Source organism: Bos mutus, chromosome 11 (assembly GCF_027580195.1).
Source record: "Bos mutus isolate GX-2022 chromosome 11, NWIPB_WYAK_1.1, whole genome shotgun sequence".
Taxonomy (NCBI): domain Eukaryota; kingdom Metazoa; phylum Chordata; class Mammalia; order Artiodactyla; family Bovidae; genus Bos; species Bos mutus.
The window spans coordinates 55205893-55277981 of record NC_091627.1 but is presented as its reverse complement, the minus strand read 5'-3'; positions in this window follow the sequence as shown (position 1 = coordinate 55277981).

Here is a 72089-nt window from a genome sequence, read left to right as displayed (position 1 = left end):
CATGCAAGGAAGGATTCTCCCCAACAGGTCTCAGAGGGAGCATAGATTTGCTACTGCCTTGATTTTGAACATTTGGCCTCAAGAACTCTTTAGGCAATACATTTCTGTTGTTTTAAGCCACCCAGTTTGTGATCCTTTGTTATGAAAACCTTATTTTTAGTTAGGAAATTAATTAGTTAGGAAACTAATACTATCAGGTAAGACAACGCTGTAATTATTCTTGTTTTTGTTGATTTAGTTGTTATTGGGTTACTCACAGTGAATATATAGATCAAGTTAGAAAGAACTGACATCTTGACAATATTGAGTCTTTCAATTTGTGAACATCAATACCTTTCCATTTTAGTTATTTCTTTCATTTCATTCATCAATTTTTTTTTAGTTTTCCTTGAAAAGATCTTGCACATACTTAGCAGATTTATACTCAAAGATTTTTTTGTGATAATGTAAGTGGTATTATGTTTTTCATTTCAACATCCACTTGTTCATTGCTGTAACCTTTCTATAATCATTTATAGATTTCATAAGCCTTTTTTTAAAAAAATTCAAATTTTCTACATTGATAATTATACCAACTGCAAACAGGTAGTCTTATTTTTTTTTTTTATTTATTCTTTCCTTCTCAGTCTATATCTGCAATTTCCTTTTCTTTTCTTATTGTATTAGCTAGGACTTTTGGAATGATGTTGTAAAAGAAAGGTAAAAGGAGACGTCTTTGCCTTTTTCCAGTAGTCCCTTAGACTGCAAGGAGATCAAATCAGTCAGATTCAAAGGAAATCAACCCTGATTATTCATTGGAAAATCTGATGCTGAAGCTGAAGCTCCAATATTTTGGCTACCTGATGCGAAGAGCTGGCCGACTCATTTGAAAAGACCCTGATTCTGGGAGAGATTGAAGGCAAAAGGAGAAGGGGATAACAGAGGATGAGATGGTTAGATAGCACCATCAACTCAACTGATCTGAATTTGAGCAAACTCTGGGAGATAGTGGTGGACAAAGGGGTTTGGTGTGCTTCAGTCCATGGGTTCACGAAGTGTTTGACGTGACTTTGCAACTGAACAACAGCAACAACAACAAATTATGCAAGCTCATTAAGGTAATTATTCCAGTCTTAAATGGAAACAAAACAAAACAAAACAAAACAAAACAAAACATACTTTTATCAGGGTCCAAAATTAGAAAACAAGTAGCTATCTGTCATTCTTATTTATCTGAGCCAAGTCAGCTAAGTCTTGGGAAAGCAGATCTTGTCCTTGGATCTTGACTCTGGATGAATCAGAGCTGAGATGTAGATTGACCTCATGAAAATTGTGGGATGCAGTAAAAGCAGTGTTCAGAGGAAAATGTAGAGCATTGAATGTGTCTCTTAGAAAAGGAGAATGATCTAAAATCAATAACTTAAGCTTCTACATAAGAAACAGAAAAACAAGAGCAAATTAAATCCAAAGGAAGATAACAGAAGGAAATAATTAGAATTGATTTAAATGTATTCTTTTTAATGGCTGAGTAATACTCCATTGTGTATATGTACCACAGCTTTCCTATCCATTCATCTGCTGATGGACATCTAGGTTGCTTCCACATCCTGACTATTATAAACAGTGCTGCGATGATTTGAATCAGTTCTAATGAGGTGGATGAAACTGGAGCCTATTATACAGAGTGAAGTAAGCTAGAAAGAAAAACACCAATACAGTATACTAACGCATATATATGGAATTTAGAAACATGGTAACAATAACCCTGTATACGAGACAGCAAAAGAGACACTGATGTATAGAACAGTCTTTTGGACTCTGTGGGAGAGGGAGAGGGTGGGAAGATTTGGGAGAATGGCATTGAAACATGTCTAATATCATATATGAAACGAGTTGCCAGTCCAAGTTCGATGCATGATACTGGATGCTTGGGGCTGGTGCACTGGGACGACCCAGAGGGATGGTATGGGGAGGGAGGAGGGAGAAGGGTTCAGGATGGGGAACATGTGTACACCTGTGGCAGATTCATGTTGATATGTGGCAAAACCAATACAATATTGTAAAGTTAAAAAATAAAATTAAAAAAACAACAACAAAGAAAAGAAATGAAGTAGAAATCAGGGAAATTGAAAGCAGGGAATCAGTAGAGATAATTAATGAAATTAAAAACTGATTCTTTGCAAAGATTGTGATAAGTCTCTAACCATGATAAGTTAAAAAAGGACAGAGTACACAAATGAGTAATATCAGAAATGAAAGAGGTGCATCATTATAGATCCTCTGAACATTAAAGGGATAATAAGAGAATGATAATAATAACGCCCACAAAGCTGATAATCTAGATGAAATGAACCAATTATCTCCAAATTCACAATTTACAACACACATACAAAAGACAGTAAATTATCTTAATAGGTCTATATCTATTAAAGAAATTGAATCAATGATTAATAACGTTCAAAACAGAAAGCATCATGCCCAGATAATCTCACTGGTTAATTTTACTAAAAATTTAAGAAAGATATTGTACCAATGCTTTATAATATCTTTCAGAAGATAGAAGCTGAGAGAATACTGTCTAAGTCATTCTATGAGGCCAGTATAATCTTAATACCAAAACCAGATAAGACATCTCTAGACGAAAACAAACGGACAAAAAACTAGAGATCAATATATTTCATGTATATAACTGTAAAAATCCACAACAAAATATTAGTAAAACAAATCTAAACAATGCATAAAAAGAATATCACACCATGGCTTAGTGCAGCTTATACTAGTTATGCAGGATTGGTTCAATATTCAATAATTCGTTAATGTAGTTTATCATTTCAAAAGACAGAGAAAAATCACATGATTATATCAATAAACACAGAAAAAGAATCTTACAAAATCCAATATTTATTTGTGATTAAAAATTCTCAGTAAATTTGGAATAGAAGGAAACTTCTTCAACTTCTATAAATAATGTCTACAAATAACTTACAGCAAATGTCATACTTAATAGTGAGAAATGAAGTTTTCACACTAAGATCAAGAAAAAGGCAAGGGTGCATAATTTACCTGGACAGAAATCACAAAGTTAGAGCTTGGCAAAACATGATATGCTTCTATCTCCTTCCCCCTTTTACATGACCTTTTATGAAACTATTTTCCAGGCAAAGAAAGGATTGTTACTTGGAAAATGACTAATATGTTCTCTAGTCTGAATGGAAGCTTTCCTCAGCCTCTACTGGCACAGGAGAAACTAAAAATGTTTAGCCCAGAAAACAAATGGCTTAACCATTGCTTAATGTTTTCTAGGTTATATATAAGAAAAGTTGATTTCTTTTCTAAATAGTGCTACAAAAAGGATCAGGAAAAGAGTGTGGTAATGAAATAATGCATTTTCTGCCTAGCAAAATACCCTACTTCCTATTAGATGGCATGTTTAGATCAAGGATGAAAGAACATTTTTCAGATAAATTTAAGGCACTATTTTTACATGGGGTGGGGTTTTTGTCTAGAAATTTCTAAGCTGTCACTGAACTTCAAAATTATGTCATTCTCTAAAATAATCTTAGTCAAATTTTTAAAGTTGTTAATCACTCAGAGTGAAAGAAACTCTGCAGGTGAAAGAGGCTTGAAGAGAGCAAAGATGGTCTCATGGAAAGAACATGATCTGTTAAATAAGATCCATCTAGCTTTCACCAAATTTCTGTAGGTTTTAAAGCTAAGATTTCATAATCAATAAAATTAATAACACCCACTTTTCAAAGTTTAATAAGAGACAAAATTGCAGTCGTTAAATATACATTTGTTAAATTGTAATAGAATTAAATAATTTTTCTTGTCAAATAGCCAAATATCAAGGCATTAAAAAGAAAAAGAATTGAACAGTCACTTTGTAATCCTGTTGATTAGGTGAAGAAATAATGACATCCATAACCTTCCTGTTTCTTTTGGGTGTAGAAACTCTACTGATGCGAAAGGAAGATTTGCTTTTCATGCTTGTTTATTGCACACTTTTGCGGTTGTTCTTTCTTTTATCCCAAGACAACAAATTATGTAGGAGCAATAGTAGGATCAAAATCAATAGAAATGCAAGACCGAAAAAATTCATAAACAACAGACTTACAACTCTTCTTTCCAAATGGCCCATAGTTACATACAAATAAACTACTCTCAAATTTTCTGAAGTCAGCATCCTCATCTCAGTCACACTGTAAGGCAGTGGTGAATAGATCTAACTGCCTATCAGGGAACGCAGACTCTGTACCTTTAACTGCACTTTTTTCAATTTTCTTGTTTGAAAACTTCATTGGTATCTGTGTAACTCTTTATGATACATTTTCTCTCTGACATCCCTTAAAAGTTTTGGTCTGACTTTGTATTAAACTGCTTCAACCCAGGTTTTGCAATATTCTTATCCTTAAATTTCACATCTTAAATGTCATCTCTGACCTTGATCAATGTATTTCAGGAATCTGGCTTCACAGGGAACACAGCTTCTTTCTGATTTATGCTGACATTTCTGTATAAGTAGCAGAGCTGAGATAGAATTGAAGATTCCACAACATGGAGGGTTAAGAATATCAAGTGATTAAGGGAACTAAAAATAGCAGCATAGTGTCTGGGTAAAGTTATGCGTATATTTGATGTTGAAAAAAGTAAAGATATGGTTGAATCTTGAATCTCTGAATTCTTGACCTGATATCTACACTGATGAAGCTGAATTTTGAGGAAGAAGTAAGGAAGGAACATTTTAGGAAAAATGATTCTCTATTGTTCTATTAGAAAAAAAATTCTAATGAAACTATCATCCTGACTGTGATTGGAGATTTTCTGACGACAGGTATCTTTTCAGATTCCTTGAAATATATATATCTGGATAAATACTTTGAAGCTGAAATGACTCTGAACTTTGGCTTCCTGCACTGCAGGCAGATTCTTTACCATATGAGCTATCAAGGAAGTTCACTATTTCCAACTACATGAGACTCAATAATAAATATGATATATGATAAATATGTGGCCTCCCTGGTGGCTCAGAGGTCAAAGAATCTGCCCGCAATGCGGGAGACCTGGGTTCGATTCCTGGGTTGGGAAGATCCCCTGGAGAAGGAAATGGCAACTCACTCCAGTATTCTTGCCTGGAGAATCCCATGGATGGAGGAGCCTGATGGGCTACAGTCCATGGGGTTGCAAAGAGTCGGACACGACTGAGCAACTTCACTCATTCACTCACTCATGATAAATATAAATATGATAATATCAAATTTAAGCATCTACATTTTAGAAAGCGAGTCACTTCCTCTCTAATTCCATCACCAAATATAAACATTAAAATAGTTTGACATATATTGATATAACCCTATATTCCATATAAATTCTGGGCTTCCAAGGTGGCTCCAGTGGTAAAGAACCCATCTGTCAATGCAGGAGACACAAAAGATGCAGATTCGATCTCTGGCTCAGATATCCTGAAGAAGGAAATGGCAAATCTGCTCCAGTATTCTTGCCTAGGAAATCTCATGAACAGAGGAGTCTGGTGGGCTACATACCATGGGAGTGGTGTGAATCAGACATGACTGAGCACCATATAAATTCTATTCATTGGCACAGCAAATGCATCTCTAGAAAAGGATCCCCCATTTCTAGCAAAAACTAGTTACTTTCGATGCAAAATTCAATACCCTTTCTCAATGCATGAACTTGCTCATGAAAAATGTGACTGTCTTTGAAATATGTTTCATACAAACCAGAGTTAACTTTAAACTCATACATTTATTCTATTATTAATTAATAATTCTATTATTTTTTTCTTTTTTTTAAAAATATTTAAATCTATGTCTTTTTACTTGGAGGCTAATTGCTTTACAACTTTGGGACATAACTGAGTGACTAACACTTTCACTTTGACTTTTCTGCCATATATCATCAGGAATTAGCCAAAGAGGGATGGCACATATAAAAACTTAGATGTTTTATACATTATCATATTTTAAATTAATTTTGTGTCAGATTTTGTTCATAGTAAATTCAACTATGACAACATTTGGGAGAGTAAGTATATATCTGTATATACCCAGATATATACATTCCAAGGAATCTGAAAAGATACTTGTCAGAAAATTTTCAATCACAGTCAGAATAATAGTTTCATTAGATTTTTTTTTCCAATAGGACAACAGAGAATAGTTTTTCCTAAAAGGTTCCTTATAAAACACAGGCCTTTGTACCTGTCTGACTGTAGTTTTCTAATCCATACATTTTTTTTTCTAATTCATACCTTTTTGTGATTAATATCAAAAAAATTGGCAAATATAACTCTGCTGCTGCTGCTGCTAAGTCATTTCGGTCATGTCTAACTCTGTGTGACCCCATAGATGGCAGCCCACCAGGCTCCCCCGTCCCTGGGATTCTCCAGGCAAGAACACTGGAGTGGGTTGCCATTTCCTTCTCCAATGCATGAAAGTGAAAAGTGAAAGTGAAGTCGCTCAGTCGTGTCTGACTCTTCGCTACCCCATGGACTGCAGCCTACCAGGCTCTTCCATCCATGGGATTTCCCAGGCAAGAGTACTGGAGTGGGTTGCCATTGCCTTCTCTGCAAATATAACTCTGGAATGATACAAATTGGAGGGTATATGCACAGAGAAAGAGTACAGTGAAGTTACTCTATGCATTACTATATTTTATTCCAGTCTGCAATCTGCAAATTCTAACACCTGTTTGATGTCCAAATGTATGCAGATCCTCTCAATCAGATATAGAATATAATTTTTTTAAAATTCTTATCTAGGTCCACACTGTATTTATATGGCCCTTTAGAATTCTCTACTATTATATTGAAAAAAGACAAAGAGAATGCTGAAAAAAGAATAGAAAACAGTAAAATATATTTTCTTCTGTCAAGAATTTAGCTAAGATACTGCATGGTATTACTACTTCAGCATCTATTTTATTTGTCCAGGAAGCTGAGGGGGAGCCTTAAACTGACACTAGACCGGTCATGCAAGTGCATGTTCTAGATAACAGCTTGCAGAATCACAAGAAAGCATGTGTGCTTAGTCACTCAGTCTTGCTGGACTCGTTGCAACCCTTTGGACTGTAGCCAGCCCAACTCCTCTGTCCATGGGATTTTCCAGGCAAGAATATTGGAATGGGCTGCCTTTTCTTCCTCCAGGAAATCTTCCTGACCCAGGGATTGAACCTGTGCCTCCTGAGACTCTTGCTGTGGCAGGAGGATTCTTTACCACAGAGCCACTTGGGAAGCCCTACAATAAAGTATAAGGTCCTGATATGTCTTCCCCAATAGGTCAACAATTTCCCCACCTCCCAGAACCTTTTCTTTGTGCACCCTTCGATAAGACCCCCAAGGAGTTTATCCAAATTACACTCTTTTGGGTTTGAATTGACCAGTCTGGGCTTAGCTCCAAAATTCCAAAACATCCCACCCATGGACCCATATAAAGGGGCATGCCCCAGGACCTGCCTCATTCACTGCCTGCCCCTGCCTTTAGCTCCACTTGTGTGGACTCATCAAGTGTGCTTCACAATTCTTTCAGGACTTATGAGTGATATACGTCTCTATTCCAGTTTGTCTGGTGATCTTTTTTGAGCCACAGCTCACCATATTGCCCACTGTGCTCCATTTAACAATCCTAATAACAAATCCTTATCATACAAAGTAGAGGCTAAGCCATTTTCTCCATGCTTACTTTCCTCTTCAGCTCACCTAAGTTTCTGCCTATCTCTCTTAGGATTCAGGCCCATCCCCAAAAGCAGGAAGCCCAGAGCAAATCTTTAAACAGTCACTGGGAAAAATAAGTCCTCAGTGTTAGAGATTCTATAAGTAGTTATACATCAGTGTACTGTGGAAATGAAATAACTTTTAGCCCTTTGCAAAGTTACTCCTTTATCAGGGAGTACAATGTTATGATTTCTTCCTGCAAGAGTCTGAAAGAAAAAAACAAAGCAAAAGTTCATGATTTCCCCAAAGCCCACAGAAATCACCTCGAGCCAACTGACCTAGAGAATTATTCAATTTTACTCACAACTTGAAATCCATGAATAAAGACTGGGGAAATTTGGAAACCCAATATTTCCTTCAGATCATTAATTTGAAAAGTATGTTAAAGAAAAATCAGCTCATGATCAATTCAGGGACAAAACTAATTTTGAATTTGCTTTGGGCAAGCTTTTAATGTAGCCTAAAAACTCTGTTTAAAAGTAAAGTATCATATTAGCATTTTGTCCTGAAGAAGTCATATAATTACACTCACACATGCTACACAATAAAGAAATTGCCTTTGGTCCTCATTATTTTGACATGTCAGGATAGCACACAGTTGTAAGCACAGTGTGTATTTTTTAAAATTTAATATTGTTTTGAACTGTAAACTAGGGGCAATTGTCAGGCCACAACATGGTTCCCTTTCCAAGAGGTCCCCCCTTGAGTACAGTGGCGGACTCATTATGATATTTGGCAAAACTAATACAATTATGTAAAGTTTAAAAAAACAAAAAAAACAAAAAAACAAAAAACGAAGTGTTAGGAGATGACAATCCTCAGGATTCCTTCATCCGTAGGTGATAGTAGAGTCACTAAAATCAAGAGTAGTATAATTCTATGTTTCAAAGTCACTGTGTGAGTTCATTGTTTAACTTATACCCTGGGACAGGCTTATGAAGATGAATGCACAGACTCTGTGTTTCAAAACAACCAGCCTTATGCAGTGGGTGAAATCTGAAACTTGAAGTCAGATCATCAGTATTTTGGTCTGGTGTTTTTACTTGAAATCTGTATCTACCAAGTCTTTGACTGAATTTTTAAAATTTGTTAAATGAACATAATAGGAGTGGCCTTACATAGATTATTCTGTGCATCAAATTCATTAGCATTGTCACATGGAATTTAAACTATAAATCATTATGCAGGTGGCTAATTTTTACTTAGAGAAGCTGAAAATCTTCATCTCTCATATACTGAGGATTTACTACCTACCATCTTCTTACAGCACTTAGTTCTTCATCATTTACTCCCTTGGGCTAAAGGTACCAAAAGGTTTGTTTTAAAATATAACCATACTGCTTTGAAGCCATAATGCAAAAGTTATTCCAGTTAATCAAACATTGAGACCTTTGGCCTACTAATATTCATGGAGTATGGCTAGTTTGTCAATCAATTTGCAAAAATATACCATAAAATTTTCATGAATGGAATAAAGCAACACTCACTAAGTAGAACTAAGGTTGCAAACTAGAAGCTAGTGTCCAGAGAAGCAAGTACCGATGTTATTTTTTTCCCTTGATTTATAGTATATTACAAAAGTATTTGAGCCAATAATTATATTAAGAGAATTTCATTAAAAAGACGACATGTAGCTTATTTTAATAATTAGACTAGAAATTGTGGAAAGATTTGGTATGTTTTCAGAGAGCAGCCATTCATAGAAGTTGAACTACCATTGTCACTTGATGTGTGTATCCTCTCTAACTTATTACTATTCCCAATGTCACTTCTTGCTTTTCCATGAAAGTAAGTTATCTAATTTTGGACTGTTGTTGTTGTTCAGTCACTAAATCATGTTTGGCTCTTTGAGACCCCATGGATTGCAGTGTGCCAGGTTTTCCCATTCTTCTCTATCTCTTGGAGTTTGCTCAAACTCATGTCCATTGTGTCAATGATGCCATCCAACCATCTCATTCTCTGTTGCCCCCTTATTCTCCTGCCTTCAACTTTTCTCAGCATCAGGGTCTTTTCTAATGAGTCAGCTCTTAACATCAAGTGGCCAAAGTATTAGAACTTCAGCATCAGCGTTTGTCCTTCCAGTGAATATTCAAGGTTGATTTCCTTTAGGATTGACTGATTTGATCTCCTTGCAGTCCAAGGGACTCTCAAGAATCTTCTCCAGTACCACAGTTTGAAAGCACAAATTCTTTGGTGCTCAGCCTTGTTTATGGTCTGACTCTCACATTTGTACATGACTACTGGAATCTATTAGCTATAATTTGAAATTCCCTAAAAAGGGATTCTAACTGATCCTTGTAGGCCAGGTATTAACTGCTATTTTAATGTTTTACATTGAAAGCCATCAGACCAAATGACTTAGCAATGACTGCAAAATCTATTTGAGAATTTCTTGTTAAAGCAGTGTAGTATGATTTTTCTCTAAGTTGAAAACTTATTGGCAGATCCTATGATGAGGCTGGGATAAGACATGGCATGGTAAAGTCTCAATATTTGGGTTAAGAACACCTCTACACGAATTTAATATAAGTCAAAGTAACAATAGTTCAGGAGAGCAAAGAAGTTGCTCATGGTACTAAACAGGTGATCAAAGGTCTTATGTCAGAGATGTGCTCAGTCATAGATCTAGAAGTGCTATTTGGGGATGAGTTAAAGCATTCCAAGGGTTTCCACTGAGAGAGGAGAAGGAAGTAAGTATAGGATCCAGATCTGTAAAAGAAATGGAGCAAATTGAAAGCATCAGTGTAAAATCTGGGCTGTAGGGAAAAGTCCATGTAACACTGCGGATAAGAAAAATATCTAAATAATAAAACATAAGCAGAGCAGGCCCAGTGATATTCAGCAGGAGAAAATTAGATAACAAAATAACCATTGAGCCTAAGTTTTCTTCCCTTATGTGCAGAACTGTCATCCTCAAAACTCGGAATGGCAGGCATGAAGTGAGGAAAGCTGGGCTTCTAGTTTAAAGAAAGAGATGTAGCTTCACACATTTGGAAGTTCATTCAGAAAAGCAGGAACAGAGGCTAGCCAAAAGGTTTATTTTATATATATGATCAAACCTGCCTCCATGTAATCATCTTTAGTGATTCGAATTGTTTAACATAAGTCCAATAAGCGTTTATCAGGAAGATGACATGGTCAGTGAAAGCAAAAGTTGATGAGTCGGTGTCGGACTCTTTTGAGACCCCATATAGTATGTGGAATTCTCCTGGTCAGAACACTGGAGTGGGGTAGCCTTTCCCTTTGCCAGGGTATCTTCCCAACTTAGGGATCAAACTCAGGTCTCCTGTATTGCAGTCAAATTCTTTACCAGTTGAGCCAGGAGGGAAGCTCTGATTCTTTACTGACAGCTATGAGGGAAGCTGGACATGGTCAATGAGCTGTCTGAAATAGTAGCCTCCCTCTTTGCAGTTCTTGTAGAGTTGGTTTTCCCAGTTTCAGCATTATTCACATTCAGGGCCAGAAAATATTTTGCTGAGGGTGTGGGGGAAGGGAGTGCTGTACTGTGTACTGCGGGATGTTTAGCCACATCCCTGGCTTCTATACACTAGGTACCAGTAGCCCTCTCCTCCACTTTCCCTGAACATGATGACTAAAACTGTCTGCAGACATCACCAGAGGTCCTATGGGGGGAAATCCTCTTCAGCTGAAAAGTTTCACGTAAAACATAATATTAAAGAAAAACTGGGATACTCAAGAAATAAAGCCAAGCCCTTATACTGTCTTAAATTTATACGAATTCAAAGTAGTTTTTCCTGCCATCCCATACTGTTTATGAAGATGGCACTTGTATTTCCCATGAAATGCTAGTTCGAATTTCTCAGTAACGTTAAATAAATTATGGTAACAAACATACAGTAGAAAAGGATTTCATCATTAAAATTATTACATAGAAGAATATTTGATGTCATGAGGAAACAGTCACAGAATATTAATAAGTGGGAAAAGGTTATAATACATAATTGTAATGATGCTCAGTCTGAAACTCCCTCTTTTATGAAAGTGAAAGTTGCTCAGTCGTGTCCGACTCTTTGCAACACCATGGGCTATATAGTCCATGGAATTCTTTAGGCCAGAATACTGGAGTGGGTAGCCTTTCCCTTCTCCAGGGGATCTTCCCAACCCAGGGATTGAACCCAGGTCTCCATATTGCAGGCAGATTCTTTACCCGCTGAGCCACAGGGGAAGCCCCTTTCATGAAAGGGAAACATCTAATGTCCATTTGCCATGGAAGGACCATTTTGACAGGAGGTTGATTGACTATTCCTCACCCAGACACAGCACTAGAAGAATTTTTTGCTGACATGATTTCCTGTGGGCAACCCTGTTGAACAGAGAAATAGGAGAATCGGAATAGACATGCAACCTCATAATACACAACTTCTGAATTAATACTTTGACCAGAGAAGGTAGAAGATGCAAAAGTATGGAATGATCCAGAAATTTAAACATGTTGTTTTGGATCGTCATATTTATAAAAACAAACAAATAAGAACAAAACAAAGCAAATAACTTTCCTTTATTCTCTCTTTTGACTACAACTTTGTTCACACCCAGGACTCCTTCAGAGTTCTGTATATTTTCCTGTGAAAATTTCTGCTGTACACATTCATGCTTGTGTCATCATATTGTTAAATATGGGAAGTGCTTGTCCTTAGGTAGAGTCCAAGCAGAGCATTTTTTCAAGGTAACACATTAATATTAGTTCATTTATGAAATATTTGGAAATTCATATTGAGCATGTATATAAAACTGTAATATTTGAATGATGTTATATTTTATTGACACCAATAAGAGCACACAGGTGTTTTCCCTGTTTCTTGGAAATAGTATATATTTCTATAGATTATAAATAATCCTGTCTCTAAAATATTATTTGTATTTCAACATATAAAACTGCTATGTTGTCAGTTTTGCTTCTGGCTATATTACTCTGCAAAAAAGATAATCCATGAAATTAAACGAGTGTGTGTGTGTGTTTGCATACATGTCTGCTCCAAAACTTTAATCCTAGAATTGTATATATTACTAATGCTGATTTTATATTAATTTTCATCTTGACTCATCTTTTTACTTTTTAAAAATGCATTATTTCTTGAACAGGAAACCAGTTATTTAAAAATAATAAATAGGATGAAAATGTTTTGGAACTAACTTCAGCTGGCATTTGTCCAAAATTGTGAATGTACTATATATTGCCAAATTGTTCACTTAAAAATATTTATTTTATGTGAATTTTACCTCAACAAAAAATAAATACTGCATTGAATTGTAAAAAAAACCTCTAAAGAAAGGGGTGTATGAGTGTTTGTGCATCATAAAAATAAATATATTAAAGATGATCACAAATCAGTTCTTGTTAAGATTGCTGTTTAAAAATATAGGGTTTGAAATGCCAATGAATACAGTGTTTTTACCCTGGTACTTCACATGTGAAGGGAAGAGAATCAGAGAGTGCCAAGAACAGTTTCACTTTATAAAAATATATGTAGAAAAGGATTTCTACTGCTAACCAATCAGGGGCTTCCCAGGTGGATCAGTGGTAAAGAATCTATCTGCCCACCATTGCAGGAGATGCAAGAGACATGGATTCGATCTCTGGGTCAGGAAGGTACCCTGAAGAAGGAAGTGGGATCCACTCCAGTATTCTGGCATGGAGAATCCCATGGAAAGAGTAGCCTCGCAGGCTACAGTCCATGGGGTTGCAAAGAATTGGACATGACTGAGCAACTAACACTAACCTAAATCAAATTCTCATTTAGCAAAAATGACTCAACGGTGAAGACAATTTTTTTTTTTTCAAAGTCAAAATCTCTTGTAGAATTCTTATCTCCCAAGTCTGAAATAAATATCCTGGTGCCATGTGTGTGTTGAAAAAAAAAAAAAAAAAAAAAAAAACCTAATCAAAGATGGTATTTGTCTATGGGAGCTATTTGTCTATGGGAGGATGTAAAGAAAGTGACCCTCAGTGAAAGGGTCACTTTTCAAATCTCACAGAAGTTCCCTTCTAACCAAGGAACAACCTGCTCTAGCTATTTCTATTGCCAAGGAAAAATTTAAAATCTGGCCTTGGATTTACAGACACAATCAATTCAGCATTTTGGTTACACAGAACTAGTGCACCAGCAATGATTAGGGTAGAGGGTGAGTACATGGAATGCGTTATTAATATCTACTTCAAAAGTACGTGGCATATATGCCTCTCAAAACATGACCAAAGGAAATGCAGTGCAAGGATTTTCAAAAGACAAAGGAAAGCAGGTGGGAAGTTGTGATTCTAAGATAAATGAGCTTAGACTTGAGAAACGGGACTTATTTTTACTGTTAATAGGAAAATCTCTTAGTATTTTTTTTTTCAGCTTATGTGTCTGCATATTCAAATCCCCTAAATTCACATCTCAAAATATGCTCCAGAGAACCTATAGAAAAAAATAAGGGAAAATGAAAGTGAAGTTGCTCAATTGTTTCTGACTCTTTGCTACCCCTTGGACTGTAGCTCACCAGTCTCCTCTGTCCATGGGATTTTCCAGGCAAGAGTACTTGGGGTGGGTTGCCATTTAGTCTTGTATAAGCCCATTCTAATTTTTACTGAAAGATGCTAACTGTGGTGAGGGCTTCCCTGTAAGTCAGACAGTAAAGAATATGCATGCAATGCAGGAGACCTTGGTTTGATCCCAGGGTTGGGAAGATCTCCTGTAAAAGGGAATGGTAACCCACTTTAGTATTCTTGCCTCGAGAATCCCATGGGCAGAGGAGCCTGGAGGGCTATGGTCCATGGGGGCGTGAAAAGTCAAACATGACTGAGTGACCCACACACCTAATTGCTCAGATGGTAAAGAATCCTCCTGCAATGCAGCAGACATGGATTTGACCCCTGGGTTAGGAAGATACCCTGGGGAAAGGAATGGCTACCCACTCTAGTATTCTTGCCTAGAGAATTCCATAGACAGAGGAGTCTGGCGGGTTACAGTCCATGTGGTTGCATAGAGTCATACATGACTGAGCAGCTAACACTTATATGCACTTATATGGTGAAAAAGGATCAAGGTTGTTCACCATCCTCTACAAAATTTTGCACAGTATCAAGATATTCTGGTTACTGTTACTGAATAATCACCTCCAAACTCAATAGAGAAATAATTTTATTATGACCATAGATTTTATGTCAAGAATTTTTATCTCCCCCAGGTTTATTGAGTTATAATTTACATATAAGATTATATAAGTTTAAGGTGTATAACAAGACGATTTGATATATGCTATATTGTGAAGTGATTACCGCAATAAGGAAAATCAACACATCCATCTTCTCATGTGGTTACTTTGGGTTTTTGTTTCTTTTTATTTGTGTGTGTGTGAGAACATTTTTAAGATTATCTCTCTTAGCAACTATCGAGTATACAGTACAGTATTACTAACTATAATCACCAAGTTCTAATGAAAGATGACCAGTGAATCTAATCTAATCTAATGAATGATTCCCAGAACTCATTCATGTGATAACTGGAAGTTTGTACACTTTAATCTCTTTCATCTATTTCCCCTACTCTTTTGTTCCCTCACTCTTGACAACCTCCAATCTATTCTCTGTCTTTATAAGTATTGTGTTCTGTTTGATTTTATTTATATTCTATATATATAAGTGCTGTCATAGAGCATTTGTCTTACTCTATCTGATTTACTTCACTTAGCATAATGTCCTCTAAGTTCAACCCTGTTTCATAAATGGCAAGATTTTCTTATTTTATTTAATGGTTGAATAATATTTTATTATAGGTATTATCACATTTTACATAGTCATCCCTTGACAGACACTTAGATTGTTTCCTAAGTGTCTTGGTTTATAGGAGAAAATGCTGTAATGCAGAAATCTCTTCCAGAAAGTGATTTTATTTTATTTGGATAAATATACAGAAGTGGGATTGTTGGATCATATGAGAGTTCTACTTTTAATTTTTTCAGAAATCTTCCATATTTTTTTCCATAGTGGCTGCATCAATTTACATTCCATCCAAGGTTCACGAGGCTTCCCTATTCTCCACATCCTCATTAACATTTGTTTCTCTTGTTATTTGAATAATAGTCATTCTAGCAGATGTGACATGGTACCTGATTGTGGTTTTCACTTGAATTTCCCTAATGATGAGTAATGTTGCACATTTTCATTTACCCACTGGCCATTTGTATATCTATTTTGGAAAAATATCTATTTAAATTCTTTTTAAAACTGGGTTGACTTTCCTTGAATTGAGTTGTATGTTTGCTTGTTTTTATTTACATATTTTGACTGGTTTTTTTAACATATTTATTTATGTTAAAATAAATTTTATTTAACATAACATGACTGCTACCTCTATCAGATATATAAACTGCATTTTTTTTTCTCCCATTCCGCATGTGGTTTAGTTATCAGAATTTTTTTCTATAACATAAGATCTTTAGTCTGATGTAGTCCCACTTGTTTGGTTTTGCTTTTGTTGATTTTATTTTTGGTATTAAATGCAACAATATGTTGCAAAACCAATGTCAAGGAACTTTTCCCCCATGGGTCTTCTAGAATTTTATTATTTCAGGTGTTGCATTTGAGTGTTTAATCCAATCTGAGTTTATTTTTATGAGTGATATAAGATAGAAATGCAGTTTCATTCTTTTGCATGTGGATATCCATTTTTCTCAACACAGTTTATAAAAAGACTATCCTTTCTCCATAGGGTATTCTTGGCTTAGTTATCAAATATGAGTTGACTGTATATGCTGGGCTCTCAGTTTTCTTACATCTGTCTCTGCATCGCTTTTTGGCCAGATTTAGATATCTAAGTGAAAGACTCTTCATCATCATCAATATCGATAGCAATATCTTCATTATCCCAGCTACAATTTGATAGGTGTCTCCATGATTCCAGGACTTCTTCAAGGCCATTTTCATATTAAGTTTTAATAATTATAATAATAAAAACATTATTATTATATGATATTTCAATTTAAAATATCCACATACAAATGCATCCTTTTTTACAAAATAGGCTCAGTTTAGTTCAGCAGTCACCAGTTATGTCCAACTCTTTGCAACCACATAGACTGCAGCAGGCCAGGACTCCCTGTCTATCAAAACTCCCAAAGTTTACTCAAACCCATGTCCACTGGGTCAGTGATGCCATTCAATCATCTCATCCTTTGCTGTCCCCTTCTCCTCCTGCTTTCAGTCATTCCCAGCATCAGGGTCTTTTCAAATGAGTCAGCTCTTTGCATCAGGTGGCCAAAGTATTGGAGTTTTGGCTTCAGCATCAGTCCTTCCGATGAATATTCAGGGCTGATTTCCTTTAGGATTGACTGGTTGAAATCTCCTTGTTGTCCAAGGGACTCTCAAGAGTCTTCTCTGACACAGTTCAAAAGCATCAATTCTGAGTGCTCAGCTTTCTGTCTAGTTCAACTCTCACATTCATACATGATTACTTGAAAAACCATAGCTTTGACTAGATGGTCGTTTGTTGGCTGTCATGTCTCTGCTTTTTAATATGCTGTCTATGTTGGTCATCACTTTTCTTCCAAGGAAAAAGCGTCTTTTAATTTCATAACTTCAGTCACCATCCACAGTGATTTTGGAGCCCCCAAAGATAGTCTGTTACTGTCTCCCCATCTATTTGTCATGAAGTGATGGGTCCAGATGCCATGATCTTATTTTTCTGAATGTTGAGTTTTAAGCCAACGTTTTCACTCTCCTCTTCCACTATCATCAAGAGGCTCTTTATTTCTTCTTCACTTTCTGCCATAAGGGTGGTTTCATGTGCATATCTGAGGCTATTGATATTTCTCCCTGCAATACTGATTCCAGCTTGCGCTTTCTCAAGCCCAGTGTTTCTCACAATGTACTCTACATATAAGTTATATAAGCACGGTTACAATATACAGCCTTGACATACTCCTCTCCCAATTTGGAATCAGTCTGTTGTTCCATGTCCACTTTTAACTGTTCCTTCCTGACCAGCATACAGATTTCTCAAGAGTCAGGTCAGGTGGTCTGGTATTCCCATCTCTTCAAATATTTTCCACAGTTTGTTGTAAACTACACATTCAAAGGATTTGGCATAGTCAGTAAAGCAAAAGTAGATGTTTTTCTGGAACTCTTTTGCTATTTTGATGGTCCAGTGGGTGCTGGCAATTTGATCTCTGGTTCTTCTGCCTTTTCTAAATCTAGTTTGAACATCTGAAAGTTTGTGGTTCACATACAAACCTGGCTTGGAGAATTTAGGCACTACTTTACTAGTGTGTGAGACGAGTGTAATTGTGTGGTAGTTTGAGGATTCTTTGGTATTGCCTTTCTTTGGGATTGGAATGAAAACCGACCTTTTCTAGTCCTGTGTCCACTGCTGAGTTTTCCAAATTTGCTGGCATATTGAGTACAGCAGTTTCACAGCATCATCTTTTAGGATTTGGAATAGCTTAACTGGAATTCCATCACCTCCACTAGCTTTGTTGTTTGTGATGCTTCCTAAGGCCCACTTGATTTCTCATTCCAGAATAGACATTGGTGAGTGATAGACATAGCTCTAGGTGAGTGATCACACCATTGTGGTTATCTGGGCTGTGAAGATATTTTTTGTATATTTCTTCTGTATATTCTTGCCACCTCTTCTTAATATCTTCTGCTTCTGTCAGGTCCATACCATTTCTGTCCTTTATTGTGCCCATCTTTGCATGAAATGTTCACTTGGTATCTCTAATTTTCTTGAAGTGATCTCTAGTCTTTCCCATTCTATTATTGTCCTCTATTTCTTTGCATTGATCACTGATGAAGGTTTTCTTATCTCTCCTTGCTATTCTTTGGAACTTTGCTTTCAAATGGGTATATCTTTCCTTTTCTCCTTTTCCTTTTGCTTCTCTTCTTTTCTTAGCTATTTGTATGGCCTCCTCAGAGAACTATTTTGCAATTTTGCATTTCTTTTTCTTGGGGATAGTCTTGCTCCTTGCTTTCTGTACAATGTCATGAACCTGCATCCATAGTTCTTCAGACACTCTATCAGATCTAATCCCTTGAATCTATTCCTCACTTCCACTGTATAATCATAAAAGATTTGATTTCAGTCATACTAGAATGGTCTGCTGGTTTTCCCCACTTTATTCAATTTAAGTCTGAATTTGCCAATAAGGAGTTCATGATATGTGCCACAATCAGCTCCTGGTCTTGTTTTTGCCTACTTTATAGAGCTTCTCCATTTTTGGCTGCAAAGAATGTAATCAATCTATTTTAGGTATTGACCATCTGGTGATGTCCATGTGTAGAGTTGTCTCTTATGTTGTTGGAAGAGGGTTTTTGCTATGACCAGTGCGTTCTCTTGGCAAATTTCTATTAGCCTTTACCCTGCTTCATTCTGTACTCCAAGACCTAATTTTCCTGTTACTCCAGGTATTTCTTGACTTCGTACTTTTGCATTCCAGTCCCCTATAATGAAAAGGACAGCTTTTTTGAGTGTTAGTTCTAAAAGGTCTTGTAGGTCTTCATAGAACTGTTCAACTTCAGCTTCTTCAGTATTACTGGTCAAGGAATAGACTTGGATTACTGTATCCAACGTATTGAATGGTATTGAGTAGCCTATACTGTGGCACCAAAATATACCCTAATACCCAATAGCTTAACAACTTAGAATTAAATATCTCTCAAAGATTTTCATCAGTAGAGGGATATTTTATCTGGCATCTATGATATTCAAGATTACAATGGAAAGGGAAAATACATATAGAGGAATCACAACAGATCTAAATTCTTTTGCTTCGAGGCAACAGAAACACAGCTTTCACACAAATTCATGAGCCAGAATAGTAGTTTGGCACCATTATCACTGCCCATGTTATATTTAGAGAAAGCTAATGGCTTCTGGAACATTCTTGTTCCCAGTCACCTGGCTTTTACTCATTCACAGCCTCTCTCAAGTTTTATTGATTTAATATTTCTTTCTTTCTTTTTCTGAATGATAGGTTTATTTTGCCAAGGCCCAAGAGGAATAAGCTCTTACCAAAGAATCTTTGATCTGCCACTTCCAAATGAAAGACTCCTCCAGAAATAAGCCTGTAATTTACTAGCTAGCTAAAAGTTCATAATAAGATAGAAATAAACGTGAATAAATAAAGCAGAACACTATAATACACTTGCAAAAGAAACCACTGAGAGAAAATGCCCTAACCAGAAACAGCTATCTTAGTAAGTCACTGGGAGTAAAGTAATTAATAACTCATTTCATCACTATAGTGATTTATAAATTATAGAACATTTTTATATACCACCATGTTAAATACTTATTGGATCATCTAAGGAACACAGAGTAAGTATTAACATCTTCATGTAGATGTTTATGCATGCACACTCATTAAATTAACTGAGAAGTATTCACTGCACTTCAACTTTCTAGAAAAAGATGTGTAATATTGAGAATTTTTTTGACATTTTAAACACTTCTTAAGTGAAATAATTTCAGTTATGAAATTTTTGAGAGAGTATTTAAACGAGTAGTTGTTTGGTCGCTAAGTCATATCTGACTCTTTGTGACCCCATGGACTATAGCATGCCCTGTCTTTCACTATCTCCCAGTGTTTGCTCAAATTCATATCCATTGAGTTGGTGATGCCATTCATCCATCTAATCCTCTGTTGCCTACTTCTCTTGTCCTCTGTCTTTCCCAGCATCATTCCTTTAACAGTTTGTGTATGCTAAATTGCTTCAGTCGTGTCCGACTCTGTGAATCTATGGAGTGTAGCCCACCAGGCTCCTCTGTCTATGGGATTCTCTGGGCAAGAACACTGGAGTGGGTTGCCATTTCCTACTCCAGGAGATCTTCCCGACCCAGATATCTAATCCATTTCTCTTGTGTCTTCTGCATTGGCAGGCAGGTTGTTTACAACTGAACCACCTGGGAAGCCCATCATCATGTACAGATAAAATGATTAAGGATCAAAAAATTAACAGACATACCCCAAGGTGACAGAAATTAAAGTAAGAAGTTTGAAACTCAGATTTTAAGACACTCAAGCTCGTTTTACTTCAAATACTAAATTAGGCAGCAGGGGAAAGTTTTTAATCTGGATCACATTCCTGGACTGCTTGAATTTCATATAAAATGGACCTATCAATTTAGATTAAGCATATTAATAACTAAACAGATAAAGCTTTTAAAATTGATATTCTTTGGCTCTTAGCTGTAGTCAGAAGCTAAAAACATAACCTAGTGGACAAAGAATTGAGCCCAGATATCAGGAACTGAGATATTTCTAACAAATATTCAGAAACCATATTACCTGAGATGGGTGTCCAGATGTTTTGGGAGTAAGGAGAACACCAGGGTTACTGATGAGATTTATTCCCCAGCTATGTTAATAGTCTGTGATACATCAAACAAAAACAAATCAGGACTTACTAAGGAGATTCTAGTTAAAAAGCATTATTATACATCTATGTCTCTTTTGCTGTCTTGCATATAGTGTCCATGTTGTATGGCAAAACCAATATGATATTGTAAAGTAATTAACCTCCAATTAAAATAAATAAATTTATATTTTAAAAAGCATTATTATAAGAAAAGTAAGAGGAGCAAAAAGAAAAAATAATCTGCAGCATCTCAAATACTAGATAAAAGGGATTTTCTTTTATATGGAGAGATAATCAGGGATGTTTTCTTAGGGATGTTTACTTCTAAGAAAAATGTTTCTTAGAGGTAAGCCATTTTTTGAAAAAAGAGAAAGGTGGAGGGTAGATTTCTTAATTTTTACTCTTTTCTATGATTATATGGCTCTGGCAAAGTTTAACAGTGTCAGATGCATATTTTTTTGATGTTAATCTTGCATTTTATTTTATTTAAAAATTTTGATTGCAGTATAGTTCATGTATAATATTATATGTTACATGTATACAGTATAGTTCATATATTATATGTTACATGTATACAATATAGATTCATAATTGTAATGGTTATAGTTCATTTATAGTTATTATAAAATATTATCTATAGTCTCTGTTTTGTACAATATATTCTCATAGTTTATTTTATACCTCTTAATCTCCCATCTCTGTATTACCACTCCTTACTTTCCTCTCCCCAATGGTAAACATTTGTTTGTTCCCTATATCTGTGAGCTTGCTTTTTTTGTAACCTTTACTAATTTGATGCATTTTTTTATATTCTATTCATCAATTTTTTCATCTACATATCAGATAATTTTATTTTTGAAACAAGTAAAGGTAGTCTTCAGGAGAATAATGTCAACTTGGTATAATAAAGCCAATATCTACTGTCTAAATCTGTGCAAAAATTTTCCTACTAAATATCACCTTGGTGATTTTGTAGATTCTAAAGTATATGCTAAAATATGCAACTAGGCACATTATTTCCAAGGACAGATGTCCTTGGAATTTTCAAAGCATCTTCTGAGAAAATAATCCAAAGAAAATGGTAAATTGATGTAAGAGCAGCAAAAACAACATTACAAATTGATGAAACCCTTATAGGACAAGTGAAAATAGATATTGCAAGATTTTAGTTCAAAGTTTACTTCCCATATTCAAATTCAGTTATTAAGAATGAAATTCATTTACATGTGTCCAAATATATTCTCAAAAATAACAAAATTAATTTCAGCAACAGCAGATCACAATTGGTCTTGCAGAAACACACCTACTAGCATCACCTTTGTCATTAAGAAAATTAATCTTTTAATAATTGTGAAAAATTAAAAGTATAAAATAAATCATAAAAAGTAATCAGCAATACAAATTGTCCCTGGATATAAATAATAGCTAGGGCCTTACCATGCTAAATACAATGCATATCAGCTACATGGGCCACAACATGTAGTTTAACTATAAGAGACAAAAAATTTGTCATATCACATCTCACCAGTCTCAAATTGTATTCTAAAAGTGAGAGGGAAAAGTTTAACTTTAGACTCCACACAATAATTGTGCAGTATTTTTTCCTGGAAATAGCTTCAGTTTAATTGAGTTCAGTCATTCAGTCATGTCCAACTCTTGGCAACTCCATGGACTGCAGCACGCCAGGCCTCCCTGTCCATCACCAATTCCCAAAGTTTGTTCAAACTCATGTCCATCGGTTTGGTGATGCCATCCAACCGTCTCATTGTCTGTCATCCCCTTCTCCTCCTGCCTTCAACCTTTCCCAGCATCAGGGTCTTTTCCAATGAGTCAGTTCTTTGCATCAGGTGGCCAGAGTATTAGAGTTTCAACTTCAGCATCAGTCTTTCCAATGAATATTCAGGACCAATTTCCTTTAGGATAGACTGGTTGGATCTCTTTGCTGTCCAAGGGACTCTCAAGAGTCTTCTCCAATAGCACAGTTCAAAAGCTTCAGTTCTTTGGTGCTCAGTTTTCTTTAGAGTCCAACTCTCACGTCCATATGTGATTACTGGAAAAAAACATATCTTTGACTAGACAGACCTCTGTTGTCAAAGTAATGTTTTTACTTTTTAGTATGCTGTTAAGTGATTTAAAATATTTGAATGGACTAATAACTTGAATTTAAGTTATATAATATACATATTAGGAAAGAGGAAATTGCTGTTTAGTGAGTTTTTAATATGTAGTGGGGCACTCATTGACCATGACCTCATATGTAGATCTCAGAAGAAATTCACAATTTGCAGATGAAAAAGTTGAGGTACAAATAGGTAAAGTAACTTATTTTCAGCCACCTCTAGGAGAAATTGAACTCGAGTGGAAAGGTATGCATTGTCTAGAGGACATCCTTACAGGTTATCTGATGTTAACCTTTCATTACCTTTAAGCTAATGTACAATATTTTGTAAGCTGTAGTTATCTGGTAGATGTGCAAAACCTTCTGATCCTATATAAAAGCATTTTTCTTACTTTCTTCCATGTGGAGAAACCAATTTTGCTTCTAAAATTGCATAATCATTTCAATATAACACACCAGCATGTATATAGCAACATCCTAGTTTCCTCATTAATGAGAAGAATAAAATCTTTAGAATTGCTTATTTTTATATCTGCATGGCAGTTACAATTTTAGCTTTTCATAAAATCATCTTTTTATACATATTTGAATTTTATATTGTAGTACAAGGATTTGAAACTTGGATTTTCTGATTCAAAAGTCCATTTTTTGGGGTACCCTTATCCCCAAGGATCATGAGCAGCTAGCAGAACAATAACATGTGTTCTCATTGGGTACAAACAAAACAAATCTGAGAATATTTCCTTGACAGAAGCAACATGGTTGTTTAAATGGTTGTTTAAATATTCACCTGTAGATCTCTAGTGGTAGGACTTGTCTGTTATAACATCTGTTTTGTTTGTTTGTTTGTTTACCAAATAATTGTACTGGGATGATGTTTTCCTGTAGAAAGAGATATAATGAAAACTTTGAAGTGGTCCTGGAACACAAAGGAAGAAGCAGAAAGAAAACTTTCCAAGAGACAAAGCAGTAGGAGAGGATGGAGGATGATGAACACCAGCCAGAGGATATGAGGGGCCAGGGAAAAAGTATTTTATTAGCTAGCTCAGTTCACTTCAGTTAAGTTCAGTGGCTCAGTCGTGTCCAACTCTTTGCGACCCCATGAACCACAGCATGCCAGGTCTCCCTGTCCATCACCAAATCCCAAAGTCCACCCAAACCCATGCCCATTGAGTCGGTGATGCCATCCAACCATCTTATCCTCTGTCATCCCCTTCTCCTCCTGCCCTCAATCTTTCCCAGCATCCGGGTCTTTTCAAATGAGTCAGCTCTTCGCATCAGGTGGCCAAAGTATTGGAGTTTCAGCTTCAGCATCAGTCCTTGCAATGAACACCCAGGACTGATCTCCTTTAGGATGGACTGGTTGGACCTCCTTGCAGTCCAAGGGACTCTCAAGAGTCTTGTCCAACACCACAGTTCAAAAGAAATTAATATGGGAGAATGGCATTGAAACATGTAAATTATCATATATGAAACGAATCGCCAGTCCAGGTTCTATGCATGATACAGGGTGCTTGGGCCTGGTGCATTGGGATGACCTAGAGGGATGGGATAGGGAGGGAGGTGGGAGGGGGGTTCAGGATGGGGAACGTATGTACACCCATTGCAGATTCAAGTTAATGTATGGCAAAACCAAAACAATATTGTATTGTAAAGTAAAATTAAAAAAAAAAAGAAATTAATGGGAATGGGAAGTCTAAATTCACTTTGGGACAGACATTATTTTTTAAGCCTTATAATACTATTTTCAGCTGGATAGGTTAAGAAAAAATTCCACTTGACTAACCACTAGTGAAGTTATAAAAGTCTACTGTTTAAAATAATCTGCAATTAAAATACAGTAATAACTCTGAATAAAACAAAATCTCTAAAAAATAAGGCATTCCTACATTTTAACCTTCATTAACCTTTGTATTGATAAACTGATCCAAAAGTTAAATGTGTGGCCACAGTGATGATTCAGCTGAATATTTATTAAATAGAAAAGAAAATCAAGGTCAAGGATAATTAAGGTAAATTGAATTATAACGGTTTATGCTGTTGTTGAAGAGAAAAGATTAGACAAAGTGGCTCCTAAAAATCTTTATTTATTGATTTTGTTTCACTTGACTATTTCAGGAGCTCATGTGACACAGGCTATTATTTCATCTTGTTAGTGCCAGTCTCATAATGGTCAAATTTATAAAATATTCTAGATAAATGTTTGATAAGTGGTTGGGAAAAAAGTTTGATCATTTAATATTGAAATAATTAAGTGTGTCTTTGTAGGAGGAAGAGGAATTTAGAAACATATTATTTTGGATAATGGCTCTCCCATCATATACCTGAACAGTCTCTAGGATAATTATCAAATTAGCTCATTGCTTTGATGCTTTCATACATTCCCCTCCTAGTGCATTTCAATAATACCCATGTTCACAGAGTTTTATAAGGTGCAGGTACTGTAAGGTCAACTTTAATAAAAGTCAAAGTATTTTGAATATTCATGAATTGGTTTGTATGCAGTTTCTTTCAAAATCCAAAATTTCAGTGACTGAGGAAATAAAAAGATATAATAACTGATTGTTGATTCTTTCTCTTTTCCCACCAACTCGTACTTAAGACTGTATTTCAGAGATAATTTCAGATGCCTGTGTATTTTTTATTCACATAAAAAAAATTTTTAGTTTTCATTCAGAAAAGCTTGATCCAAGCATGTTCAGCAGATATTTATTGAGGACTTATTATGTTTCAGGATTAGTATTTGGATGCAGCACTATAGGATACAGAGGGGCCTACCAGGTTCCTACTCTCTGATAATGATTAGTAAAGTAGAAGATCAAAATATTAAATATAGAACAACTTATTTACATTTTATTTATTTTTATTGCCTGCACCTATTGTAGCTTAATACATGACTACAAACAGATTGTACCTTCTTTTTTCCCCCCTGTGCTATACAATAGGTTCTTATTAGTTATATATCTTACAAATAGAAGTATATATATGTCAATCCCAATCTCCAGGTTTATATCACCCACGCCACTTGGTGTCCATACATTTGTTCTCTATGTCTGGGTCTCCATTTCTGCTTTGCAAATAGATTCATCCATACCATTTTTCTAGATTCCACACATATATATTGATATATGATATTTGTTTTTGTTTTTGTTTTTTTCTTCCTGACTTATTTTAGTCTGTATGACAGTCTCTAGGTCCATCCACATCTCTACAAAAGACACAATTTCACTCTTTTTATGGCTGAGGAATATGCCATTATATATATTAACCACATCTTCATTATCCATTTCTTTCTTGGACATTTAGGTTGCTGCCATTTCCTGGCTACTATAAATAGTGCTGCAATGAACACTAGGGTGATGTATCTTTTGGAATAATGGTTTTCTCTGTGTTTATGCCTATGAGTTCAAATGTTCAAGCTGGATTTAGAAAAGGCAGAGGAATCAATGATCAAATTGCCAACATCCATTGGATCATCGAGAAAGCAAGAGAGTTCCAGAAAAACACCTACTTCTGCTTTATCGACTATGCCAAAGCCTTTGACTGTGTGGATCACAACAAACTGTGGAAAATTCTTAAAGAGATGGGATCCCAGACCACCTGACCTGCCTCCTGAGAAATCTGTATGCAGATCAAGAAATAACAGTTAGAATGGACATGGAACAACAGACTCATTTGCTTCCCAATCAGGAAAGGAGTACATAAAGGCTGTATATTGTCACCCTACTTATTTAACATATATGCATAGTACATCATGAAAAATGCTGGACTGGATGAAGCACAACCTGGAATCAAGATTGCAAGGAGAAATATCAATAGTCTCAGATATGCAGATGACACCACCCTTATGGCAGAAAGCGAGAAGAACTAAAGAGCATACTGTTGAAAGTGAAAGAGGAGAGTGAAAAGGTTGGCTTAAAGCTCAGTATTCAGAAAACTAAGATCATGGCATCTGGTCCCATCACTTCATGACAAATAGATGGGGAAACAATGGAAACAATGACTGACTTTATTCTTTTGGGCTTCAAAGTCACTGCAGATGGTGACTGCAGCCATGAAATTAAAGGACGCTTACTCCTTGGAAGAAAAGGTATGACCAAACTAGATAGCATATTAAAGAGCAGAGACATTGCCAACAAATGTCCATCTAGTCAAAGCTATGGTTTTTCCAGTAATCATGTATGGATGTGAGAGTTGAACTCTAAAGAAAGCTGGGCACCAAAGAATTGATGCTTTGAACTGTGGTGTTGGAGAAGACTCTTGAGAGTCCTTTGGAAAGCAAGGAGATTGAATCAGTCCATCTTAAAGGAAATCAGTCCTGAATATTCATTGGAAAGACTGATGCTGAAGCTGAAACTTCAATATTTGGCCACCTAATGCAAATAACTGAAACATTTGAAAATACCCTGATGTTGGGAAAGATTGGGGTAGGAGAAGAAGGGGACAACAGAGGGTAAGATGACTGGGTGACATCACTGACTCAATGGTCATGAGTTTGAGTAAATACCAGGAGTTGGTGATGGACAGGGAGTTCTGGCGTGCTGCAGTCCATGGGGTTGCAAAGAGAAGAACACGACTGAGTGACCGATCTGAACTGAACTGACGCCTATGAATGGGATTGCTGGGTAACATAAATCTGTTTTTCAGTTTTTAAGGAAGCTCCCTACAGATTTTCTAATTTTCATTCAGAAAAATTTAACTCAAGCATGAATTCACATGTTCAGCAGATACTTACAGAGGAGTTACTATGTGTCAGGAGCAGTGCTTTGGATGCAGAGTTCAATAATAGAGAGACCTGCTAGGTTTCTACTCTCTGATAATGACTAGGATAGTAGAAGATCTAAACATTAAATATAGAATCAGTTATTTGATTTATGCTTATACTGTTATAAAAAATGAGGAAACAGGTATAATGAAAATAAAAGAGGTGGCTTTAGTGGTATTTATGACTAGAAAGTAGCAGTTTAGTTCAGTTAGTTGTATCCGACTCTTTGCAACCCCATGAAGTGCAGCATGCCAGGCCTCCCTGTCCATCACCAACTCTTGGACCCATGACCCAAACCCATGTCCGTTGAGTCGGGGATGCCATTCAAACATCTCAGCCTCTGTCATACCCTTCTCCTCCTGCCCTCAATCTTTCCCAGCATCAGGGTCTTTTCAAACGAGTCAGCTCTTCTCATCAGGTGGCCCAAGTCCTGGAGTTTCAGCTTTAACATCAGTCCTACCAATAAACACCCAGAACTGATCTACTTTAGGATGGACTGGTTGGATCTCCTTGCAGTTCAAGGGACTCTCAAGAGTCTTCTCCAGCACCACAGTTCAAAAGCATCAATTCTTCGGCGCTCAGCTTTCTCTATTGTCCAACTCTCATATCCATACATGACCACTGGAAAAACCATAGCCTTGACTAGACGGACCTTTGTTAACAAAGTGATGTTTCTGCTTTTTGATATGCTGTCTAGGTTGGCCATAACTTTCCTTCCAAGGAGTAAGCTTCCTTTAATTTCATGGCTGCAATCACTACCTGCAGTGATTTTGGAGCCCCCAAAAATAAAGTCAGCCACTGTCTCCAATGTTTGCCTGCCTATTTGCCATGAAGTGATGGGACCGGATGCCATGATCTTAGATTTCTGAATGTTGAGCTTTAAGCCAACTTTTTCACTCTCCTCTTTCACTTTCATCAAGAGGCTTTTTAGTTATTTGTCACTTTCTGCCATAAGGGTGGTGTCATCTGCATATCTGAGGTTCTTGATATTTCTCCCGGCAATCTTGATTCCAGCTTGTGTTTCTTCCAGCCCAGCATTTCTCATGATGTACTCCGCATAGAAGTTAAATAAGCAGGGTAACAGTATACAGCCTTGATGTACTCATTTTCCTATTTGGAACAAGTCTATTGTTCCATGTCCAATTCTAACTGTTGCTTCCTGACCTGCATATAAGTTTCTCAAGAGGCAGGTCAAGTGGTCTGGTATTCCCATCTCTTTCAGAATTTTCCACAGTTTATTGTGATCCACACAGTCAAAGGCTTTGGTATAGTCAATATAGCAGAAGTAGATATTTTTCTGGAACTCTCTTGCTTCTTCAATGATCCAGCAGATGTTAGCAACTTGATCTCTGGTTCCTCTGCCTTTTCTAAAACCAGCTTGAACATTTGAAAGTTCACAGTTCATGTATTGCTAAAGCCTGGCTTTAAGAATTTTGAGCATTTCTTTACTAGTGTGTGAGATGAGTGCAATTGTGTGGTAATTTGAGCATTCTTTGGCATTGCTTTTCTTTTGAATTGGAGTGAAAACTGACCTTTTGTAGTCCTGTGGCTACTGCTGAGTTTTCCAAATTTACTGGCATATTGAGTGCAGCACTTTAACAGCATCATCTTTGAAGATTTGAAATAGCTCAACTGGAATTCTATCACTTCTGCTAGCTTTGTTTGTATTGATGCTTCCTAAGGCCCTTTGACTTCACATCCCAGGATGTCTGGCTCAAGGTGAGTGTGAGTGATCACACCATCATGATTATCTGGGTAGTGAAGAACTTTTTGTACAGTTCTTCTGTGTATTCTTGCCACATCTTCTTAATATCTTCTGCTTCTGTTATTTCCCTACCATTCCTGTCCTTTATTGAGCCCACCTTTGCATGAAATGTTCTCTTGGTATCTCTAATTTTCTTGAAGATATCTCTAGTCTTTCCCATTGTATTGTTTTCCTCTATTTCTTTACATTGATCACTGAGGAAGACTTTCTTATGTCTCCTTTCTATTCTTTGGAATTCTGCATTCAAATGGTATATCTTTCCTTTTCTCCTTTGTTTTTCACTTCTCTTCTTTTCACAGCTATTTGTAAGGCCTCCTCAGACAGCCAGTTTGCTTTCTTGCATTTCTTATTCTTGGGAATGGTCTTGATTCCTGTCTCCTGTACAATTTCTGGAACCTCTGTCCATAGTTCATCAGGCACTGTCTATCAGATCTAGTCCCTTAAATCTATTTCTCACTTCCACTGTATAGACATAAGGGATTTGATTTAGGTCATGCCTGAATGGTCTAGTGGTTTTCCCTACTTTCTTCAATTTAAGTGTGAATTTGGCATTAAGGAATTCATGATCTGAGCCACAGTCAGCTCCTGGTCTTTTTTTTTTTTTTTGCTGATTGTATAGAGCTTCTCATCTTTGGCTGAAAAGAATATAATCAATCTGATTTCATAGTCAACCATCTGGTGATGTCCATGTGTAGAGTCTTCTCTTGTGTTGTTGGAAGAGGGTGTTTGCTATGACCAGTGCGGTCTCTTGGCAGAACTCTATTAGCCTTTGCCCTGCTTCATTCTGTACTCCAAGGTCACTTTTGCCTGTTATTTCAAGTGTTTCTTGACTTCGTGCTTTTGCATTCTAGTACCTTATAATGAAAAGGACATCTTTTTTGGGTGTTAGTTCTAGAAGGTCTTGTAAGTCTTCATAGAACCATTCAACTTCCGCCTCTTCAGGCGGAACTTACTGGTTGGGGCATAGACTTGAATTACTGTGATATTGAATGGTTTGTCTTGGAAATGAACAGAGATCATTTTGTCGTTTTTGAGATTGCATCCAAGTACTGTATTTTAGACTCTTTTGTTGACTATGATGGCTGCTCCATTTCTTCTAAGGGATTCCTGCCCACAGTAGTAGTTATAATCATCATCTGAGTTAAATTCACCCATTCCAGTCCATCTTATTTCGCTGGTTCCTAGAATGTCGATGTTCACTTTTGTCATCTCTTGTTTGACCACTTCCAATATGCCTTGATTCATGGACCTAACATTTCAGGTTCCTATGCAATATTGCTCTTTACAGCATCAGACCTTGCTTCTACCAGTCCCATCCACAACTGACTGTTGTTTTTGCTTTGGCTCCATCCCTTTATTCTTTCTGGAGTTATTTCTCCACTGATCTCCAGTACCATATTGGGCACCTTATGACTTGAGGAGTTCATCTTTCAGTGTCCTATCTTTCTGCCTTTTCATACTGTTCATGGGGTTCTCAAAGCAAGAATACTGAAGTGGTTTGCCATTCCCTTCTACAGTGGACCACATTCTGTCAGATCTCTCCACCATGACCCTTCCATCTTGGGTGGCCCCACACGGTATTGTATATACACCTTACATTATTTTAAAATCATTTAAAGATATTAATGCTAACATGTATCTTGCTTTTTATTTTAAATTTGATTCAATTCCGGTCTGAGTTTATGATGAGAATCTTACCTAGGAAATACAAATATGAATGTGATTTGAAGCAGGTAAAAAATAGTTTTATTCATAAACCTTTCCCATATTGTAATTCAAAGGAAAATTTAGGAAGAGTTATTTACATAGTTTCTGATGGGTAATAATAAAACTCAAATGCTTCAGAAGCTAACAAAACACATGTTTTCCTCAAATTTATAGCAAAAACAAACATAAGATAAAATCATGTATTTTCATTCACTAACACTTATAGGTATGATTATACATTTATAAAGTAATTTCAAATTATTTTAATTTCATCTGGCAGAACATATATGACACTAATCTGAAAAGTCTTAAATAGAAATGTAATATGTGAGAATTTATTTTGAAGATATATTTATTGAAATCTTAACATCTTCACTGAAGATCAGCAAAACAAAGGTTTTTGACAGTATCACTTAGAACACATATAAATAATGGATAAATAAATAAATAAATGCAAGATACCCTATAGTACATTAAACAAAATAGATCACAAATGGTTCCATAATTAGCTTAAAAGTATAGAATGTGTTATAGATAAAAAATTTATTTGATTTTTGATATAATTTTATTTAAAGTATTTAGTTGATTTTTTTCTCTGTGGTGAAAAGCAATTTCATTGGCATATTAAGTCAGGAAAGTTAAAAGTTAGCTTAGATACTGAAAATGTAAAATAATTATAGCAAACTTAAAGTTTAAAAAATCATGTGAAAAATACTATACATATGAGAGATGAAAACTAGATATTCTTCCTATGTAATATAATTAGCCTTTACCAATAAATAAGATATTATGAATAAGATGAAAGGCAAGAAAAAGAAACAAATAATACAATCTAATTGTCCATCTACAGAAGATTTGCCAATTGCAAATGACTATTTTAAATGACTTTCAATATTTCAATTAATAAAATACATACAAAAATAATAATTTTGTCTTTTTACAAATATTTTTTAACTGAATGCACTAGATTTGGGCTTCCCTGATGGCTCAGATGGTAAAGAGTCTGCCTACAGTGCAGGAGACCTGAGTTAAATCCTTAGGCCGGGAAGATTCCATGGAGAAGGAAATGGCAACCCACTCCAGTATCCTTGCCTGGAAAATCCCATGGACAGAGAAACCTGGCAGGCTACAGTCCATGGGGTTGCAAAGAGTTGGATGTGATTGAGCGACAAAAAAGAAAAAGAAGAAAATAAAAAGCACTAGATTTTGCTTTTCTGATTTAAGACTTATTTATGTAAATGTATTTCCATCATTATGAGGACCAAGAAAAAGTTAAGAAAATATATTAGAGAGTAATACTGTGTGTGTGTGTGTCTCTATGTGTGTATTTATAGAGGGTTGAAATGTGAGGAGTACTTACTGTAGATGTGGTAATTTAAAAATCCATTCTCAAAGATATTTGAAATGGAACTTGAAAGATAATGAGTCATGCATAAAAGAACTAAAGGAAGAATAATCCTGGCTAAGGGTAAAACTATGGAAATGTGATAAAATGTTTCAAAAACAGAATGAAGATCAGTTTGGCAGAGGTGAAGTAAAGAGAGTAAAAAAAAAAATGTGGAAGAAAGTAGTATTCAGTACGTTCTTAGATCAAGGGGCTAGAGGCAGCAATTGGAGCTCAGGGAAGGACTTTGGATTTGATCTTAAGTGTCATGGAGCAAGTCTGTGGTGTGGAGTCCATATCGTTGAGTTGGAATTTAGACAGAAATACATGTCCATATTTGAAATAGGATCATCATTTGGAATCAGGTGCTAGCTACACTGCTAAGGAGAAACAAATTCAAAACATATTTTAGGATAATGATGACATGCCTTGATGTACCATTAGATACTGTTGAAACAAGACAGGAATCAAGGATAACAACTTTTCTTTTTCCTAAGAAATTAAGTGGAAGTTTGTACCATTTATTGATATGGTTTTGGATAGATTTCCTCCTTCAGCTTCATTGAATTTTGGTTGTCTAGCCCCAAACAGCATCAGTGTCTCCTGAAAGTCTCCCATGGCAATGACATTGGAGATGTGAGAGTCACTTGTGAGTTAAGATTTGCCTTCATGATTTCCATTCATCCTTGTTTACTCTCCTTGTCCTTGCTTTTGTCCACATAAAGCTTTTCTTCCTGACTATTCATCTAGCTTAACTGTAGTGACTTTACTCTGATCATCTGACCCACAAAGTCTGATCATCTGACCCACAAAAAATAGCCTTGTACAGTCTTCTCCACCAGGTCTACTAGTTTCTTGAGGCCTAATCTCTTTGATGAGTTTCTTATATCTTTATCTCTTTGTAGTTGTTTTGCTTCTATGATAACATCTTGACTGATATAGATGCTGTCACCGTTGCAAAAAAAGATGAGAAAAATATGGCTGGGGATGAGGTCTGTTGGTGACTGTATTGAAAAGAAAGATTTCCTGTCTGATCCCATTTTCTCAGTGAAGCAAGGCCATGAACTTGGTGTTGGCACAAAGTGAGAACATGGGGCTTATCAGAATGGGGAACAAACTAACTGGAAAAAAATAGCAGGATATCTGATCACTGTTGAATCATGATGTGATATTTGTGGTAAAGAGCAAACTTTTGGATTCAGTGGATGAAAAAGAGGGTGGGATGGTTTGAGAGAATAACACTGAATCGTATACATTGCCATGTGTAAAATAGGTAACCAGTGTGGGTTTGATGCATTAAGCAGGGCATACAGAGCTGGTGCTCTGTGACAACCTAAAGGAATAGGATAGGGAGGGAGGTGGGGGGGGTGGTTCAGGATGAAGGGGACACATGTATACCTATAGCAAATTCATATTGATGTACGACAAAAATCATCACAATATTGTAAAGTAATTGTCCTCCAATTAAAATAAGTAAATTAAAAAAATAAATGACGGGCTGGGCTGTGTGATTTTTCCACTAGGGATTTTCAGTTAATGAAGAGTCACCAACTGAAAACAGCAGAATTTTCTATCTCAACTTAGCAGATACAGAAGGGGTTTGTAACAATCCATATAAGCAGGTTTTCAAACATTGATATTTATTACTTCTGATTTATATCTTGATTTAATACAACTTTCCTAAAGTATATTATATGACTACACACATAGTTTATAATTTATATTGTTTTAACAAAGACTATTATCAGATCAGGAAAATAGGATATGAATTTTTTGTAATTTTAAGCTACAAAAATCACTCATACTAGAAAGAGAATCTATTGAGCTATCTAAAGACAAGATGTGACTTCCCAGATGGCAGAGTGGTAAAGAATCCACCTGTCAATTCAGGAGATGCAAGAGAAGTGGATTCGATCTATGGGTGGGGAAAATTCCCTGGAGTAGGAAGTGGCAACCCACTACAGTATTCTGCTTGAAACATTCCATGGACAGAAGAGCCTGGCAGGCTCTTCCATGGGGTTGAAAAGAGTCAAATGCACACTGCACACACACACACACACACACACAATGACAAGACTTTAAGATACCAGAGTTTATGGAATTCTTAGATGACCAGTTGAGGATCTGAATGTTCTACGTAAGTTTGACAGCACAATGCAATAACAACAACAACAAAAAAAAAACTGGTATGTGCATTATATGAAGATGTGCTTTATGAAGAAGTTTTTATGGTTGTGTGGAAAGTGAGAATTCTTCATGCTAGACAGGCTTATATTTTGAAAATATATGGTAGCATCTTTTATTTGTATATGAAAGCCTGTGATCTCCATTTATTTTCATACTAGATATTATGGAATACTTTATTCCCTCCCCACTGTCTTTATAAACTTTTCCTCCAGGGGAGAAGACTATGTTCATTCCAAATCATCTTACAATTAACCTCTGGTAACTATGAACCTTAAATAATTATAATCTCAATTTGAAAATGAAATTAATAATACAAGATTAGGTGTACAATAAAAATCACTGTGAAATTCCCAAAGATCCCATCTAACTCCTCAGCTAATTTAATTATTTAATTACAAGATCAGGAAGCAGATTTATAGACAAGCACATGGATGCCTATTAATTTGAAAGTCAAAAGTAGGGGATGATGATCAAAAGGTAATCAAGGAGCTTTTGATCTATAATTTCAGAGAAATAAAAATCCCTTAAAAAAAGATGGTTTTAGGTACTCGCATTGTTTAAGTATTGGTCTGTATTATAAAAGTCACATCATTTTATTTTATTTAGTCACATTATTTTATTTTAAATTCTCTTAAGTTCATTGATTTTCTTAGCAAAAATATATAAAATACTTTTTTTCTGCACAAGTTATTCTTTAATTTTGGTCAATGTTAGCATTGGAAAAAATAGCAGAAACTATAAGGGTCAATGTTCTTATGAATAAAATAAATACTTGCAGGACAATTTACTGGAGAAGAAAACGATAACCAATGGTTTTTTAGGCAATAAGTATTGCTATGGACTTTTACTATGTGTGTATTTCACCTGTTTGTTTGTAATGGGAAAGGTGAAAAATAAATTTAAATGTACAAGACATAAGACCTTGTCAGACAAAGGAAAATGTGTACTTCTTTAGGATGATAAAAGAATAAGATGCACCAAGTGAAGTCAGAGAGTATGCCAGGCTTCAGGAATGATGAGAAGTTGAGTGAATCAAGAGAATTAGCTTTGGCTGTTAAGGAAAAGTAGATTTGATAGTTTGAGTTTTACCAGACTGTTGTGAAATTCAGATTCCAAGAGTTGATTCCAACCTAGGAGTTTATCCTCAGGCAAGTAGAAAACCAACTGAGAGGATTACAGTTCATGTTAGTCACATTAGAAAAACTGGGTTAAAGGAACAATAGTGTGAAGCAAAGATCCTCATAGAATGTGGAAGGATAAAAAAATGTTTTAATAAGTTAATGTCACCTGAGGCTTTACAAAAACATGAAAAGAGAAAAACTAATGCCTACATTTTAAAATTGCTATTTTAAAAATTAATGTTGTAGGCAATTTAAATCTTCTAAAAAAAAAAAAAAAAAAATTAGCTTCCATTTTTTGCCCCTGGTTTTCATAGATTTGACAATTTTATTGTTATCTTACCAAGAGAAATTCTGGTTTCCTACAAACTATGTATCTTTGTACTAATGACAGAGACCTTTTAGAGACAGTTTGTAGAAAAATCTTAAAGCTGTTTGATGGGTCTTTCTAAAGTGATGTAGTTTTCGATCCAGCAATCCCACTGCTGGGCATACACACTGAGGAAACCAGAAGGGAAAGAGACACGTGTACCCCAATGTTCATCGCAGCACTATTTATAATAGCCAGGACATGGAAGCAACCTAGATGCCCATCAGCAGATGAATGTATAAGAAAGCTGTGGTACATATACACAATGGAGTATTACTCAGCCATTAAAAAGAATACATTTGAATCAGTTCTAATGAGATGGATGAAACTGGAACCTATTATACAGAGTGAAGTAAGCCAGAAAGAAAAACACCAATACAGTATACTAACGCATATATATGGAATTTAGAAAGATGGAAACAATAACCCTGTGTACGAGACAGCAAAAGAGACACCGATGTATAGATCAGTCTTATGGACTCTGTGGGAGAGGGAGAGGGTGGGGAGATTTGGGAAAATAGCATTGAAACATGTATAATATCATGTATGAAACGAGTCGCCAGTCCAGGTTCGATGCACGGTACTGGATGCTTGGGGCTGGTGCACTGGGACGACCCAGAGGGAGGGGGAGGGAGGGAGAAGGGTGGAGGGTTCAGGATGGGGAACGCGGGTATACCTGTGTATGGATTCATTTCAATATTTGGCAAACTAATACAATATTGTAAAGTTTAAAAATAAAATAAAATTTTAAAAAATGCAAAAATAAATAAATAAATAAATAAATAAAGTGATGTAGTTTTCATTATTATATTTTATTGGCTATTCACCTTTTCTCTTGCTTGAAACATTACTAATGACTTTTGCCATGTTTCTACTTTTCTAATAGGTCATAAAGGTCATAAAATATTCTTATATATTCTGGATACAAATCCCCTTTCATCTCTATGTGAAAAAATTTTCTCCTTTCCTTTCTCCAGTCTTACAAACAAATACTTCGTGATATGTTTTGCCTTTTGGTAAAATTAAATTTTAATTTTGATGTAATTAATTTCACTGAGTTTTTCTTTTGTCAACTGTAACTTTTATATATTGTTTAATAAAGCTTCCATATTCAGAACTTATTAAGTTATCCAGTTTGGCTAATGTTTTCTGACAGAGAGACAAGATCAAAGGACAAAGGCAAAGATAAGTGGGAGGAAAAGGAGCCAAAAAAGGATAATGTACAGTTCCTATCTCTTTTCTGAGTTTTCATTTGGACACTCAACTCTTTCCTATTGCTTGGATAGTATTCTGGTTGCTTAGGTAGATCTGTGCTCATCACTTGCTGCAAGAGTTCTCTGATGGTCCACTCTCTGTTCCTACTATGCTCTGACTCTAGTCTCCTTTCCCAGGCCTTGCTTGTCTACACTCAAACATGTTACTAGTTGAATCCTCCTTAGTGGAAAAAGTATATATTATATAAAAATATATATATATTTCCATAAAAGAAGAGAAACAAAAAGCAAAGGAGGAAAGGAAAGATATAAACATCTGAATGCAGAGTTCCAAAGAATAGCAAGAAGAGATAAGAAAGCCTTCCTCAGTGATCAGTGCAAAGAAATAGAGGAAAACAACAGAATGGGAAAGACTAGAGATCTCTTCAAGAAAATTAGAGATACCAAGGGAACATTTCATGCAAAGATGGGAAGAAATGGTATGGACCTAACAGAAGCAGAAGATAGTATGAAGAGGTGGCAAGAATACACAAAAGAACTGTACAAAAAAGATCCTCATGACCCAGATAATCATGATGATGTGATCACTGACCTAGAGCCAGACATCCTGGAATGTGAAGCCAAGTGGGCCTTAGAAAGCATCACTACGAACAAAGCTAGTGGAGGTGATGGAATTCCAGTTAAGCTCCTTCAAATCCTGAAAGATGATGCTGTGAAAGTGTTGCACTCAATATGCCAGCAAATTTGGAAAACTCAGCAGTGGCCATAGGACTGGAAAAGGTCAGTTTTCATTCCCATCCCCAAAAAAGGCAATGCCAAAGAATGCTCAAACTACCACACAATTGCACTCATCTCACATGCTAGTAAAGTAATGCTCAGAATTCTCCAAGCCAGGCTTTAGCAATACGTGAACCGTGAACTTCCAGATGTTCAACCTGGTTTTAGAAAAGGCAGAGGAACCAGAGATCAAATTGCCAACATCTGCTGGATCATGGAAAAAGCAAGAGAGTTCCAGAAAAACATCTATTTCTGCTTTATTGACTATGCCATAGCCTTTGACTGTGTGGATCACAATTAACTGTGGAAAATTCTGAAAGAGATGGGAATACCAGACCACCTGACCTGCCTCTTGAGAAATCTGTATGCAGGTCAGGAAGCAAGAGTTAGAACTGGACATGGAACAACAGACTGGTTCCAAATAGGAAAAGGAGTCCATCAAGGCTGTATATTATCACCCTGCTTATTTAACTTATATGCAGAGTACATCATGAGAAACGCTGGACTGGAAGAAACATAAGCTGCAATCAAGATTACCAGGAGAAATATCAATCATCTCAGATATACAGATGATACTACCCTTATGGCAGAAAGTGAAGAGGAACTAAAAAGCCTCTTGATGAAAGTGAAAGAGGAGAGTGAAAAAGTTGGCTTAGAGTTCAACATTCAGAAAGAGAAGATCATGGCATCCGGTCCCATCACTTCATGGGAAATAGATGGGGAATCAGTGGAAACAGTGTCAGACTTTATTTTTTGGGGCTCCAAGATCACTGCAGATCGTGACTGCAGCCATGAAATTAAAAGACGCTTACTCCTTGGAAGGAAAGTTATGACCAACCTAGATAGCATATTCAAAAGCAGAGACATTACTTTGGCAACAAAGGTCCATCTAGTCAAGGCTATGGTTTTTCTTGTGGTCATGTATGGATGTGAGAGTTGGACTGTGAAGAAGGCTGAGCACCGAAGAATTGATGATTTTGAACTGTGGTGTTGGAGAAGACTGTTGAGAGTCCCTTGGACTGCAAGGAGATCCAACCAGTCCATTCTGAAGGAGATCACCCTGGGATTTCTTTGGAGGGAATGATGCTGAAGCTGAAAATCCAGTACTTTGGTGACCTCATGCGAAGAGTTGACTCATTGGAAAAGACTCTGATGCTGGGAGGGATTGGGGGCAGGAGGAGAAGGGAACGACAGAGGATGAGATGGCTGGATGACATCACTGACTCGATGGAGGTGAGTCTGATTGAAGTCCGGGAGTTGGTGATGGACAGGGAGGCCTGGCGTGCTGCGATTCATGGGGTTGCAAAGAGTCAGACATGACTGAACAACTGAACTGAACTGACACAGCACTTGAGTGGCAGCTGCGTGGTGCTGGAGCAACTTTGAGGAGATACTCCATATCCAAGGGAAAAGGAGAAAACCCAGCAAGATGGTAGGAGGGGAAAAATTGCATTTAGAATCAAATCCCATACCCACCAGAGACACTCAGAGATATCAAACATACCTTGTGCACACCAGGAACCAGAGATCCCCCAGAGACTGAGACAAAACTGTGTTTGAGTGTCTCCTGAGGAGGTATGGGTCAGCAGTGGACAGCTGCAGGGGGAGTGGCTCTGGGTGCAGTAGACATGGGTATGGTATAAGCTCTCTTGGAGGAGGTCACCATTAACCCCACCATAGAGCTGCCAGAACTTACACAGGACTGGGGAAACAGACTCTTGGAGGGCACAAACAAAACCTTGTGCACACTTAGGACCCAGCAGAAAGGAGCAGTGACCCCACAAGAGACTGACCCAGACTTGCAGATGAGTGTGTAGGAGTCTCCACTGGAGGTGTGGGTCAGTGGTGGCCTGCTACAGGGTAGGGGGCACTGAGTGTAGCATGGGACCTTTTGAAGGAGATCATCATTATCTTCATTACCTCTACTGTAGTTTGGTCTCAGGTCAAATAACAGGGAAGGAACACAGCCCTGTCCATCAATAGAAAATTGTACTAAAGATTTACTGAGCATGGCCCCGTCCATCAGAACAAGACCCAGTTTTCCCCTCAGTCAGTCTCTCCCATCAGGAAGCTTCCATAAGCCTCTTACCCTTCTAAATCTGAGGGCAGACAGGCTGAAAACCACAGTCCCAGAAAACTAACCAATCTGATCACATGGACCACAGCCTTGTATAACTCAGTGAAGCAATGAGCTACGCCATGTAGGGCCACCCAAGAAGGACAAGTCATGGTGGAGAGTTCTGAAAAAACATGATCCACTGGAGAAGGGAATGGCAAACCACATCAGTATTCTTGCCTTGAGAACCCCATGAACAGTATGGAAAGGCAAAAAGATATACCAAAAAAAAAAAAAGGAGATGGCAAGAGTGAACATTGAAATTTTAGAAATCAGTGAGCTAAAACAGACTGGAATAGGTGAATTTAACTGTATCATTATATCTACTACTGTAGGCAAGAATCCCGTAGAAGAAATGGAATAGCCATTAGAGTCAACAAAAGAGTTCAAAATGTAGCAAAGAAAGAAAAAAAGTGAAGTTGCTCAGTTGTTTCCAACTCTTTGCAACCCCATGGACTGTAGCCTACCAGGCTCCTCTGTCCATGGAATCTTCCAGGCAAGAGTACTGGAGTGGGTTGCCATTTCCTTTTCCAGGGGATCTTCACGACCCAGGATCAAACCCAGGTTTCCCACATTGCAGGCAGAAGCTTTACCATCTCCTTGAATGCAATCTCAATAATGACAGAATTATCTCTGTTCATTTCCCAGGAAAACCATTCAATATCACAGTAATCCAAGCCTATGCCCTGATCAATAATGCTGAAGAAGCTGAATTTGAACAGCTCCATGAAGACCTACAAGACCTTCTAGAACTAACATCCAAAAAAGATATCCTTTTCATTATAGGGGACTGGAATCCTAAAGTAGGAACTCAAGAAATACCTGGAGTAACAGGCAAATTTGTCCTTGGAGTTCAGAATGAGGCAGGGCAAAGGCTAATAGAGTTTTGCCAAGATAACACATTGGTCATAGCAAACACACTTTTCCAACAACACAAGGAAAGACTACAAATGCACATCACCAGATGGTCAATACTAAAACCAGATTGAATATATTCTTTGCAGCCAAATATGGAGAAGCTGTATACAGTCAGCAAAAACAAGACCAGGAGCTGACTATGGCTCAGATCATGAACTCCTTATTGCCATGTTCAGATATGAATTGAAGAAAGTAGGGGAAACCACTAGAGCATTCAGATATGAACTAAATCAAATCCCTTATGATTATACAGTGGAAGTGAGGAATAGATTTAAGGGATTAGATCTGATAGACAGAGTGCCTGAAGAACTATGGATGGAGGTTCATGACATTGTACAGGAGGCAGTGATCAAGACCATCCCCAAGAAAAAGAAAAGCAAAAAGGCAAAATGGTTGTCTGAGGAGGCCTTACAAATAGCTGTGAAAAGAAGAGAAATGAAAGGCAAAGGAGAAAAGGAAAGATATACCCATTTGAATGAAGAGTTCCGAAGAATATCAAGGAGAGATGAGGAAGCCTTCCTCAGTTATGAATGCAAAGAAATAGAGGAAAACAATATAATGGGAAAGACTAGAGATCTCTTCAAGAAAGTTAGAGATACCAAGGGAACATTTCATGCAAGGACAGGTATGATAAAGGACAGAAATTGTATGGACCTGACAGAAGCAGAAGATATTACGAAGAGGTGGCAAGAATGCACAGAACTATAATATAATATATATATATTTTTAAATAAGCATATAATATATATTATTCATATAATTTGTTATGTATATACATACATTAAATCTATCTATCTATATATCTGACTATTTGTGATCCCATGGGCTGTAACCAACCATGCTCATCACTCCATGAGGATTCTCCAGGCAAGAACACTGGAGTGGGTTGCCATGCCCTCCTCCAGGGGATCTTCCCAACTCAGGGACGGATCCCAGCTCTCCCACAATGCAGGCAGGTTCTTTACTGTCTGAGCCACCAGAGAAACCCTTATATATACATGGGGCTTCCCAGGTGGCACTAGTGGTAAAGAACCTATATTCCAACACTGGAGACCTAAGAGACTCGGGTTCCCTCCCTGGGTTTGGAAGATGACCTGGAGGAAGAAATGGACACTCACTCCAGTATTCTTGCCTGGAGAATCTGATGAACAGGGGAGCCTGGTGGGCTACAGTCCACAGAGTCTCAAAGAGTTGTACGTGACAGAAGCAACTTAGCACGCACATGTATACATATCATCTCACCTATAACAGAAGTATGAGAGCCAATTCTATCTGTATTAAAAGATAAGATACTTAAACACAAGGAATATTGCAGTTTTTCACCCTTGGCTATAGCTCAGTATATATCCTGAATATCAGAAATCAGTCCTGAATATTCATTGACAAGACTGATGCTGCAGCTGTGACTACAGTACTTTGGCCACCTGATGCAAAGAACTGACTCCTTAGAAAATACCCTGATTCTGGGAAAGATTGAGGCAGGAGGAGAAGGGTACCACAGAAGATGAAATAGTTGGATGCCATCACTGACTCAATGGACATGAATTTGAGCAAGCTCCGGGAGTTGGTGATGGACAGGGAAGCCTGGTGTACTGCAGTCTATGGGGTCACAAAGAGTCAGACACAACTGAGGAACTGAACTGAACTGATATAGCTCAGTGTCATATACATCCAGTAAAAATATTAGAATTTAAATGAAAAAAAAAAGTTCTTAACACATAAAGGCAGCTGGAATAAACACTCTAAATATATAAAGCCAGCTGGTCTAGAAACCTCTAATTTTCGTCATGAACAGTGCTGACTATGGATAAGCAAGCTGTATGGTCAGGCCAGCCAAGATGGCTGTTCTCTTGCTCTCTGTATACCTCTTACTCCACCAGTGCCTGCTTCAGCTTCACCCTACTCACATGACTGATCTTCTGACATACTTGCTCTGGCCCCAGCTAGTGATTGCTCTAACTTTAGATCAGAATCTCTCCATATGATAGCTTATTCAAGGTGTGCTGAGGAGTTTACCAGGTTTCCCTGGTAACTAATGAGTCAACCTGACTTCAAGTCTCCCTATAATTAGTAACCTGCCCTCCCTCTGGGAGTGAAGACTGCAGTCATGTCTTGGTCCACCGTCATTCACACAAGGGTGGAGTGCTGCTCCAGGAACTTGTTTTAGATATAAGCTCCTGTTATCCATCAACCATTGCTTGATGTCTCTGTCACTGACTGTGGGCTCTTTCTTTGGTCTTGAAGCTGGATAAGTATAGGTTTTATAGACTTGCAGGGTGCAGGCCAATACATGTATGAGAAATAAGCCCCAACATTCGAGAAGTTAGGGGAGACTCTGTAACTAATGACTTTGCAGCTTCACTCTTAAAATCCAGTGCCAGAAGTGACACATATTTCTGATCAGAGGTTTGTGAATATATGCTTCCAACAGAAAAATTCTCTATTATAAGGCTTCAATCAGGAGATTTATGTATGTGCATATTTATTTATGTTCTTCATGAGAAGAGAAGAGCATAGAATTTTAATTTCCATCCCCTATTTTATCATATATGATAAAAATAACTTTACTAATAAAATACAATAAAAATCTCCTTTTAGATAGATATTTTCTAATGTATTTTCTTGATTTTTATTTCATATTTATTTTACTAAGGCCGAGGAATGCTTACCATCATTTTTTAAGTAAAATATGAATACTCCTCTCTTTTAAACTTCTGACCACAATGCCCATAAGAAAGATTCCTGTTATACATCAAGAATACTACATGGAAGTATTAAAAGAAAAATAAATCTACAATAGAAATACTATACAGTATCAATACAGATGAGAAAAGCCTGAGGATTGTGGGATAGCCTTACACACAGAGAAAGAGACAGGGCAAACGTCTTTCTCTTTGTGGCCCCTTTGCGGGATCACAGACACTATAAAATTTTAAAGTGAATAAGACATAAATTCAGATGACTACAAGGTGAAGATGAAGGTGCTTGAGGCATGGCCTGGTCTGACCTTCTAAAGATCTGGTGCACAGGAGACATCTTATAAATCTCAAGCCTGTTTGAGATATAATTGTTTTAAACCAGGAATGACGTTGTTCCTTTCCAAAGGTCATTTATTAATAGAAAAGTGTGATATGGTGGTACGGCTCCTGATATTTCCTGGCTGAAACTACTAGTTTGAGTAAACCTCCTGCACAGTGAGGGGTTTTATATAACACAAAATACAATAGTGTGATAATTGAGAAAAACATGCATTGGGTTCCAGGACAGAGGAGTCAAAGAGCTCTGTTTTACTATTGGCTCTGACTATAAGGATAAAAGAAAGGTGAACTTTATCATTTTATTTGTGTCTAATTCAGCACAGAAGATAACAAGAAAAGGGATCTCATCCCAATTAAAGAATGTCTTTGGTACTTTCCTTGTGTTGTATCTTTCAGAAATGTATGTTCACACACTCTGCTAAAGGAATCATACTATTAGGGACATCAAGAAGCTAGGTGTAAATGTGTGTTGCTATGTCAATTTAATCATCCCTACTGGTGGTAAAAATGTAGAGCTCTACTTTGTTTATGCTCATCTTTCATTTTCCAGAGAAGAGACCACGGGACTAATTATTGAATGACTTGTCTGTATTTAATTATAAAGGAAGTAGATACAACCCTTATAACCCATAAGATTCATGACGAATAGGTCACAACTGGGCATCATTTTTGATTCCATGTTATTCTATGATTATTGTGTGTGTGGCAGTCACATCTGACTCTTTGTGATGCCATGGACTGCAGCCCACCAGGCTCCTCTGTCCATGGCAAGAATAGGGAAGTGGATAACCATGCCCTTCTCCAGGGGATCTTTTGGACCCAGGGATTGAACCTGGGTCTCCTGGACTGAAGGCAGATTCTTTACAGTCTGAGCCACAAAAAGATTATTAACAAAGGTTAAAAACAGGTTGTGTATGTGAGGGTATGCATGTGTGTGTGTAGGAACACAGTGAACTGTAACCTACCAGGCTCCTCTGTCCATGGGATTCTCCAGGCAAGATTACTGGAGTGGGTTGCCATTTCCTTCTCCAGGGAATCTTTCCCACCCGGGGATCGAATGAGGGTCTCCCACATTGCTGGCAGATGCTTTACCCTCTGAGCCACCAGGGAAGCCCCACAGTGTAAGCAAGCACAGTCAAACTTTCTTTGTGGGATACATTTTTAGTTTTAATTCCTCATTTTTTTTAACTTATTTTCATTGCTAAATATACATTAACTTTTGTAAAATTAATTTTGCACCATCAACATGATTCTGAAATTAACTACTTAAATTCTTCCCCCAAACAATATATAAACATCTCCAGCACCTTAGAAATATCATTTGTGACTGTTGACCTCCTTCTGTCTTCTCTAAATGAGCACTTTGGAAAATAATATTTTGAGAGACATTTGAACCTTTGGAATTCTTTCTTTGGTAAAACTTTTTTCCATTTTTTTATAATATTATGTTTGTTGTTTATGCTAAACATGTAAAATAAAAATGCTTTCCTTTCCATGTCCTCCAGAATAATGAAGAAAAGTAGACAACAGGAAGAGCCTCTGGGTGCCTCTTCCTCAGCATATACACCTAATAATGTAAGCATCTAGGGTAAAAATACATTTTCGAAAGTGAATAGAGAAATCATGAGGCATTCAAGAACACTGATGAATTTCTCTGGACCTAATATAAGGCTAAAAATGAGCCACCTAGTTTAGATTATGAAATAAGCCAAAGGAACTAAGGATGTTGCCAACTAAAAAATTAATCATTAAAATATATCATTTAAATACATAAATATAGACTGAATAGAAGCTAAAATCCAACACTATTTTCTTTACCACATTTGGAAAACTGTAGCTATTGAATCTGACTACAATGAAAATTATTTGAAAAGTAAATAAATATAGGATTAAGAAAAAAATAGCTATTAAGTGTTATCTATCCAATCACACTTTTTCTGCAGCTGAACTACATTCTTATGACTGTCAGTGGTGATTGTGATTTTGCTTCCATCTTGGGCTGATGAAAATTTGGAAGTTACAAAGCTACTGTTGTGTACTTCCTGAGTATGGCCCCAGGTAGGCACTGAAAGGCTTTTCAATTACCAACACATCTAGGTGTTTCTTAAACATACAATCTATACAAAAACGTCCACCAGGCAATAGTGGCAGTAAGGTTTATTTTTGAATGGTCGCAATCAACTAAGAAGAATGTGCACTTACACAAAATAGTAAATACCAAAATAAGTGTCAGTGCTGAGTATCGACTATGTGCCGTAGACTAAAGTTCTCTGGAGGTTCAGGAGAGGAAAGAATAGTTAAACAGTCTCTATAATATACTCAGATTTTTAAGTTTTTTTTTTTTTTTTTAATATATAGTATGGGAGTAGATGATGTGAACCAAGAACTCCCTGTTGGATTTTTGTTGTTGTTCAGTCATTGTTTTGTCTGATTCTTTGTGACCCAATGGACTGTAGCACACCAGGCTTCCCTGTTCCTTCATTACCTCCTGGAGCTTGCTCAAACTCATGTCCATTGAGTCAGTGATGCTATTCAACCATCTCATCCTCTGTTACCCGCTTCTACAGGTGTTATAATTTATTTTCTCCAGGAGGGAACTCAATAGAGTATTTGCTAGCACCAGGTTAAAAAATTAACTTACCACTCCCTGGGTTCCTTCAAATTTTCAATTATGTGGAAATACATTAAACTGAAAATAACCACTTCCAACAAAATATTTCCCAGAAGATGGGCTCAAATAACTAAAAGTCAACTGAAAACAGAGGTATAATCAAATGAAGACAAGACAAAGCACTTGAAATGAGAAAAAAATTGAAAAGGACTTAAAGGCAAACATCAAGCTGAGATGAATAGTGGTGGTTTTCATTTAAATTTATCTAATTGAGTTAGCTTCCTAATTTCAAGTAATATCTAAAAGAGTATTTTATTTTGAAATTCATTTTCAGAATTTACTAACAAATTAAATACATTAGGATCTCCACTTCAAAAGCTGTGATATTTCAAATAGCAGCCATGAAATTCTCCATCGTATGATCAAAGTAAGCAAATCTTACTGACGGAAAAAGCCTGGAAGTTACTTCTTTTCAAATGTGTTAAAGAAACTGGTGTTGGATTTTAGCAGCTACTCAATTTATACTTTGAATTTTTTTTTAAAAATGTTAATTTATTTAACCAAACAAAAAATAGTTCATTCATTTTTTCTGTTCCTCCATTCCCCACCTCTGGTAACCACCAATCTAGTTTGTGTATCAATGAACTTGCTTTTCTTGTTGTAGCTTGTTTGTTTATTAGATTCTACATACAAAAAGTGATATAGGATTTGTCTTCCTTTGTCTGACATTATACTTGGAAAAGAACCTCAAGTCTCTCTCCTTGTTGTTGCAAGTGGCGACACACACACACACACACACACACACACACACACATATATATATATATATATATAGTTAATGTCTGAATAATTTCTTTATACATTCAAATGCCAATGGACACTAAAGTTGTTTCCATATCTTGGCTATTGTAAATAATGTTATAGTGAACATGGGATACCTATATCTTTTTAAGTTGATGTTTTAATTTTCTTTAGATAAATTCCCAGAAGTAGAATCGGTGAGTCTTATGGTAGTTTTATTTTTTTAATTTTTTGAGAAACTTCATATTGTTTTCCACAGTGACTACATCAAATTACATCCACATTAATCCTGCACAAGGTTTTCCTTTTCTGTAAATCTTCACAAATAATTGTTATATACTTTCTTTTTGATAATAGCCATTCTAACAAGTATGAGGTGATATTTCACTGCGGTTTTGATTTGCATTTATTTTTTGTGCTTTAATAATTTGCATTGTACTCTATTTAAGCCTATATTCTAATTGTTATTTTTATTTGACAAGTATTCCCACTTACTGTAGTTTATTTTTATAATCTAGATTCAGCTACTTGTTATGTTTCACGTTTCTACTTTTCCTTGAATTTCAAGACCATATCAATTAGTAATCTATTCTTTAAAAGAAGATGTTAATTGTAAGTAAAGGCAATACATGTCCAATTCAAAGACAATTAAAATATTTTTACTCTAACGAAAATAGAAGCATCAATATTCCGCACATCTTCAGTCAAATCTGATTTATTCTCATATCCTTATAATACAACAACGAATAAAAGAGATTCTATATTCTGACACCAATTGTACAGAAATATAATTCAATTCTGATGCCAACCACCTGGCCCTAGTGTTATTAATAGAATCTGCAGTTTAAGAATATGATTCCCAACAAGCTCACCCTTACTTTAGATGTTAATTGCATGTTGGATCCCTAGGCCACTCGTTTATTGTTGTTCAGTCGCTAGGTCACGTCTGACTCTTTGTGACTCCCATGGACTGCAACATGCCAGGCTTCTCTGTCCCTCACCATCGCCCAAAATTTGCCCAAGTTCATGTCCTTTGCATAAGTGACACCATCCAGCCATCTCATCCTCTGATGCCCACTTCTCCTCCTGCCCTCAATCTTTCCCAGTTTCAGGGACTTTTCCAATGAGTCAGCTATTCGCATCAAATGACCAAAATACTGGAGTTTCAGCATCAACATCAGTCCTTTGAATGGGTATTCAGACTGATTTCCCTTAAGAATGGCTGGTTTGACCTCCTTGCTGTCCAAGGGGCTCTCAGGAGTCTTCTTCAGCACCACAGTTCAAAGATATCAATTCTTCAATGCTCTACCTATAATTCTGATCAACTGGCCTCTGATCTGGGGTTTCCATGAACTTTCTCAGGTTTAATTCACTAGAAGGACTCACGTGCATGCATGCCAAGTTGTTTCAGTCATGTCTGACTCCTTGCGATCCTATGGACTGTAGCCCACAAGGGTCCTCTGTCCATGGGATTCTCCAGGAAAGGATACTGGAGTGGGTTGCCATTACCTTCTCCAGGGAATCACCCCAACCCAGGATCAAACCTGTGTCTCATATCTCTGGCATCGACAGGCAGGCTCTTTACCATTAGCGCCACCACATAACTCTTTTATTACAATACCCATGGCATACTCTGTGGCTGGTTTAATTACCTCTTCATTTTCAACCCAATGTATATGTCTCCTTTTATTGATCTTTCCTAGACCTCAGGTGGAATTCATCACTTTGTGCTACTTTTAAACCTAGTCATGATGCTTTCTATTGGGCTTTTTGTTGTAAGTTTGGTTTGAGCATACTCCTTAGTAAATATTCACATCCTTGAACACAAGGTTTATGTCATCTTTGGCTCTGTATCTTCTGGGAACCAGCACTGTGTCTTTCATGCATAGGACACACACATGTACATATGTATATGCGTGTTCATATGAATATATGTGTATATGTGGGCCTGTGTGCATAATCCATATAGTCGTAAAGTAGGGAAGTTTTCTAATCAGTTATGAATTCCAAAAATGTGTCTATTTTCTTGCTTGCTATTTTCTTAATTTCTCTTTCTCTTGCTATTGATCACTCACATGAAATACAGAATATAAGGAAGATGTTCCTCTGCTCAAATGTCTTGGAACACTTGCAATGCTCACTGATTAGGAGCTTAGTCTCTGCAACCAAGAACAGCAATATATAATAGGTTCCAAACTTAGAGAGATTTCATTGATTTTTGTGACACTGTGGGAAAAGAAACTATTCTGAGGATGATTACAGTGTAGAAGCATTATCTTATTACTCCTGAAATGAGTTCTCTTTTTTCCTCTGGACCCATGCTCTTTTCTTTTCAAAACAATGAAGACACAGAGAAAATTCATTAAGCTTTTTGAATCTCGGTTTCCTAATACAATGGCATTCATACTATTGATGATAATATTGCCAATGATGTGCAAAGATTGAAAGAGATACAAATCCTAGAGTTTGAATTAAGTTTATATTGAGAATTTTTCCTGCATTTTGTTTCATAAAATTCAAGTTGGCTGCAGATGAATTTAATTTTGTTTTCTTAGATATCCTTCATCATCCTAAAACATAGTTGGGTACCCAAGAAATATGATCACCTGACTGATTTTCAGTGACTAATCAAATCATATCTTTTCAAGGAGATTTGTATGCTGGTAAAACTTAAGAAGGTAGCTTAAAAAAAGTGTGTAAACAGACCATTAAAACAGAGAAAGAGAGAACTAAAAGGGAAAAAAAGAAACAGAAACATTATCTTCAGTTTGACAATTGCTCTGACCCACAGCAGAGGTTAAAGAAACTTCAATATGAGACGAAAGGATAGAAACCCCAATGTGATATCAGTACTTATACTCTGATAGCCTGTGATGCTTATTACCTTCTGAGACTTTAGGTACTCATATTAAAGTAAGTGTTGGGGAAAAGTCAGTGAGGCAGTGTTTTGAGAATGATGAACATTTTCTCTAGGTGCACTGAAAGTAACTAGGAAATTTATGTGAGAAATTACTTTTGGCAGAGGGATGCTTGCCACCAGTTTTATTGTTGGAAAATTGCAGGGAATCACTTCTTTACCTACTGGGACTTTTAATACATACCTGATTATGTTGTAGCATATCATTAATGGGACTCTAAGGGATAGAATATGGGATTGTCTTTCCTTGAAGTAATTACAGTACCAATATAGTTAATTAACAAGAGAAGCCCCTGTAATTAAGGGGCCTTAAAATAACTAATCATGAAATTTCAAGTTTCAATAAGGCCCTATCAATAAAAGAAGCTCAACTACATTAATACATTTTTAAAGTTAGGTGATAAAGTACATTTTGTTGAAAGGGATTCCTTAACATAGTCTGGTATATCTACTAAATGAAGGTGGAAATGAAGGAGAATAAGGAACTGGACAAAGGTTGATATTCTAAAATCTTCTATCATTCTTTATGTAGAATATAATGACTGAAGAGAACAAAATTGTCATTAAATATTTTATAATAAATAGAATGGGTGAATTTTCATCCAATATTCTATAATCCTTAACACTATTATAAATAGTGGGCTTCCCAGGTGGTGCTAATGGTAAAGAATAAGCTTGCCAGTGCAGGAGACATAAGAAATATAGATATGATCCCTGGGGCTGGAAGGAAATGGCACCTTACTCCAGTATATTTGCCAAGAGAATCCCATGGGCATGATAGAGTTGGTCACAACTGACTGAGCACACATGCTCATGATATATATTAAATATTCTAAATTCATATTGAAGCATTAAAGGTAATGTACCAAACCAAGTTACGTTAAAGCTCAACATTTGAAAAACAGATCATGGCATCTGGTCCCATCACTTCATGGCAAATAGATGGGGAAACAGTGAGAGACATTTTTTCTTGGGCTCCAAAATCATTGTGGCTGGTAACTACAACCATGAAATTAAAAGAATATAAAATTGGAAGAATAAAAAAAAGAAATAAAAATAAATAAATAAAAGATGCTTGCTCCTTGGAAGAAAATCTACTACCAACCTAGATTGTACCTTAAAAAGCAGAGACATTCTTTTGCTGACAAATATAGTTGAAGCTATGGTTTTTCAAGTAGTCATGTGTGAATATGAGAGTTGGACTTTAAAGAAAGCTGAATACTGCAAAATAGATGCTTTTGAACTATGCTGTTAGAGAAGACTCTTGAGAGTCCCTTGAACTGCAAGGAGATCCAACCAGTCCATCCTAAAGGAAATAAGTCCTGTTATTCATTGGAAGGACTGATGCTGAAGCTGAAGCTCCAATTCTTTGGCTACCTGATAAGAAGAATTGACTCATTGGAAAAGACCCTATTGCTGGGAAAGATTGAAGGCAGGAGGAGAAGGGGCTGACAGAGGATGAGATGGTTGGATGGCATCACCAATTTCATGGACATGAGTTTGAGCAAGGTCCAGGAGTTGGTGATGGATAGGGAGGCCTGGCATGATGCAGTCCATGGGGTCGCAAAGAGTCTGACACAGCTGAACAACTGAACTGGACTAAGCAAATTGGAGAATGAAATGGCAACCCAGTCCAGTATTCTCACCTGGAAACTCCCTTGTGCAAAGGAATCTGGCAGGTCACAGCCCAAGGGATTTCGAGAGTCAGACATGACTGAGCAATTAAACCACCACCACCATCAAGTGGCAGTACCAATCAAGTGCCTAGAGATTATCATACTAAGTGAGCCAAGTCAAATAGGGAAAAATAAATATTTCTTATATGTGGAATCTAAAAAAAAAAGAAAGGTGGAATCTAGAAATAAAGAAATGAACTTATTTCCAAAACAGAAAGAAATTCACAAGCACATAAAATCAACTTGTGAATACCAAAAAAGAAAGACAGGTGGGAAAAGAAATAAATTAGGAGGTAGAGATAAACATATACACACTATTATATTTATAAAATAGATAATCAAAAACAACCTACAGTACAGCACAGGGAACTGTACCTATACTTTTTTAATAACTTGTCTCAAGTGGCTCTGGTGGTAAAGAATCCTGAAATGCTGAAGATGCAGGTTCAATCCCTGGGTTGGAAAGATTCTTGGGAGAAGGAAATGGCAACCCGCTCCAGTATTCTTGCCTGGGAAATACCATGGACAGAGGAACCTGGTGGGCTACAGTTCATGGGTTAGCAAAGAGTCAGATATGACTGAGTGACTAAAAAAAAAAAAAAAAAAGAAGAAGAAAATCAGAAGAAGAATATATATATATAATATTGTTATATATAATATAAAATACATATATTCTAATATATATTATTATTATAAGATATATACAAGATTAATATCAACCATAGATTATTTTTTAGGTTAATATACTTTATTTTAAAGAAAAACTGCTTTAGGTTTACACAAAATTTAGCAGATCACATGCAGTTGTCATATACCTGCTTTCCCCTCATTTCAGTTCAGTTCAGTTCAATCACTCAGTCGTGTCCGACTCTTTGTAACCCCATGAATTACAGCACGCCAGGCCTCCCTGTCCATCAGCAACACCCGGAGTTCACTCAAACATCTGTCCGTCAAGTCGGTGATGCCATCCAGCCATCTCATCCTCTGTTGTCCCCTTCTCCTCCTGCCCCCAATCCCTCCCAGCACCAGGGTCTTTTCCAATGAGTCAACTCTTCACATGATGTGGCCAAAGTATTGGAGTTTCAGCTTCAGCATCAGTCCTTCCAATGAACACCCAGGTCTGAACTCCTTTAGGATGGACTGGTTGGATCTCCTGGCAGTCCAAGGGACTCTCAAGAGTCTTCTCCAACACCACAGTTCAAAAGCATCGATTCTTTGAAACTCAGCTTTCTTCACAGTCCGACTCTCACATCCATACATAACCACAGGAAAAACCATAGCCTTTACCAGATGGACTTTTGTTGGCAAAGTAATATCTCTGTTTTTCTATATGCTGTCTAGAGTGGTCATAACTTTCCTTCCAAGGAGTAAGTGTCTTTTATTTTCATGGTTGCAATCACCATCTGCAGTGATTTTGGAGCCCCCAAAAATAAAGTCTGACACTGTTTCCACTGTTTCCCCATCTATCTGCCATAAAGTGATGGGACCAGATGCCATGACCTTAGTTTTCTGAATGCTGAGCTTTAAGCCAGCTTTTTTACTTTCTACTTTCACTTTCATCAAGAGGCTCTTTAGTTCCTCTTCACTTTCTGCCATAAGGGTGGTGTCATCTGCATATCTGAGGTTATTGATATTTCTCCCAGCAATCTTGATTCCAGCTTGTGTTTCTTCCAGCCCAGCATTTCTCATGATGTACTCTGCATATAAGTTAAATAAGCAAGGTGAAAATATATAGCCTTGACATACTCCTCTTCCTATTTGCATCCAGTCTGTTGTTCCATGTCCAGTTCTAACTGTTGCTACCTGATCTGCATATAGGTTTCTCAAGAGGCAGGTCAGGTGGTCTGGTATTCCCATCTCTTTCAAAATTTTCCACAGTTTATTGTGGTCCACACAGGTAAAGGCTTTGGCATAGTTAATAAAGCAGAAATAGATGTTTTTCTGGAACTCGCTTGCTTTTTAGATGATCCAGCAGATGTTGGCAATTTGATCTCTGGTTCTTCTGCCTTTTCTAAAACCAGCTTGAACATCTGGAATTTCATGGTTCACATACTGCTGAAGCCTGGCTTGCAGAATTCTGAGCATTACTTTACTAGCATGTGAGATGAGTGCAATTGTGTGGTAGTTTGAGCATTCTTTGGCATTGCCTTTCTTTGGGATTGGAATGAAAACTGACCTTTTCCAGTCCTGTGGCCACGGCTGAGTTTTCCAAACTTGCTGGCATATTGAGTGCAGCACTTTCATAGCAGCATCTTTCAGGATTTGAAATAGCTCAACTGGAATTTCATCACCTCCACTAGATTTGTTTGTAGTGATGCTTTCTAATGCCCACTTGATTTCACATTCCAGGATGTCTGGCTCTAGGTGAGTGATCACACCATCGTGATTATCTGGGTCGAGAAGCTCTTTCTTGTACAGTTCTTCTGTGTATTCTTGCCACCTCTTCTTAATATCTTCTGCTTATGTGGTCCCTACCATTTCTGTCCTTTATCGAGCCCATCTTTGCATAAAATGTTCCCCTGGTATCTCTAATTTTCTTGAAGAGATCTCTAGTCTTTCCCATTCTGTTGTTTTCCTCTAATTCTTTGCATTGATCCCTGAGGAAGACTTTCTTATCTCTCCTTGCTAGTCTTTGGAACTCTGCATTCAGATGCTTGTATCTTTCCTTTTCTCCTTTGCCTTTCACTTCTCTTCTTTTCACAGCGATTTGTAAGGCCTCATCAGACAGCCATTTTGCTTTTTTGCACTTCTTTTCCATGGGAATGGTCTTGATCCCTGTATCCTGTACAATGTCATGAACCTCAATCCACAGTTCATGAGGCACTCTATCTATCAGATATAGTCCCTTAAATCTATTTCTCACTTCCACTATATAATCATAAGGGATTTGATTTAGGCCATACCTGAATGGTCTAGTGGTTTTCCCCACTTTCTTCAATTTAAGTCTGAATTTGGCAATAAGGAGTTCATGGTCTGAGCCACAGTCAGCTCCTGGTCTTGTTTTTGCTGACTGTATAGAGCTTCTCCATCTTTGGCTTCAAAGAATATAATCAATCTGATTTGGTATTGACCTTCTGGTGATGTCCATGTGTAGAGTCTTCTCTTGTGTTGTTGGAAGAGGGTGTTTGCTATGATTAGTGTGTTCTCTTGGCAAAACTCTATTAGCCTTTACCCTGCTTGATTCTGTACTCCTAGCCAAATTTACCTGTTACTCCAGGTGTTTCTTGACTTCGTACTTTTGCATTCCAGTCCCCAATAATGAAAGGACATCTTTTTTGGTATTAGTTCTAAATGGTCTTTTAGGTCTCATAGAACCGTTCAACTTCAGCTTCTTCAGTGTTACTGGTTGGGGCATAGGCTTGAATTACTGTGATATTGAATGGTTTGCCTTGGAAACGAACAGAGATCTTTCTGTCATTTTTGAGATCGCATCCAAGTATTGCATTTTGGACTCTTTTGTTGACCATGATGGCTTCTGTTTCTTCTAAGGGATTCCTACCCACAGTAGTAGATACAATGGTCATCTGAATTAAATTCACCCATTCCAGTCCATTTTAGTTCACTGATTCCTAGAATATTGATGTTCACTCTTGTCATCTCCTGTTTGACCACTTCCAATTTGCCTTGATTCATGGGCCTGACATTTCAGGTTCCTATGCAGTATTGCTCTTTATAGCATTGGACCTTGCTTCTATCACCAGTCACATCTACAACTGGGTATTGTTTTTTCTTTGGCTCCATCCCTTCATTCTTTCTGAAGTCATTTCTCCACTGATCTTCAGTAGCATATTGGGCACCTACTGACCCAGGGAGTTCCCTTTTCAGTATCCTATCATTTTGCCTTTTCATAGTGTTCATGGTCTGGTGGCTCAGACGGTAAAGCATCTGTCTACAATACAGGAGACCTGGGTTGATCCCTGCATCAGGAAGATTCCCTGGAGAAGGAAACGGCAACCCACTCCAGTACTCTTGCTTAGAAAATCCCATGGACTGAGGAGCTTGGTGCAGGCTACTGTCCGTGGGGTCGCAAAGAGTTGGGCACAACTGAGCGACTTCACTTCACTGTTCATGGGGTTCTCAAGGCAAGAAAACTGAAGTGGTCTGCCATTCCCTTTTCCAGTGAACCACATTGTGTCAGACCTCTCCACCATGACCCTCCCGTCTTGAGTGGCCTCACATGGCATGGCTTAGTTTCACTGAGTTAGACAAGGCTTTCGTCCATGTGATCAGATTGGCTAGTTTTCTGTGATTATGGTTTCAGTGCATCTGCCCTCTGATGCCCTCTCACAACACATACCGTCTTACTTGGGGTATCTCTTCACGGCTGCTCCTGCGAAGTGCAGCTACTGCTCCTTATCTTGGATGAGGGGTATCTCCTCACACCGCCCCTCCTGACCTTGAACATGGAGTAGCTCCTCTCGGCCCCTCCTTTGCCTGTGCAGCTGCCGCTCCTTGGACATATGTCTCCTAGTGGCTCAAATGGTAAAGAATCTTCCTGCCAATGCAGGAGACACAGGCAGGAGACACAAGTTCTGTTCTGGGTGGTGAAGAGCCTCTGGGGAGGAAATGCCAATACTCTCTTGTATTCTTGCCTGGAAAGTCCCATGGACAGAGGAGCCTGGTGGGTCACAGTTCATGGAGTCACAGTGTCAGACACGGCTTAGTGCCTGAACACACATGCACTGCTATTATTATCTTGCATTAGTAGATAATACTGCTAGTATTATCTTGCACTATTATTTAGAATCTGCAGCTTAAAATGGAACCCACTCTAGTATTCTTGCCTGGGAAATCCCATGGACACAGGAGCCTGACAGGCTATGTGTCGCTAAAGAGTTGGACACGACTTAACAACCAAACAACAACAGTTTACAGTAGTGCCCTCTCTGTGTTGTACAGTTTCATGAGTTTTGACAAATAGGTAATGTCACTTACCCACCATTACAGTATCATGCAGTATAGTTTCACAATCCTAAACAATATCCTGTTCTACCTGCTTGTTCCCATCCTACCACAGAAACCTCAAGCTGCTGTTGCTGCTGCTGCTAAGTCGCTTTGTTCGTGTGTCCGACTCTGTGCGACCCCATAGATGGTAGCCCACCAGGCTCCCTGTCCCTGGGATTCTCCAGGCAAGAACACTGGAGTGGGTTGCCATTTCCTTCTCCAGTGCATGAAAGTGAAAAGTGAAAGTGAAGTCGCTCAGTCATGTCTGACTCTTAGCGACCCCATGGACTGCAGCCTACCAGGCTCCTCTGTGCATGGGGTTTTCCAGGCAAGAGTGCTGGAGTCGGGTGCCATTGCCTTCTCCGAATCTCAAGCTACTACTCAACATTTCACTGTCTCTAAAGTTTTATCTTTTCCAGTGTAATATAGTTGTAATCATACGGTACGTAGCCTTTTCAGACTGCATTTACATAGGGGTTTAAGCAATATTCTTTTAAGGTTTCTTCATGTCATTTTGTGACTTGATAATTCATTTTTCCATATTATTAAGTATTGCATTGTAGGGATGGGCCACCATTTCACAGTTTGTTTTTGTTTTGTTTTTCCATTCATCTATTGAAAGACATTTTGGTTTTTTAAAGTTTTGGGAATAATATAAAAAGCTGCTACAAACACTTATGTGCAGGTTTTTGTGTGGACATAATTTTCAACTAATTTGTTAAATGTCTAGGATACGATTGCTGGACCATATGCTTTGACTGAGTTTAACTTTCTAGCAGACTGCCAAACTGTCTTCCAAAATGGCTGCTGACTGTATCTTTTTTAAAGTTTCTACCAACAGTAAATAAGGGTACCAGTTGCTCCATATTCTCACTAGAACTTGGTTCTAATAGTTGTGCAGTGGTTTTTCATTGGTGTTTTAATTTGCAATTTTTTGATGTTATATAATGTTGGACAGTTTTTTTTTTTTTTGTCATTTGAATATCTTATCTGATTAAGAACTCTTTGTTTTATTATGAGTTTTAAGAGGTCTATATATTATGCAAATATTTTCTCCCTGTCTGGATCTTATCTTTTTCCTCTTAATAGTGCCTTCCATAGGACAAAGTTTTATTTTTATTGAAGTTCAATTTATCAACTTTTCTTTTATGAACTGTACTTTTGATGCTGTTTTAAAACTTCATTACCAAACCAATGGTCACCTACATTTTCTCCTATGCTATCTTCTGGAAGTTTTATGATTTGACATTTTACATTTAGGTCCATTTTTTTTTTTTTTTTTTTTGAAGGTATACTGTCTGTGTCAAAATTTATTTTTTGACCTGTATATGTCCAATTGTCATAGCACCATTTATTGAAAGATTGTATTTTATTGAATTGACTTTTTCTTTTGTCAATGATCAGTTAACTGTATTCTCATGGGTCTATTTTGGGGCACTCTACTTGGTTTCTTTGATCTAATCACTGAATGGTGGTTGGTTTTCCTATAAAACCAATTTTGTCTGCCTTGATTGTTTTCTTTTTTTTTTCTATTTTTATTTATTTGTGCTGGTATTATTGTATTATTTTACATAATTAAAAAAAACTGTTCTTCTTTTTATTATTTTCTTGTGGAATTTTGCATCTTTTATTTTCATCTTTTTTAATATAAGATTTAATGCTGAAGGAAAGTAAAAATACTCTTAATAACTACATAGAAGATAGCAGTAAATATTCTCAAACATACCTTTTACACCTACATCAATCTGATTGTTTTCAATAAACATTTGTTTCCTCCCCTTTTACTACCTTTCCAGCATCGATTTTCCCTGTCTCTGGTATCAGATTCCTTTTCTGCTTTTATCATGGAGAAATATCCCCCTACTGTGCTCAGTGTTTGTAAGTCTGCTGATCAAGGCATTCTTCCCCTGGTCAAGAAGATGGAGAATTTGTTCATTAGTTTATAACCAATTCTTATTAAGCTGAAACTATATCCAAGACAATGAGACATGCACTGAAGATCCAGTAGTAAACCAAACAGAAAAGATTCCTCCCTTATTGTATGTACATTTTAATTGGAGATTCTGATATAAAGCAGATAAATAATCATTAAGAGATCTACATGTGGAGAATAGAACTTAATATTCAAGTTAGGAAATTTGGACTAACTTTACCAAAAAGTGAATATAGAGTAAAGAAAGGCAAGGACAGAAAATAGGTGGAACTGGTTGGTGTTAAGGATTCTTTAGTTTTTTTCTATGGGCTTTCCTCGAGGCTCAGATGGTAAAGAATCTGCTTACATTGCAGGAGACCTACGTTTGATTTCTGCATAAGGAAGATCTCCTGGAGAAAGGAATGGCTACCTATTTCAGTATTTTTGCCTGGAAAATTCCATGGACAGAGGAGACTGGTGAGCTACAGTCCATGGGGTCACAAAGAGTCAGACACACCTGGACTACTCAATACTACTACCACCACCACTACCAGTTCTCTCTATATAGTTAGAGAGCCTTTGATTTTTGTGATGACTGAACTATTCTTGGGTTGCTTTGATGTTGTGAATTGTACAGCACTCTTTCTTTTTTTCAACTTTTTTTATTACATGAAAGAGTTTTAAAAATTCTATAATGTTTTCAAAAGTTTCACACATGATTCCATATAATTCCATACAGTATCCTTTCTATCAATTTCTTTTTACTAGCATTAACTACAGTTGATTTCTGTTGCTTGAATCCAAAGTACAAAAATTAACACAATGTGGAAAACATTTCTGAGGGCGACAAACTAATGGAATATTGGAGACTGAGATGCTTTTAAATTTCCCCTTGATGTTTCAAATGTAAGATTAAATTGAAGCTTAACATCTTTTTCAAAGAACCAATCAATGAGCCAGAGATATGTTATAGCAAACGGACACATCAAGGTTTATTTACCAATGCTCTTATTTTAATTGTTGAATGTAACTTATACATGCCACTATTAAAACCATCACCACCTTATATATACTTAGCCTTTTGTGAAGATGTCTTACTCTGGGTTTAATTTTCTTGAGTGTACACAAATGAATCATTTATCTTTGTAGGCCAGTTCCTCCAGGACCATACTATATCAAAGATTAATGCTCAATAATTTTTTTGTTATGAAAGCAATAGGATCCCATTAATAAAACTTTCTAAGCTTCCCATGTTAGAATATTTCCTTTCCTCGTGTTCATTTATTTCTAGTGCTCTAGCTTTCTGCATATTGTAATTTTTCCTTCTACCTTTCAGCTAAATCAAAATGAAGTAATCCTGAGATTTAACTAAGAGTGTGTGTGCATGTATGTGAGTGTGTTTATTTCAATGATATAAGCAAATCTAAACATATTCAGATTGTTTGGATGGCCAATGTAAAACCAAGTAAATCCATACTCTTTCAGAATAAGCATTTTTGTTTGTGCTTAAAATTATGCTGGTGCCAAAAGTAAGACTTTAATTGTCTTAGTATAATTAGAAAAGAAGTAAATTTAATAAGTAAAAGATGACTTTATGCCAACTGAAAGTCAATTGAGTCATAGCATGCCTTACAAAGGAATTTTACACACTCCTTGGAATAGGGAAATGTGGTGGAAATTGAGTCCTTTAAGGGCTAAGGGAAGTAGAAGAATGCTGACTCAAAAGAATCTGTACCATGGTAGTCAATAGCATATTCCTTTAGTGAGTAGCAATTTAGTTCAGAAAACCCTCAACTGACACTTTAAATAAATGTTGCTAATTTGAATTTTATTGACTCTGTTGTTATTTTATTTTATGTAATGTATACACTTGTTTTAGTTTTATGGTTGTATAAAAGCTATAACATTAAGGGTTTATGTTTATACATATTTAAGTAACGTAATCAAAATAATTTAGCTTAACATTGGAAGATTCATATTTCCCTTTTAATATAGATTTATACATTAAATAAACTTGGAGAAACATTATCCTAGACCAACATATTTCTTTCCAAAGTCAAATTTTTCAATAACATTAAAGGTCTAAGCTCTGAAAGACCTGTGTGTCTCCTGCTATATACTGTTGGGCAAAGTGTAGCTGGAAGTTTCTGTCAGTATGTTCTATTCAATTATGTCCCTGCCACCTTTTTTATTTCTATTTTATCTTTCAGCTAATATTCCAAATAAAAATTTAAGTGTGATCACATTGCTATAAATTTTTATGAGCTATTTGGTATATTATTATTCATATCAGTCACTATTAGTTTTTCATTATAACTAAGAGACACTAAAATGTTTGCTGCTTTCTAAAAAAAAAAAAAAATACTTAAAAAAAAAAACCAAAAAACACTTTGCCTTCTGATGAAAGGTAATTCTATCTGTATCTCTCCTATAGTACTTCTAAATTTTTTCCACCTTCTGTCACAAGGGCCCCACTCTGAGAAACAGTTTTGTTTGCTCTGAAAACCAGACCTACTTTGGCATTTATTAATTTCAGAACAATTTTATGGTAAAATAAGGAACCTGATGAGAGTTATCCTATAGGATCAGGAAACTTAGAAAATAAGTTTATTTTCTAATAAAGAGTAAAATAATAAAAGTAAATTAATGCTGAATATACTATAAATGTATACTCAATATCTTAGCTTAGGAAATACAAATAAAACAAAAATTTAAAAATTATTTTAAAGTTATTTCTATGAATTTTGGTGAGCATTAGTTTGGATTTTGATTAGGTCACAGGTGGTTAGAGCATTGGTTCCAGGGTGGTAGAGACAGGCATCACACTTGCACTAACTGGCATTGGCAATGCTATTGAGGCTGGTGACAATGCTGCTGACAGCAGGAGTGCTGGAGGCAAGCCCTCCTGTTACAGTGCTATGACAGTCACATATGGCGCTAATACTGGCTGTGCAGGTCACAGCACTGGTTGGTAATCAGAAGTCATGTTTCTGCCAGAGGCATTGGCAGGAATGATATGGATGACAGTACCAACACAGGCCCTTCATCATCTTCAGTGGTGAACACCAATGCCTGACTCTAGGCATATGAATTAACAACATAAAAATGACAATTTCCATATACAATAATTGAGAAAGGCAAAAGGATAGATAATAATATCTACAGCTTTTTTTCTCTTTCCTCTGAATCTTTCTCCCCTGCCCTTTAGAAATCTCAGCATTAGTCTGTTTTTCTTTCAGGAACCACTTCAGTTTTGGATGGTAGAAAGCATTGACACAGGCTATTGAAAGTCAATAAGGAATTAGTAAGATGATGGAGTTATTATGAATGTTTCACACAGCACTTAGTGCATGTTTCTGAGCTTTGCACTCACCAAAAAGGCCAAAGAAGGGAAGAATATAATAGCAAACATTGGCATGAAGTATATTAGCACTGTTAGAGCACACTGGTGCAGGAATTCTGGAAAGAAAACAATTTGGCTTGACTTTTGTTGTGGAAGTGGGAGATGAAGGCAACCTGTGTTTCTAATCAAAGAGGACACTGATATATGTTCATTGAGATACTTTACAACATATAGAAAACAGGAACTAGTTTTTCAAATCATAAAAATGTACTTTCAAATCATAAAATACGTAATACAGTGTGAAAGAAGTAAAGAAACAATGATCAGAAGTATTAGAATAGATGCCTATGAGTGGGAAGTAGATGTACTAGGACAAAGAATTAAAACAAAACAAAACAAAAAAAACACTAACTAGACCAAAAAAGAAATTTTGCACTACAGGTTATGGTAATATATTATGAACTAAGGAGTATTATTACTTTCATTGTCTAAAATAGAGATTAAATATTTTTAAAAGGAGAAAAAATGCAGGCTTCTTTCTGCTGTGTGTGTTTGTGTGTTTAATTTGCTACATACAGAAAATAAAATGTTCAAAAAGAACATCTACCAAGAAAAGAAAATAACAATTCTATTGACAAAGTAAAAGTATTTTTTTTAAAGATGAATTTAGTTTTAAGACCCACTCCAGAAATATTTTAGCTTTCCTATCCATTCAGTTGCTGGCAGAAAATGGTTGTGCAGCCAAGCAGGAAATTACAGTAGGCAAGGGATTGTTTTCTCTGTATCATTTTAGACTAACCTTTTTCAAAATACTTAAGGTCTCTTTGACTTATTGTTGAACCAAATTGATTTCATTATCACAAATAACAAAGGCCAAAACTTATGGTTAAACAAGAGAAAGATAAACAGGAAATGAAAGGTAGTTTCATAAGCTCTTAAAGTGTCTTTCCCCTACTTGATGATTATAATATTTTATAAAATTTAGCCTGTATCACAATAGAAAATATATTTTTCATAATTGTTTAGTGATTTCATTGCTCTGAAAGTTTCAGAAAATACAATTTCTTTAAGTTAATGAAAGTAGGATATTGTATTATGTTGCCATGCTTAAGACACATCTGTAGAAGTGCATGTGTGTGTGTGTGTGTGTGTGTGTGTGTACTAGGAAGGATGAATGATGTCAGATGAAGATGTCAGGACAAAGTTGAAGCACTTCATTCCTTATTATTATTACTATTATACTGAGGAGAAAAGAGATTACTGGGTATATGGATATGTGGGTAGACTTCATTCTGAACAGTTTAAGAACTTCTTTTTTACCTCTATGGTAACATATTGGAATATGGATTCACATTTCAGATGTAGTAGAGAATGGACACCATGGATGACTATCCAAGAGTCAGTGCACCTCTGCCCTATGTGTGCTGCAATGTGGTTAAGGGGATGGTGGAACAAGATTGGAGAACTATAAGGATGGCTATGGATGGTTCTGGCATATGCAGCAGCATCTATCAGATGATGACAGATTATTGTGTTTAGGGGGTTAGCAGAATCAGCAGCTTCACTTATCTGAAAATAACTCCAGAGGTAAGTCCTAACTAGAGGTGGCTACTCATTGTTTTTTCTTTTCCATTATTCTGTTCAGTTCAGTTCAGTCGTTCAGTCATGTTGGATTCTTTGTGACCCCATGAACCGCAGCACGCCAGGCCTCCCTGTCCATCACCAACTCCTAGAGTCTACCCAAACCCAGGTTCATCAGGTCGGTGATGCCATCCAACCATCTGATCCTCTGTCATCCCCTTCTCCTCCTGCCCTCAATCTTTCCCAGCATCAGGGTCCTTTCAAACGAGTCAGCTCTTTGCATCAGGTGGCCAAAGTATTGGAGTTTCAGCTTCAACATCAGTCCTTCCAATGAACACCCAGGACTGATCTCCTTTAGGATGGACTGGTTGGATCTCCTTGCAGTCCAAGGGACTCTCAGGAGTCTTCTCCAACACCACAGTTCAAAAGCATCAATTCTTCTGTGCTCAGCTTTCTTTATAGTCCAACTCTCACATCCATACATGACCACTGGAAAAACCATAGCCTTGACTAGATGGACATTTGTTGGCAAAGTAATATATCTGCTTGTTAATATGCTATCTAGGTTGGTCATAACTTTCCTTCCAAGGAGCAAGTGTCTTTTAATTTCATGGCTGCGATCACCATCTGCAGTGATTTTGGACCCCCAGAAAAATAAAGTCAGCCATTGTTTCCACTGTTTCCCCATCTATTTCCCATGAAGTAATGGGACCAGATGCCATGATCTTAGTTTTCTGAATATTGAGCTTTAAGGCAACTTTTTCACTCTCCTCTTTCACTTTCATCAAGAGGCTTTTTAGTTCCTCTTCACTTTCTGCCATAAGGGTGGTGTCATCTGCGTATCTGAGGTTATTGATATTTCTCCTGGCAATCTTGGTTCTAGCTTGTGCTTCCTCCAGCCCAGTGTTTCTCATGATGTATTTTGTATATAAGTTAAATAAGCAGGGTAATATTATACAGCCTTGATGTACTCATTTTCCTATTTGAAACCAGTCTGTTGTTCCATGTCCATGTTTGTTTTTTTTTAGAGGTTTTCTTTTTATATATACAAGACACATTAATCCATTAAATTTGAGGACATAGTACAAAAAAAAAAAAAACACTTCAACTAATTTATCTGGCAATGCTATTCATATTCATGACGCCATTTTTTGTTGTTGTTGTTTTGTTTCCTAATAATAAAGGAGGAGACTTAGGGCTGTTGGGCTGATATATATTTGGGGGTCCCCCCTCCCCACCTCACCCACACACCACCAGGGTGAACAGGAGGAGGAGAAGAGAGGGCAGGGCCCACAGCAAAGTTTCATAATCTTGAATGCAAGGGAGGAGGAAGAGAGGAAAGGAAAAAAAAAAAAAAAGAGAAAATACAAATCCTATAATACATACAACAGAGTCAGGATGGTATGGGAATGGGACAGACATGAAGCTGAGGCATGGGGTGGGCCACTGGGGGTGGGGGTAGCGGAAGCCCCCCACATTCTTTTCTCTCTTTGATTCTGTTTCCATAGTTGCCAGGCTGAGTAGTTAAAGTAAAAGTAATATGAGCCGCTGAGACAGGTGGGAAGCATCTAGGAATACAAATGTTTTTGTTCTTAGGTAAAAGACAGAAGGGACTTATTTTTCTCTCTCCCAGTGAAATGCATCCCAGGCACAACAAAGGGAGTACTGACATTATGTCACCTGGCAATGATCTTATGACCATGAGAGAAAGTATGCATGGCGCCAATGCATAAAGAAAGGCAGTGATATGGAGCCCATGACTTCAAACCTCACGTAACACTGTGTTTCCAGTTATGTGGGTTAAAAAAACCCCAAAAACCTTTAATAGTGTTAAGCACATTTAAGCTGACTTTTTGTTACTTTAACTCAGTAGCAAGCTATTTGACACAAAATAATAAAGCTAAATATACTATTTGATATTAGAACACCAGGGAGAATAAGAAAGAAGAGGAGAGGAGAAAGAGAACTAGAAATGTGAAAGATTTGTTAGTTAGTAAGTATGAACCACGTGTCAGGCATGTGCCTGGTAAATGATCTTCAACATCCCAATCTGTCTTGTAGCCCTTTAATGTGAGTATTACTACATGACATTATTAACATGAGTATTAAAATGAGAAAACACTTAACACAAGATCAACCATTTAACAGTAGGGAGAGGTTTTGAAAATGATACTTGAGGTACAGAAAGAAAACAATAGAGCGTGTGAGAGATACATGAAGTTAGAGCAGAAGGAGGGAAGCCAAGCTGGTTGATAAACTAAGACATTTTGGAGAAGGAAAGAATAGTCCATAATTCCTGCAATAAAGTCAGTTACAGCTAGGACTATAATGTGTTCCTTTAAGCTGATCATTAGTGTAACATTGGTGTTCCTTTCAGAGCAGTGTCAGAGGTGAAGACTGTTAAGGGGAAAATTGTATACTGGAAATAAAGGGTGAAATTGAGGAATATTTTAATGAAAAGGACAGTTTATAAATGGAGATACCTGTATTCAGGATGACTTATTAATTTATTATATATATCTAAGAGTTAGCGAAGGAGAAGAAATTAAATATCCAAGAAGAGTAAAACACTGTAAAATAGATTTGGGTATTTAATTACAAAAGACTGAGTTGGCACTAGCCAGTTCACAGAAAAGAAATCTATATTAAAGAATACCAGCTCATCTAAACATTCATTTGGAGTGATGGAGAACTTAGTCATATCCGAGCTTATATGAACAATTACCAGAGAACTCTTACAAAATAGCCAGACAAGGACACTGCTGATTCTGCTGAACTCCAAACCATAGCAAATCTGCCATGATCAAAAATCTGCTGCTGAGAAACTCAGACCACCTGCTATCATCCCCAAAACCTCCATGCAGTCTCTGCTCCACCTAAACCAGGCAAATGGCTGTCATGTCACAGATCAGCACCCTAGTTGCAAGGGAGTGTGTGCATGTGTATTTCCTTCCATATGGGAAAAGAGATTGACAATGGTGGGCATTTTCAAAATGTGAAGTGTCAGAAATCTGTAGACAGCCACAAATAATGATACCACAAAATTCTTAGAAAATGTGGAGAAAGATGTCACCTAAAGCACAGGAAATTTTAGGCAGGGGTTTTATGGAATTGAGGACATAGATCTTTTTTTTTCACTCCTGATAATATTTGATTTTTTGTTTCTTATACATTAGTGATGTATCCAATAGACATCACATGCCTCAAGTCTTTCATAAGCTGTTGCTGGCTTTTGACATCTCTTATTGTTGAAGTCTTTTGGCTTTCCAAGGACTCCACGAACATGAAAGCATGATGGGGAGGTGAGTTACAGGGGTGTTATCCTCTGCAACTATTCTAAGGATGTTTAGCAGTGATGTGGTGTGGATCCTAGGAACGAGCTCTGAAGGTACATCCTAATTGGATTAAATTAATCATCATATTTTCACCCTCATTGTTAGTTGTTACAAGAAAGAAATAGATAAGGGCTGTTCTTTGTGGGTTTGATTCAGAAATGCACAAATTTCAGTTACCAAGATTTAGTAAAAAAACAGCAGTCCCTTAAAATCATGGTTCAAATTCCAGCTTCCATTGTTTCAGTTCAGTTCAGTTCAGTTCAGTTCAATAGCTCAGTCATGCCCAACTCTTTGTGACTGTGGGTGGTGTCATCTGTGTATCTGAGGTTATTGATGTTTCTCTCAGCAATCTTGATCCCAGCTTGTGCTATATCCAGCCTGGCATTTAGCATGATGTACTCTGCATATAAGGTTAAAAAGCAGAGTGACAATATACAGCCTTGACAAACTCCTTTCCCGATTTGGAACCAGTCTGTTTCATGTCTGATTCTAACTGTTGCTTCTTTACCTGCATACAGATTTCTCAGGTGGCAGGCCAGATGGTCTGGTATTCCCATCTCTTTCAGAATTTTCCAGAGTTTATTGTGATCCACACAGCTTTGGTATAGTCAATAAAGCAGATTTAGATGTTTTTCTGTAACTCTCTGGTCTTTTCAATGATCCAGCAAATGTTGGCAATTTGATCTCTGGTTCCTCTGTCTTTTCTAAATCCAGTTTTTAACATCTGGAATTTCATGGTTCATGTAATGTTGAAGCCTGGCTTGGAGACTTTTAAGCATTACTTCGCTGGCATGTGAAATGAACGCAATTGTGCAGTAGTTTGAACATTCCTTGTCATGGCCATTCTTTGGATTGGAATGAAAACTGACCTTTTCCAGTCCTGTGGCCACTGCTGTGTTTTCCAACCTTGCTGGCATATTGAGTGCAACACTTTCACAGCATCATCTTTTATGATTTGAAATATCTCAACTGGAATTCCATTACATCTCCTAGATTTGTTCATAGTGATGATTCTTAAGGCCCACTTCACATTCCAGGATGTCTGGCTCCAGGTGAGTGATCACACTATCATGGTTATCTGGGTTCTTCTGTGTATTCTTGCCACCTCTTCTTAATATCTTCTGCTTCTGTTAGGCCCATACCATTTCTGTCCTTTATTGTGATTATCTTTGCATGAAATGTTCCCTTGGTATCTCTAATTTTCTTGAAGATGTCACTAGCCTTTCTCATTCTATTACTTTCCTCTATTTCTTTGCATTGATTGCTGAGGAAGCCTTTCTTGTCTCTCCTTGCTATTCTTTGGAACTCTGCATTGAAATGGGTATATCTTTCTTCTTCTCCTTTGCCTTTAGCTTCTCTTCTTTTCTCAGCTCTTTGCAAGGCTTACTCAGACAATCATTTTGCCGTTTTGCATTTCTTTTTCTTGGGAATGGTCTTGATCACTGCATTCTGTACAATGTCACAAATCTCTATCCATAGTTCTTCAGGCAGTCTATCAGATCTAATCCCTTGAATCTATTTGTCACTTCCATTGTATAATTGTAAGGGATTTGATTTAGGTCATATCTGAATGGTCTAGTACTTTCTTCAATTTAAGTCTGAATTTGGCAATAAGGAGTTCATGATCTGAGCCACAGTCAGTTCCTGGTCTTGATTTGCTGACTGTATAGAGCTTCTCCATCTTTGGTTGCAAAGAATATAATCAATCTAATTTTGGTATTGACCATCTTGTGATATCCATGTGTAGAGTCTTGTGTTGTTGGAAGGGTATGTTTGCTATGATCAGTGCATTCTCTTGGAAAAACTCTGTTACAGATTTTAACCTGCTTCATTTTGTACTCCAAGGCCAAATTTGCCTGTTACTCCAGGTATCTTTTAACTTCCTACTTTTGCATTCCAGTCCCCTATAATGAAGAGGACAGATTTTTTGGGGTGTTAGTTCTAGAAGGTCTTGTACATCTTCACAGAACTGTTCAACTTCAGCTTCTTCAGCATTACTGGTTGGGGCATAGACTTGGATTACCCTGATATTGAATGGTTTACCTTGGAAACAAACAGAAATCATTCTGTTGTTTTTGAGATTGCATCCAAGTTCTGCATTTTGGATTCTTTTTTTGACTATGTTGGCTACTCCATTTCTTCTAAGGGATTCTTGCCCACACTTGTAGATATAATATCATCTGAGTTAAATCCCATGGTACTTTAATTATGAATAATTGCATAAAGTACCAATTTTGTTGCTTCCTCTTCAGTGCACAGACCCCCATGTGAAATACAGAGGCATGTCATAGTGACTAATCACATCACCTGTTTCAAACTCTGTTGGTAACTAGTCACTGCTCATCTGTCATTCAATTCATGTACTAACAATAAATGCTATACTTGTGTTATATATTTGTCTCAGTTACAAACTCTCATGACAATTTACAAAAATTAAATAATTAAAGAAGAGAAGTGGCCATCAAAAATGAAAGTCAGCAAAAAACAGGGATAACTGGAAGTGAAATTTAAATAGAATATAGATTAAGTTATAAGAAAGTGATTGTGCCATTGGAGAGACTTTACATAGAGTAAAAAAATTGGCTTAAAACTCAACCAGGACAGCATATTACAAAACAGAGACATCACTTTGCCAACAAAGGTCCATCTAGTCAAAGCTTTGGTTTTTCCAGGAGTCATTTATGGATGTGAGAGTTGGACTATAAAAAAAGCTGAGCACTAAAGAATTGATGCTTTTGAACTGTGGTGTTGAACTGTGTGGAGAAGACTCTTGAGAGTCCCTTGGACAGCAAGGAGATTCAACAACTCTTTCCTAAAGGAAATCAGTCCTGAATATTCATTGAAAGAACTGATGCTGAAACTCCAATATTTTGGCCACCAGATGCAAAGAACTAACTCATTGAGAAGACCCTGATGCTGGGAATGATTGAAGGCAGGAGGAGAAGGGGATGACAGTAGCTGAGATGGTTGGATGGGATCATCGATTCAATGGACATGAGTTTGAGTATGCTCCAGGAAGTGGTGATGGATAGGGAAGACTGGCATGCTGCAGTTCATGGGCTCACAAAGAGTAGGACATGAAAGAGCGACTGAACTAAACTGAACTGAACTGAATCTTCATTCCAGTTTGTTCTTCATCTGGCTCAGCATTTTGCATGATGTACTCTGCATATAAGTTAAATAAGCATGGTGACAATATACAGCCTTGACGTATTCCTTTTGATTTGGAACCAGTCTGTTATTCCACGTACAGTTCTAACTGCTGCTTCTTGACCTGCATACAGATTTCTCAGGTGGTCTGGTGTTCCCATCTCTTTAAGAATTTTCCAGAGTTTATTGTCATTCACACAGCCAAAGCTGTGGCATAGTCAATGAAGAAGAAGTAGATGTTTTTCTGGAACTCTCTTGCTTTTTTGATGATCCAAGAGATGTTCGCAATTTGATCTCTGATTCTTCTGCCTTTTCTCAGTTCAGTTCAGTTGCTCAGTCATGTCCAACTCTTTGCAATCCCATAGACTGCAGCATTCCAGGCCTCCCTGTCCATCACCAACTCCCAGAGCCTACTCAAACTCATGTCCATTGAATAGGTGATGCCATCCAACCATCTCATCCTCTGTCGTCTTCTTCTCCTCCTGCCTTCAATCTTTCCCAGCATCAGGGTCTTTTCCAATGATTCTTCTTTGCATTAGGTGGCCAAAGTATTAGAGTTTAGGGTCAACATCAGTCATTCCAATGAATAGTCAGAACTGATCTCCTTTAGGATGGACTGGTTGGATATCCTTGCAGTCCAAAGGACTTTCGAGAGTCTTCTCCAACACCACAGCTCAAAAGCATCAACTCTTCACTGCTCAGCTTTCTTTATAGTCCAACTCTCACATCCATACACGACTACTGGAAAAACCATAGCCTTGACTTGATGGACTTTTGTTGGCAAAGTAATGTCTCTGCTTGTTAATATGCTGTCTAGGTTGGACATAACTTTTCTTCCAAGGAATAGAGTCTTTTAATTTCTTGGCTGCAGTCACCATCTGCAGTGATTTTGGAGCTCCCAAAAATAAAGTCTGACACTGTTTCCACTGTTTGTTTGTCTTTTTGCCATGAAGTGATGGGACCAGATACCATGATCTTAGTTTTCTGAATGTTGAGCTTTAAGCCAACTTTTTCACTCTCCTCTTTCACTTTCACCAAGAGGCTGTTCAGTTCTTCTTCACTTTCTGCCATAAGGGTTGTGTCATCTGCATATCTGAAGTTATTGATATTTCTCCCAGAAATCTTGATTCCAGCTTGTGCTTCATCCAGCCCAGCATTTCTCATGGTGTTCTTCTTATAAGTTAAATAAGCAAGGTGACAATATACAGCTTTGAGGTACTCCTTTTCCTATTTGGAACCAGTCTGTTGTTCCATGTCCAGTTCTAACTGTTAC